This window comes from Capricornis sumatraensis, unplaced genomic scaffold (genome assembly GCF_032405125.1).
Source record: "Capricornis sumatraensis isolate serow.1 unplaced genomic scaffold, serow.2 scaffold7, whole genome shotgun sequence".
In the NCBI taxonomy this organism is placed as follows: Eukaryota; Metazoa; Chordata; class Mammalia; order Artiodactyla; family Bovidae; genus Capricornis; species Capricornis sumatraensis.
This window is the reverse complement of record NW_027184618.1, coordinates 1464388-1533898: the sequence shown is the minus strand read 5'-3', so window position 1 is coordinate 1533898 and position 69511 is coordinate 1464388.

Below are 69511 nucleotides of genomic sequence, written 5' to 3'. Positions count from 1 at the left end.
CATGCACGTGCGCTTTCCTTCCAGGCTGTAGCAGCAATGTCACGCTTCCCGTCGCGTGGATCAAAGGATCTGTGGTTTTCCCTCGAGGCTTTCCCTCGAGGCTTTCCCACAGGGCTGTCCCACGTGCCACCGTGGTGTGAGTCGATCCTCGGCATGAAAGATGAGCCAGTGCAGGGCAAAGAGGTTCCTCTGGAATGGACTGAGACATCTGGGGGACTCTTGGAATGGTGGTACGACCATGGAGTTCCTCTCGCCTTTCCTGTTGAGAGTTCCTCCTCTTGAGATGTGACGGGAACGCCGGGAATTCTTTCCCGTTGAAAGCAGGGAAAGGATCCCTCATCTCGAGCAACGAGGGGGAAACGGGGCTCCTTTGGATGTGGTCGGGACCATCGTGCTTCCTCTCGAGTGGAGACGGGTATGGTGGTGAACTTCTTGAGTCGCAGCAAGGGTGTGAAAGACCCTTTCGAAGTTCCAGAGGTTAGGTGTCATTAGTCTCCAGAGGCCTCATCGGAAATAGGCCTCATCTCGCCTGGAAGGGAGAACTTCCTGGATTTTCTCGAGTTGCGGCAGGTGTTCTCGAGTTACGACGGGGACCTCAGGGACCGGCCCTGGTGGCCTCAGGAGAGGCCAGTCCCCATGCGAGTTGCTAGGGGGCCTCTCGGGATTCCTCTCCCGTCGATACCGGGGCCAAAAACCTTGTGTGGAGTCAGGGCCGGAACCGAGGATTCCTCTCAGGGGCTGATATGGATCTTTGGATACTTCTGGAGTCTCGCCAGGGGAGACAGGCCTCGTTTCGTGAGGGGGCATGCACGTGCACTTTCCTTCCAGGCTGTAGCAGCAATGTCACGCTTCCCGTCGCGTGGATAAAAGGATCTGTGGTTTTCCCTCGAGGCTTTCCCTCGAGGCTTTCCCACAGGGCTGTCCCACGTGCCACCGTGGTGTGAGTCGATCCTCGGCGTGAAAGATGAGCCAGTGCAGGGCAAAGAGGTTCCTCTGGAATGGACTGAGACATCTGGGGGACTCTTGGAATGGTGGTACGACCATGGAGTTCCTCTCGCCTTTCCTGTTGAGAGTGCCTCCTCTTGAGATGCGACGGGAACGCCGGGAATTCTTTCCCGTTGAAAGCAGGGAAAGGATCCCTCATCTCGAGCTACGAGGGGGAAACGGGGCTTTTCTGGATGTGGGCGGGACCATCGTGCTTCCTCTCGAGTGGAGACGGGTATGGCGGTGAACTTCTTGAGTCGCAGCAAGGGTGTGAAAGACCCTTTCGAAGGTCCAGAGGTTTGGTGTCATTAGTCTCCAGAGGCCTCATCGGAAATAGGCCTCATCTCGCCTGGAAGGGAGAACTTCCTGGATTTTCTCGAGTTGCGGCAGGTGTTCTCGAGTTACGACGGGGACCTCAGGGACCCGCCCTGGTGGCCTCAGGAGAGGCCAGTCCCCATGCGAGTTGCTAGGGGGTCTCTCGGGATTCCTCTCCCGTCGATACCGGGGCCAAAAAGCTTGTGTGGAGTCAGGGCCGGAACCGAGGATTCCTCTCAGGGGCTGACATGGATCTTTGGGTACTTCTGGAGTCTCCCCAGGGGAGTCAGGCCTCGTCTCGAGTGGGGGCATGCTCGTGCGCTTTCCTTCCAGGCTGTAGCAGCAATGTCACGCTTCCCGTCGCGTGGATCAAAGGATCTGTGGTTTTCCCTCGAGGCTTTCCCTCGAGGCTTTCCCACAGGGCTGTCCCACGTGCCACCGTGTTGTGAGTCGATCCTCGGCGTGAAAGATGAGCCAGTGCAGGGCAAAGAGGTTCCTCTGGAATGGACTGAGACATCTGGGGGACTCTTGGAATGGTGGTACGACCATGGAGTTCCTCTCGCCTTTCCTGTTGAGAGTGCCTCCTCTTGAGATGCGACGGGAACGCCGGGAATTCTTTCCCGTTGAAAGCAGGGAAAGGATCCCTCATCTCGAGCTACGAGGGGGAAACGGGGCTCCTCTGGATGTGGGCGGGACCATCGTGCTTCCTCTCGAGTGGAGACGGGTATGGCGGTGAACTTCTTGAGTTGCAGCAAGGGTGTGAAAGACCCTTTCGAAGTTCCAGAGGTTTGGTGTCATTAGTCTCCAGAGGCCTCATCGGAAATAGGCCTCATCTCGCCTGGAAGGGAGAACTTCCTGGATTTTCTCGAGTTGCGGCAGGTGTTCTCGAGTTACGACGGGGACCTCAGGGACCCGCCCTGGTGGCCTCAGGAGAGGCCAGTCCCCATGCGAGTTGCTAGGGGGCCTCTCGGGATTCCTCTCCCGTCGATACCGGGGCCAAAAACCTTGTGTGGAGTCAGGGCCGGAACCGAGGATTCCTCTCAGGGGCTGACATGGATCTTTGGGTACTTCTGGAGTCTCCCCAGGGGAGTCAGGCCTCGTCTCGAGTAGGGGCATGCACGTGCGCCTTCCTTCCAGGCTGTAGCAGCAATGTCACGCTTCCCGTCGCGTGGATCAAAGGATCTGTGGTTTTCCCTCGAGGCTTTCCCTCGAGGCTTTCCCACAGGGCTGTCCCACGTGCCACCGTGGTGAGAGTCGATCCTCGGCGTGAAAGATGAGCCAGTGCAGGGCAAAGAGGTTCCTCTGGAATGGACTGAGACATCTGGGGGACTCTTGGAATGGTGGTACGACCATGGAGTTCCTCTCGCCTTTCCTGTTGAGAGTGCCTCCTCTTGAGATGCGACGGGAATGCAGGGAATTCTTTCCCGTTGAAAGCAGGGAAAGGATCCCTCATCTCGAGCTACGAGGGGGAAACGGGGCTCCTTTGGATGTTGTCGGGACCATCGTGCTTCCTCTCGAGTGGAGACGGGTATGGTGGTGAACTTCTTGAGTTGCAGCAAGGGTGTGAAAGACCCTTTCGAAGTTACAGAGGTTAGGTGTCATTAGTCTCCAGACGCCTCATCGGAAATAGGCCTCATCTCGCCTGGAAGGGAGAACTTCCTGGATTTTCTCGAGTTGCGGCAGGTGTTCTCGAGTTACGACGGGGACCTCAGGGACCGGCCCTGGTGGCCTCAGGAGAGGCCAGTCCCCATGCGAGTTGCAAGGGGGCCTCTCGGGATTCCTCTCCCGTCGATACCGGGGCCAAAAACCTTGTGTGGAGTCAGGGCCGGAACCGAGGATTCCTCTCAGGGGCTGATATGGATCTTTGGATACTTCTGGAGTCTCGCCAGGGGAGACAGGCCTCGTTTCGTGAGGGGGCATGCACGTGCACTTTCCTTCCAGGCTGTAGCAGCAATGTCACGCTTCCCGTCGCGTGGATCAAAGGATCTGTGGTTTTCCCTCGAGGCTTTCCCTCGAGGCTTTCCCACAGGGCTGTCCCACGTGCCACCGTGTTGTGAGTCGATCCTCGGCGTGAAAGATGAGCCAGTGCAGGGCAAAGAGGTTCCTCTGGAATGGACTGAGACATCTGGGGGACTCTTGGAATGGTGGTACGACCATGGAGTTCCTCTCGCCTTTCCTGTTGAGAGTGCCTCCTCTTGAGATGCGACGGGAACGCCGGGAATTCTTTCCCGTTGAAAGCAGGGAAAGGATCCCTCATCTCGAGCTACGAGGGGGAAACGGGGCTCTTCTGGATGTGGGCGGGACCATCGTGCTTCCTCTCGAGTGGAGACGGGTATGGCGGTGAACTTCTTGAGTCGCAGCAAGGGTGTGAAAGACCCTTTCGAAGTTCCAGAGGTTAGGTGTCATTAGTCTCCAGACGCCTCATCGGAAATAAGCCTCATCTCGCCTGGAAGGGAGAACTTCCTGGATTTTCTCGAGTTGCGGCAGGTGTTCTCGAGTTACGACGGGGACCTCAGGGACCCGCCCTGGTGGCCTCAGGAGAGGCCAGTCCCCATGCGAGTTGCTAGGGGGCCTCTCGGGATTCCTCTCCCGTCGATACCGGGGCCAAAAACCTTGTGTGGAGTCAGGGCCGGAACCGAGGATTCCTCTCAGGGGCTGACATGGATCTTTGGGTACTTCTGGAGTCTCCCCAGTGGAGTCAGGCCTCGTCTCGTGTGGGGGCATGCACGTGCGCTTTCCTTCCAGGCTGTAGCAGCAATGTCACGCTTCCCGTCGCGTGGATCAAAGGATCTGTGGTTTTCCCTCGAGGCTTTCCCTCGAGGCTTTCCCACAGGGCTGTCCCACGTGCCACCGTGGTGTGAGTCGATCCTCGGCATGAAAGATGAGCCAGTGCAGGGCAAAGAGGTTCCTCTGGAATGGACTGAGACATCTGGGGGACTCTTGGAATGGTGGTACGACCATGGAGTTCCTCTCGCCTTTCCTGTTGAGAGTTCCTCCTCTTGAGATGCGACGGGAACGGAGGGAATTCTTTCCCGTTGAAAGCAGGGAAAGGATCCCTCATCTCGAGCTACGACGGGGAAACGGGGCTCCTTTGGATGTGGTCGGGACCATCGTGCTTCCTCTCGAGTGGAGACGGGTATGGCGGTGAACTTCTTGAGTTGCAGCAAGGGTGTGAAAGACCCTTTCGAAGTTCCAGAGGTTAGGTGTCATTAGTCTCCAGACGCCTCATCGGAAATAGGCCTCATCTCGCCTGGAAGGGAGAACTTCCTGGATTTTCTCGAGTTGCGGCAGGTGTTCTCGAGTTACGACGGGGACCTCAGGGACCGGCCCTGGTGGCCTCAGGAGAGGCCAGTCCCCATGCGAGTTGCTAGGGGGCCTCTCGGGATTCCTCTCCCGTCGATACCGGGGCCAAAAACCTTGTGTGGAGTCAGGGCCGGAACCGAGGATTCCTCTCAGGGGCTGATATGGATCTTTGGATACTTCTGGAGTCTCGCCAGGGGAGACAGGCCTCATTTCGTGAGGGGGCATGCACGTGCACTTTCCTTCCAGGCTGTAGCAGCAATGTCACGCTTCCCGTCGCGTGGATCAAAGGATCTGTGGTTTTCCCTCGAGGCTTTGCCTCGAGGCTTTCCCACAGGGCTGCCCCACGTGCCACCGTGGTGTGAGTCGATCCTCGGCGTGAAAGATGAGCCAGTGCAGGGCAAAGAGGTTCCTCTGGAATGGACTGAGACATCTGGGGGACTCTTGGAATGGTGGTACGACCATGGAGTTCCTCTCGCCTTTCCTGTTGAGAGTGCCTCCTCTTGAGATGCGACGGGAACGCCGGGAATTCTTTCCCGTTGAAAGCAGGGAAAGGATCCCTCATCTCGAGCTACGAGGGGGAAACGGGGCTCTTCTGGATGTGGGCGGGACCATCGTGCTTCCTCTCGAGTGGAGACGGGTATGGCGGTGAACTTCTTGAGTTGCAGCAAGGGTGTGAAAGACCCTTTCGAAGTTCCAGAGGTTAGGTGTCATTAGTCTCCAGACGCCTCATCGGAAATAGGCCTCATCTCGCCTGGAAGGGAGAACTTCCTGGATTTTCTCGAGTTGCGGCAGGTGTTCTCGAGTTACGACGGGGAACTCAGGGACCGGCCCTGGTGGCCTCAGGAGAGGCCAGTCCCCATGCGAGTTGCTAGGGGGCCTCTCGGGATTCCTCTCCCGTCGATACCGGGGCCAAAAACCTTGTGTGGAGTCAGGGCCGGAACCGAGGATTCCTCTCAGGGGCTGACATGGATCTTTGGGTACTTCTGGAGTCTCCCCAGTGGAGTCAGGCCTCGTCTCGAGTGGGGGCATGCACGTGCGCTTTCCTTCCAGGCTGTAGCAGCAATGTCACGCTTCCCGTCGCGTGGATCAAAGGATCTGTGGTTTTCCCTCGAGGCTTTCCCTCGAGGCTTTCCCACAGGGCTGTCCCACGTGCCACCGTGGTGTGAGTCGATCCTCGGCGTGAAAGATGAGCCAGTGCAGGGCAAAGAGGTTCCTCTGGAATGGACTGAGACATCTGGGGGACTCTTGGAATGGTGGTACGACCATGGAGTTCCTCTCGCCTTTCCTGTTGAGAGTGCCTCCTCTTGAGATCGACGGGAACGCAGGGAATTCTTTCCCGTTGAAAGCAGGGAAAGGATCCCTCATCTCGAGCTACGAGGGGGAAACGGGGCTCCTTTGGATGTGGTCGGGACCATCGTGCTTCCTCTCGAGTGGAGACGGGTATGGTGGTGAACTTCTTGAGTCGCAGCAAGGGTGTGAAAGACCCTTTCGAAGTTCCAGAGGTTAGGTGTCATTAGTCTCCAGAGTCCTCATCGGAAATAGGCCTCATCTCGCCTGGAAGGGAGAACTTCCTGGATTTTCTCGAGTTGCGGCAGGTGTTCTCGAGTTACGACGGGGACCTCAGGGACCGGCCCTGGTGGCCTCAGGAGAGGCCAGTCCCCATGCGAGTTGCTAGGGGGCCTCTCGGGATTCCTCTCCCGTCGATACCGGGGCCAAAAACCTTGTGTGGAGTCAGGGCCGGAACCGAGGATTCCTCTCAGGGGCTGATATGGATCTTTGGATACTTCTGGAGTCTCGCCAGGGGAGACAGGCCTCGTTTCGTGAGGGGGCATGCACGTGCACTTTCCTTCCAGGCTGTAGCAGCAATGTCACGCTTCCCGTCGCGTGGATAAAAGGATCTGTGGTTTTCCCTCGAGGCTTTCCCTCGAGGCTTTCCCACAGGGCTGTCCCACGTGCCACCGTGGTGTGAGTCGATCCTCGGCGTGAAAGATGAGCCAGTGCAGGGCAAAGAGGTTCCTCTGGAATGGACTGAGACATCTGGGGGACTCTTGGAATGGTGGTACGACCATGGAGTTCCTCTCGCCTTTCCTGTTGAGAGTGCCTCCTCTTGAGATGCGACGGGAACGCCGGGAATTCTTTCCCGTTGAAAGCAGGGAAAGGATCCCTCATCTCGAGCTACGAGGGGGAAACGGGGCTCTTCTGGATGTGGGCGGGACCATCGTGCTTCCTCTCGAGTGGAGACGGGTATGGCGGTGAACTTCTTGAGTCGCAGCAAGGGTGTGAAAGACCCTTTCGAAGTTCCAGAGGTTAGGTGTCATTAGTCTCCAGAAGCCTCATCGGAAATAAGCCTCATCTCGCCTGGAAGGGAGAACTTCCTGGATTTTCTCGAGTTGCGGCAGGTGTTCTCGAGTTACGACGGGGACCTCAGGGACCCGCCCTGGTGGCCTCAGGAGAGGCCAGTCCCCATGCGAGTTGCTAGGGGGCCTCTCGGGATTCCTCTCCCGTCGATACCGGGGCCAAAAACCTTGTGTGGAGTCAGGGCCGGAACCGAGGATTCCTCTCAGGGGCTGACATGGATCTTTGGGTACTTCTGGAGTCTCCCCAGTGGAGTCAGGCCTCGTCTCGAGTGGGGGCATGCACGTGCGCTTTCCTTCCAGGCTGTAGCAGCAATGTCACGCTTCCCGTCGCGTGGATCAAAGGATCTGTGGTTTTCCCTCGAGGCTTTCCCTCGAGGCTTTCCCACAGGGCTGTCCCACGTGCCACCGTGGTGTGAGTCGATCCTCGGCATGAAAGATGAGCCAGTGCAGGGCAAAGAGGTTCCTCTGGAATGGACTGAGACATCTGGGGGACTCTTGGAATGGTGGTACGACCATGGAGTTCCTCTCGCCTTTCCTGTTGAGAGTTCCTCCTCTTGAGATGCGACGGGAACGCCGGGAATTCTTTCCCGTTGAAAGCAGGGAAAGGATACCTCATCTCGAGCAACGAGGGGGAAACGGGGCTCCTTTGGATGTGGTCGGGACCATCGTGCTTCCTCTCGAGTGGAGACGGGTATGGTGGTGAACTTCTTGAGTCGCAGCAAGGGTGTGAAAGACCCTTTCGAAGTTCCAGAGGTTAGGTGTCATTAGTCTCCAGAGGCCTCATCGGAAATAGGCCTCATCTCGCCTGGAAGGGAGAACTTCCTGGATTTTCTCGAGTTGCGGCAGGTGTTCTCGAGTTACGACGGGGACCTCAGGGACCGGCCCTGGTGGCCTCAGGAGAGGCCAGTCCCCATGCGAGTTGCTAGGGGGCCTCTCGGGATTCCTCTCCCGTCGATACCGGGGCCAAAAACCTTGTGTGGAGTCAGGGCCGGAACCGAGGATTCCTCTCAGGGGCTGATATGGATCTTTGGATACTTCTGGAGTCTCGCCAGGGGAGACAGGCCTCGTTTCGTGAGGGGGCATGCACGTGCACTTTCCTTCCAGGCTGTAGCAGCAATGTCACGCTTCCCGTCGCGTGGATAAAAGGATCTGTGGTTTTCCCTCGAGGCTTTCCCTCGAGGCTTTCCCACAGGGCTGTCCCACGTGCCACCGTGGTGTGAGTCGATCCTCGGCGTGAAAGATGAGCCAGTGCAGGGCAAAGAGGTTCCTCTGGAATGGACTGAGACATCTGGGGGACTCTTGGAATGGTGGTACGACCATGGAGTTCCTCTCGCCTTTCCTGTTGAGAGTGCCTCCTCTTGAGATGCGACGGGAACGCCGGGAATTCTTTCCCGTTGAAAGCAGGGAAAGGATCCCTCATCTCGAGCTACGAGGGGGAAACGGGGCTTTTCTGGATGTGGGCGGGACCATCGTGCTTCCTCTCGAGTGGAGACGGGTATGGCGGTGAACTTCTTGAGTCGCAGCAAGGGTGTGAAAGACCCTTTCGAAGTTCCAGAGGTTAGGTGTCATTAGTCTCCAGAAGCCTCATCGGAAATAAGCCTCATCTCGCCTGGAAGGGAGAACTTCCTGGATTTTCTCGAGTTGCGGCAGGTGTTCTCGAGTTACGACGGGGACCTCAGGGACCCGCCCTGGTGGCCTCAGGAGAGGCCAGTCCCCATGCGAGTTGCTAGGGGGCCTCTCGGGATTCCTCTCCCGTCGATACCGGGGCCAAAAACCTTGTGTGGAGTCAGGGCCGGAACCGAGGATTCCTCTCAGGGGCTGACATGGATCTTTGGGTACTTCTGGAGTCTCCCCAGTGGAGTCAGGCCTCGTCTCGAGTGGGGGCATGCACGTGCGCTTTCCTTCCAGGCTGTAGCAGCAATGTCACGCTTCCCGTCGCGTGGATCAAAGGATCTGTGGTTTTCCCTCGAGGCTTTCCCTCGAGGCTTTCCCACAGGGCTGTCCCACGTGCCACCGTGGTGTGAGTCGATCCTCGGCATGAAAGATGAGCCAGTGCAGGGCAAAGAGGTTCCTCTGGAATGGACTGAGACATCTGGGGGACTCTTGGAATGGTGGTACGACCATGGAGTTCCTCTCGCCTTTCCTGTTGAGAGTTCCTCCTCTTGAGATGCGACGGGAACGCCGGGAATTCTTTCCCGTTGAAAGCAGGGAAAGGATCCCTCATCTCGAGCAACGAGGGGGAAACGGGGCTCCTTTGGATGTGGTCGGGACCATCGTGCTTCCTCTCGAGTGGAGACGGGTATGGTGGTGAACTTCTTGAGTTGCAGCAAGGGTGTGAAAGACCCTTTCGAAGTTCCAGAGGTTAGGTGTCATTAGTCTCCAGACGCCTCATCGGAAATAGGCCTCATCTCGCCTGGAAGGGAGAACTTCCTGGATTTTCTCGAGTTGCGGCAGGTGTTCTCGAGTTACGACGGGGACCTCAGGGACCGGCCCTGGTGGCCTCAGGAGAGGCCAGTCCCCATGCGAGTTGCTAGGGGGCCTCTCGGGATTCCTCTCCCGTCGATACCGGGGCCAAAAACCTTGTGTGGAGTCAGGGCCGGAACCGAGGATTCCTCTCAGGGGCTGATATGGATCTTTGGATACTTCTGGAGTCTCGCCAGGGGAGACAGGCCTCGTTTCGTGAGGGGGCATGCACGTGCACTTTCCTTCCAGGCTGTAGCAGCAATGTCACGCTTCCTGTCGCGTGGTTCAAAGGATCTGTGGTTTTCCCTCGAGGCTTTCCCTCGAGGCTTTCCCACAGGGCTGTCCCACGTGCCACCGTGGTGTGAGTCGATCCTCGGCGTGAAAGATGAGCCAGTGCAGGGCAAAGAGGTTCCTCTGGAATGGACTGAGACATCTGGGGGACTCTTGGAATGGTGGTACGACCATGGAGTTCCTCTCGCCTTTCCTGTTGAGAGTGCCTCCTCTTGAGATGCGACGGGAACGCCGGGAATTCTTTCCCGTTGAAAGCAGGGAAAGGATCCCTCATCTCGAGCTACGAGGGGGAAACGGGGCTCCTCTGGATGTGGGCGGGACCATCGTGCTTCCTCTCGAGTGGAGACGGGTATGGCGGTGAACTTCTTGAGTTGCAGCAAGGGTGTGAAAGACCCTTTCGAAGTTCCAGAGGTTTGGTGTCATTAGTCTCCAGAGGCCTCATCGGAAATAGCCCTCATCTCGCCTGGAAGGGAGAACTTCCTGGATTTTCTCGAGTTGCGGCAGGTGTTCTCGAGTTACGACGGGGACCTCAGGGACCCGCCCTGGTGGCCTCAGGAGAGGCCAGTCCCCATGCGAGTTGCTAGGGGCCCTCTCGGGATTCCTCTCCCGTCGATACCGGGGCCAAAAACCTTGTGTGGAGTCAGGGCTGGAACCGAGGATTCCTCTCAGGGGCTGACATGGATCTTTGGGTACTTCTGGAGTCTCCCCAGGGGAGTCAGGCCTCGTCTCGAGTGGGGGCATGCACGTGCGCTTTCCTTCCAGGCTGTAGCAGCAATGTCACGCTTCCCGTCGCGTGGATCAAAGGATCTGTGGTTTTCCCTCGAGGCTTTCCCTCGAGGCTTTCCCACAGGGCTGTCCCACGTGCCACCGTGGTGTGAGTCGATCCTCGGCGTGAAAGATGAGCCAGTGCAGGGCAAAGAGGTTCCTCTGGAATGGACTGAGACATCTGGGGGACTCTTGGAATGGTGGTACGACCATGGAGTTCCTCTCGCCTTTCCTGTTGAGAGTGCCTCCTCTTGAGATGCGACGGGAACGCCGGGAATTCTTCCCCGTTTAAAGCAGGGAAAGGATCCCTCATCTCGAGCTACGAGGGGGAAACGGGGATCCTCTGGATGTGGGCGGGACCATCGTGCTTCCTCTCGAGTGGAGACGGGTATGGCGGTGAACTTCTTGAGTCGCAGCAAGGGTATGAAAGACCCTTTCGAAGTTCCAGAGGTTAGGTGTCATTAGTCTCCAGACGCCTAATCGGAAATAGGCCTCATCTCGCCTGGAAGGGAGAACTTCCTGGATTTTCTCGAGTTGCGGCAGGTGCTCTCGAGTTACGACGAGGACCTCAGGGACCCGCCCTGGTGGCCTCAGGAGAGGCCAGTCCCCATGCGAGTTGCTAGGGGGCCTCTCGGGATTCCTCTCCCGTCGATATCGGGGCCAAAAACCTTGTGTGGAGTCAGGGCCGGAACCGAGGATTCCTCTCAGGGGCTGACATGGATCTTTGGGTACTTCTGGAGTCTCCCCAGGGGAGTCAGGCCTCGTCTCGAGTGGGGGCATGCACGTGCGCTTTCCTTCCAGGCTGTAGCAGCAATGTCACGCTTCCCGTCGCGTGGATCAAAGGATCTGTGGTTTTCCCTCGAGGCTTTCCCTCGAGGCTTTCCCTCGAGGCTTTCCCACAGGGCTGTCCCACGTGCCACCGTGGTGTGAGTCGATCCTCGGCGTGAAAGATGAGCCAGTGCAGGGCAAAGAGGTTCCTCTGGAATATACTGAGACATCTGGGGGACTCTTGGAATGGTGGTACGAACATGGAGTTCCTCTCGCCTTTCCTGTTGAGAGTGCCTCCTCTTGAGATGCGACGGGAACGCCGGGAATTCTTTCCCGTTGAAAGCAGGGAAAGGATCCCTCATCTCGAGCAACGAGGGGGAAACGGGGCTCCTTTGGATGTGGTCGGGACCATCGTGCTTCCTCTCGAGTGGAGACGGGTATGGTGGTGAACTTCTTGAGTCGCAGCAAGGGTGTGAAAGACCCTTTCGAAGTTCCAGAGGTTAGGTGTCATTAGTCTCCAGAGGCCTCATCGGAAATAGGCCTCATCTCGCCTGGAAGGGAGAACTTCCTGTATTTTCTCGAGTTGCGGCAGGTGTTCTCGAGTTACGACGGGGACCTCAGGGACCGGCCCTGGTGGCCTCAGGAGAGGCCAGTCCCCATGCGAGTTGCTAGGGGGCCTCTCGGGATTCCTCTCCCGTCGATACCGGGGCCAAAAACCTTGTGTGGAGTCAGGGCCGGAACCGAGGATTCCTCTCAGGGGCTGATATGGATCTTTGGATACTTCTGGAGTCTCGCCAGGGGAGACAGGCCTCGTTTCGTGAGGGGGCATGCACGTGCACTTTCCTTCCAGGCTGTAGCAGCAATGTCACGCTTCCCGTCGCGTGGATAAAAGGATCTGTGGTTTTCCCTCGAGGCTTTCCCTCGAGGCTTTCCCACAGGGCTGTCCCACGTGCCACCGTGGTGTGAGTCGATCCTCGGCGTGAAAGATGAGCCAGTGCAGGGCAAAGAGGTTCCTCTGGAATGGACTGAGACATCTGGGGGACTCTTGGAATGGTGGTACGACCATGGAGTTCCTCTCGCCTTTCCTGTTGAGAGTGCCTCCTCTTGAGATGCGACGGGAACGCCGGGAATTCTTTCCCGTTGAAAGCAGGGAAAGGATCCCTCATCTCGAGCTACGAGGGGGAAACGGGGCTCTTCTGGATGTGGGCGGGACCATCGTGCTTCCTCTCGAGTGGAGACGGGTATGGCGGTGAACTTCTTGAGTCGCAGCAAGGGTGTGAAAGACCCTTTCGAAGTTCCAGAGGTTAGGTGTCATTAGTCTCCAGAAGCCTCATCGGAAATAAGCCTCATCTCGCCTGGAAGGGAGAACTTCCTGGATTTTCTCGAGTTGCGGCAGGTGTTCTCGAGTTACGACGGGGACCTCAGGGACCCGCCCTGGTGGCCTCAGGAGAGGCCAGTCCCCATGCGAGTTGCTAGGGGGCCTCTCGGGATTCCTCTCCCGTCGATACCGGGGCCAAAAACCTTGTGTGGAGTCAGGGCCGGAACCGAGGATTCCTCTCAGGGGCTGACATGGATCTTTGGGTACTTCTGGAGTCTCCCCAGTGGAGTCAGGCCTCGTCTCGAGTGGGGGCATGCACGTGCGCTTTCCTTCCAGGCTGTAGCAGCAATGTCACGCTTCCCGTCGCGTGGATCAAAGGATCTGTGGTTTTCCCTCGAGGCTTTCCCTCGAGGCTTTCCCACAGGGCTGTCCCACGTGCCACCGTGGTGTGAGTCGATCCTCGGCATGAAAGATGAGCCAGTGCAGGGCAAAGAGGTTCCTCTGGAATGGACTGAGACATCTGGGGGACTCTTGGAATGGTGGTACGACCATGGAGTTCCTCTCGCCTTTCCTGTTGAGAGTTCCTCCTCTTGAGATGCGACGGGAACGGAGGGAATTCTTTCCCGTTGAAAGCAGGGAAAGGATCCCTCATCTCGAGCTACGAGGGGGAAACGGGGCTCCTTTGGATGTGGTCGGGACCATCGTGCTTCCTCTCGAGTGGAGACGGGTATGGCGGTGAACTTCTTGAGTTGCAGCAAGGGTGTGAAAGACCCTTTCGAAGTTCCAGAGGTTAGGTGTCATTAGTCTCCAGACGCCTCATCGGAAATAGGCCTCATCTCGCCTGGAAGGGAGAACTTCCTGGATTTTCTCGAGTTGCGGCAGGTGTTCTCGAGTTACGACGGGGACCTCAGGGACCGGCCCTGGTGGCCTCAGGACAGGCCAGTCCCCATGCGAGTTGCTAGGGGGCCTCTCGGGATTCCTCTCCCGTCGATACCGGGGCCAAAAACCTTGTGTGGAGTCAGGGCCGGAACCGAGGATTCCTCTCAGGGGCTGATATGGATCTTTGGATACTTCTGGAGTCTCGCCAGGGGAGACAGGCCTCATTTCGTGAGGGGGCATGCACGTGCACTTTCCTTCCAGGCTGTAGCAGCAATGTCACGCTTCCCGTCGCGTGGATCAAAGGATCTGTGGTTTTCCCTCGAGGCTTTGCCTCGAGGCTTTCCCACAGGGCTGCCCCACGTGCCACCGTGGTGTGAGTCGATCCTCGGCGTGAAAGATGAGCCAGTGCAGGGCAAAGAGGTTCCTCTGGAATGGACTGAGACATCTGGGGGACTCTTGGAATGGTGGTACGACCATGGAGTTCCTCTCGCCTTTCCTGTTGAGAGTGCCTCCTCTTGAGATGCGACGGGAACGCCGGGAATTCTTTCCCGTTGAAACCAGGGAAAGGATCCCTCATCTCGAGCTACGAGGGGGAAACGGGGCTCTTCTGGATGTGGGCGGGACCATCGTGCTTCCTCTCGAGTGGAGACGGGTATGGCGGTGAACTTCTTGAGTTGCAGCAAGGGTGTGAAAGACCCTTTCGAAGTTAACGAGGTTTGGTGTCATTAGTCTCCAGAGGCCTCATCGGTAATAGCCCTCATCTCGCCTGGAAGGGAGAACTTCCTGGATTTTCTCGAGTTGCGGCAGGTGTTCTCGAGTTACGACGGGGACCTCAGGGACCCGCCCTGGTGGCCTCAGGAGAGGCCAGTCCCCATGCGAGTTGCTAGGGGGCCTCTCGGGATTCCTCTCCCGTCGATACCGGGGCCAAAAACCTTGTGTGGAGTCAGGGCCGGAACCGAGGATTCCTCTCAGGGGCTGACATGGATCTTTGGGTACTTCTGGAGTTTCCCCAGTGGAGTCAGGCCTCGTCTCGAGTGGGGGCATGCACGTGCGCTTTCCTTCCAGGCTGTAGCAGCAATGTCACGCTTCCCGTCGCGTGGATCAAAGGATCTGTGGTTTTCCCTCGAGGCTTTCCCTCGAGGCTTTCCCACAGGGCTGTCCCACGTGCCACCGTGGTGTGAGTCGATCCTCGGCGTGAAAGATGAGCCAGTGCAGGGCAAAGAGGTTCCTCTGGAATGGACTGAGACATCTGGGGGACTCTTGGAATGGTGGTACGACCATGGAGTTCCTCTCGCCTTTCCTGTTGAGAGTGCCTCCTCTTGAGATGCGACGGGAACGCAGGGAATTCCTTCCCGTTGAAAGCAGGGAAAGGATCCCTCATCTCGAGCTACGAGGGGGAAACGGGGCTCCTTTGGATGTGGTCGGGACCATCGTGCTTCCTCTCGAGTGGAGACGGGTATGGTGGTGAACTTCTTGAGTTGCAGCAAGGGTGTGAAAGACCCTTTCGAAGTTCCAGAGGTTAGGTGTCATTAGTCTCCAGACGCCTCATCGGAAATAGGCCTCATCTCGCCTGGAAGGGAGAACTTCCTGGATTTTCTCGAGTTGCGGCAGGTGTTCTCGAGTTACGACGGGGACCTCAGGGACCGGCCCTGGTGGCCTCAGGAGAGGCCAGTCCCCATGCGAGTTGCTAGGGGGCCTCTCGGGGTTCCTCTCCCGTCGATACCGGGTCCAAAAACCTTGTGTGGAGTCAGGGCCGGAACCGAGGATTCCTCTCAGGGGCTGATATGGATCTTTGGATACTTCTGGAGTCTCGCCAGGGGAGACAGGCCTCGTTTCGTGAGGGGGCATGCACGTGCACTTTCCTTCCAGGCTGTAGCAGCAATGTCACGCTTCCCGTCGCGTGGATCAAAGGATCTGTGGTTTTCCCTCGAGGCTTTCCCTCGAGGCTTTCCCACAGGGCTGTCCCACGTGCCACCGTGGTGTGAGTCGATCCTCGGCGTGAAAGATGAGCCAGTGCAGGGCAAAGAGGTTCCTCTGGAATGGACTGAGACATCTGGGGGACTCTTGGAATGGTGGTACGACCATGGAGTTCCTCTCGCCTTTCCTGTTGAGAGTGCCTCCTCTTGAGATGCGACGGGAACGCCGGGAATTCTTTCCCGTTGAAACCAGGGAAAGGATCCCTCATCTCGAGCTACGAGGGGGAAACGGGGCTCCTCTGGATGTGGGCGGGACCATCGTGCTTCCTCTCGAGTGGAGACGGGTATGGTGGTGAACTTCTTGAGTTGCAGCAAGGGTGTGAAAGACCCTTTCGAAGTTCCAGAGGTGAGGTGTCATTAGTCTCCAGACGCCTCATCGGAAATAGGCCTCATCTGGCCTGGAAGGGAGAACTTCCTGGATTTTCTCGAGTTGCGGCAGGTGTTCTCGAGTTACGACGGGGAACTCAGGGACCGGCCCTGGTGGCCTCAGGAGAGGCCAGTCCCCATGCGAGTTGCTAGGGGGCCTCTCGGGATTCCTCTCCCGTCGATACCGGGGCCAAAAACCTTGTGTGGAGTCAGGGCCGGAACCGAGGATTCCTCTCAGGGGCTGACATGGATCTTTGGGTACTTCTGGAGTCTCCCCAGTGGAGTCAGGCCTCGTCTCGAGTGGGGGCATGCACGTGCGCTTTCCTTCCAGGCTGTAGCAGCAATGTCACGCTTCCCGTCGCGTGGATCAAAGGATCTGTGGTTTTCCCTCGAGGCTTTCCCTCGAGGCTTTCCCACAGGGCTGTCCCACGTGCCACCGTGGTGTGAGTCGATCCTCGGCGTGAAAGATGAGCCAGTGCAGGGCAAAGAGGTTCCTCTGGAATGGACTGAGACATCTGTGGGACTCTTGGAATGGTGGTACGACCATGGAGTTCCTCTCGCCTTTCCTGTTGAGAGTGCCTCCTCTTGAGATGCGACGGGAACGCAGGGAATTCTTTCCCGTTGAAAGCAGGGAAAGGATCCCTCATCTCGAGCTACGAGGGGGAAACGGGGCTCCTTTGGATGTGGTCGGGACCATCGTGCTTCCTCTCGAGTGGAGACGGGTATGGTGGTGAACTTCTTGAGTTGCAGCAAGGGTGTGAAAGACCCTTTCGAAGTTCCAGAGGTTAGGTGTCATTAGTCTCCAGACGCCTCATCGGAAATAGGCCTCATCTCGCCTGGAAGGGAGAACTTCCTGGATTTTCTCGAGTTGCGGCAGGTGTTCTCGAGTTACGACGGGGACCTCAGGGACCGGCCCTGGTGGCCTCAGGAGAGGCCAGTCCCCATGCGAGTTGCTAGGGGGCCTTTCGGGATTCCTCTCCCGTCGATACCGGGGCCAAAAACCTTGTGTGGAGTCAGGGCCGGAACCGAGGATTCCTCTCAGGGGCTGATATGGATCTTTGGATACTTCTGGAGTCTCGCCAGGGGAGACAGGCCTCGTTTCGTGAGGGGGCATGCACGTGCACTTTCCTTCCAGGCTGTAGCAGCAATGTCACGCTTCCTGTCGCGTGGATCAAAGGATCTGTGGTTTTCCCTCGAGGCTTTCCCTCGATGCTTTCCCACAGGGCTGTCCCACGTGCCACCGTGGTGTGAGTCGATCCTCGGCGTGAAAGATGAGCCAGTGCAGGGCAAAGAGTTTCCTCTGGAATGGACTGAGACATCTGGGGGACTCTTGGAATGGTGGTACGACCATGGAGTTCCTCTCGCCTTTCCTGTTGAGAGTGCCTCCTCTTGAGATGCGACGGGAACGCCGGGAATTCTTTCCCGTTGAAAGAAGGGAAAGGATCCCTCATCTCGAGCTACGAGGGGGAAACGGGGCTCCTCTGGATGTGGGCGGGACCATCGTGCTTCCTCTCGAGTGGAGACGGGTATGGCGGTGAACTTCTTGAGTTGCAGCAAGGGTGTGAAAGACCCTTTCGAAGTTCCAGAGGTTTGGTGTCATTAGTCTCCAGAGGCCTCATCGGAAATAGCCCTCATCTCGCCTGGAAGGGAGAACTTCCTGGATTTTCTCGAGTTGCGGCAGGTGTTCTCGAGTTACGACGGGGACCTCAGGGACCCGCCATGGTGGCCTCAGGAGAGGCCAGTCCCCATGCGAGTTGCTAGGGGCCCTCTCGGGATTCCTCTCCCGTCGATACCAGGGCCAAAAACCTTGTGTGGAGTCAGGGCTGGAACCGAGGATTCCTCTCAGGGGCTGACATGGATCTTTGGGTACTTCTGGAGTCTCCCCAGGGGAGTCAGGCCTCGTCTCGAGTGGGGGCATGCACGTGCGCTTTCCTTCCAGGCTGTAGCAGCAATGTCACGCTTCCCGTCGCGTGGATCAAAGGATCTGTGGTTTTCCCTCGAGGCTTTCCCTCGAGGCTTTCCCACAGGGCTGTCCCACGTGCCACCGTGGTGTGAGTCGATCGTCGGCGTGAAAGATGAGCCAGTGCAGGGCAAAGAGGTTCCTCTGGAATGGACTGAGACATCTGGGGGACTCTTGGAATGGTGGTACGACCATGGAGTTCCTCTCGCCTTTCCTGTTGAGAGTGCCTCCTCTTGAGATGCGACGGGATCGCCGGGAATTCTTCCCCGTTTAAAGCAGGGAAAGGATCCCTCATCTCGAGCTACGAGGGGGAAACGGGGATCCTCTGGATGTGGGCGGGACCATCGTGCTTCCTCTCGAGTGGAGACGGGTATGGCGGTGAACTTCTTGAGTCGCAGCAAGGGTATGAAAGACCCTTTCGAAGTTCCAGAGGTTAGGTGTCATTAGTCTCCAGACGCCTAATCGGAAATAGGCCTCATCTCGCCTGGAAGGGAGAACTTCCTGGATTTTCTCGAGTTGCGGCAGGTGCTCTCGAGTTACGACGAGGACCTCAGGGACCCGCCCTGGTGGCCTCAGGAGAGGCCAGTCCCCATGCGAGTAGCTTGGGGGCCTCTCGGGATTCCTCTCCCGTCGATACCGGGGCCAAAAACCTTGTGTGGAGTCAGGGCCGGAACCGAGGATTCCTCTCAGGGGCTGACATGGATCTTTGGGTACTTCTGGAGTCTCCCCAGGGGAGTCAGGCCTCGTCTCGAGTGGGGGCATGCACGTGCGCTTTCCTTCCAGGCTGTAGCAGCAATGTCACGCTTCCCGTCGCGTGGATCAAAGGATCTGTGGTTTTCCCTCGAGGCTTTCCCTCGAGGCTTTCCCACAGGGCTGTCCCACGTGCCACCATGGTGTGAGTCGATCCTCGGCGTGAAAGATGAGCCAGTGCAGGGCAAAGAGGTTCCTCTGGAATGGACTGAGACATCTGGGGGACTCTTGGAATGGTGGTACGACCATGGAGTTCCTCTCGCCTTTCCTGTTGAGAGTGCCTCCTCTTGAGATGCGACGGGAACGCAGGGAATTCCTTCCCGTTGAAAGCAGGGAAAGGATCCCTCATCTCGAGCTACGAGGGGGAAACGGGGCTCCTTTGGATGTGGTCGGGACCATCGTGCTTCCTCTCGAGTGGAGACGGGTATGGTGGTGAACTTCTTGAGTTGCAGCAAGGGTGTGAAAGACCCTTTCGAAGTTCCAGAGGTTAGGTGTCATTAGTCTCCAGACGCCTCATCGGAAATAGGCCTCATCTCGCCTGGAAGGGAGAACTTCCTGGATTTTCTCGAGTTGCGGCAGGTGTTCTCGAGTTACGACGGGGACCTCAGGGACCGGCCCTGGTGGCCTCAGGAGAGGCCAGTCCCCATGCGAGTTGCTAGGGGGCCTCTCGGGATTCCTCTCCCGTCGATACCGGGGCCAAAAACCTTGTGTGGAGTCAGGGCCGGAACCGAGGATTCCTCTCAGGGGCTGATATGGATCTTTGGATACTTCTGGAGTCTCGCCAGGGGAGACAGGCCTCGTTTCGTGAGGGGGCATGCACGTGCACTTTCCTTCCAGGCTGTAGCAGCAATGTCACGCTTCCCGTCGCGTGGATCAAAGGATCTGTGGTTTTCCATCGAGGCTTTCCCTCGAGGCTTTCCCACAGGGCTGTCCCACGTGCCACCGTGGTGTGAGTCGATCCTCGGCGTGAAAGATGAGCCAGTGCAGGGCAAAGAGGTTCCTCTGGAATGGACTGAGACATCTGGGGACTCTTGGAATGGTGGTACGACCATGGAGTTCCTCTCGCCTTTCCTGTTGAGAGTGCCTCCTCTTGAGATGCGACGGGAACGCCGGGAATTCTTTCCCGTTGAAACCAGGGAAAGGATCCCTCATCTCGAGCTACGAGGGGGAAACGGGGCTCCTCTGGATGTGGGCGGGACCATCGTGCTTCCTCTCGAGTGGAGACGGGTATGGCGGTGAACTTCTTGAGTTGCAGCAAGGGTGTGAAAGACCCTTTCGAAGTTCCAGAGGTTAGGTGTCATTAGTCTCCAGACGCCTCATCGGAAATAGGCCTCATCTCGCCTGGAAGGGAGAACTTCCTGGATTTTCTCGAGTTGTGGCAGGTGTTCTCGAGTTACGACGGGGAACTCAGGGACCGGCCCTGGTGGCCTCAGGAGAGGCCAGTCCCCATGCGAGTTGCTAGGGGGCCTCTCGGGATTCCTCTCCCATCGATACTGGCGCAAAAACCTTGTGTGGAGTCAGGGCCGGAACCGAGGATTCCTCTCAGGGGCTGACATGGATCTTTGGGTACTTCTGGAGTCTCCCCAGTGGAGTCAGGCCTCGTCTCGAGTGGGGGCATGCACGTGCGCTTTCCTTCCAGGCTGTAGCAGCAATGTCACGCTTCCCGTCGCGTGGATCAAAGGATCTGTGGTTTTCCCTCGAGGCTTTCCCTCGAGGCTTTCCCACAGGGCTGTCCCACGTGCCACCATGGTGTGAGTCGATCCTCGGCGTGAAAGATGAGCCAGTGCAGGGCAAAGAGCTTCCTCTGGAATGGACTGAGACATCTGGGGGACTCTTGGAATGGTGGTACGACCATGGAGTTCCTCTCGCCTTTCCTGTTGAGAGTGCCTCCTCTTAAGATGCGACGGGAACGCAGGGAATTCCTTCCCGTTCAAAGCAGGGATACGATCCCTCATCTCGAGCTACGAGGGGGAAACGGGGCTCCTTTGGATGTGGTCGGGACCATCGTGCTTCCTCTCGAGTGGAGACGGGTATGGTGGTGAACTTCTTGAGTTGCAGCAAGGGTGTGAAAGACCCTTTCGAAGTTCCAGAGGTTAGGTGTCATTAGTCTCCAGACGCCTCATCGGAAATAGGCCTCATCTCGCCTGGAAGGGAGAACTTCCTGGATTTTCTCGAGTTGCGGCAGGTGTTCTCGAGTTACGACGGGGACCTCAGGGACCGGCCCTGGTGGCCTCAGGAGAGGCCAGTCCCCATGCGAGTTGCTAGGGGGCCTCTCGGGATTCCTCTCCCGTCGATACCGGGGCCAAAAACCTTGTGTGGAGTCAGGGCCGGAACCGAGGATTCCTCTCAGGGGCTGATATGGATCTTTGGATACTTCTGGAGTCTCGCCAGGGGAGACAGGCCTCATTTCGTGAGGGGGCATGCACGTGCACTTTCCTTCCAGGCTGTAGCAGCAATGTCACGCTTCCCGTCGCGTGGATCAAAGGATCTGTGGTTTTCCCTCGAGGCTTTGCCTCGAGGCTTTCCCACAGGGCTGCCCCACGTGCCACCGTGGTGTGAGTCGATCCTCGGCGTGAAAGATGAGCCAGTGCAGGGCAAAGAGGTTCCTCTGGAATGGACTGAGACATCTGGGGGACTCTTGGAATGGTGGTACGACCATGGAGTTCCTCTCGCCTTTCCTGTTGAGAGTGCCTCCTCTTGAGATGCGACGGGAACGCCGGGAATTCTTTCCCGTTGAAACCAGGGAAAGGATCCCTCATCTCGAGCTACGAGGGGGAAACGGGGCTCTTCTGGATGTGGGCGGGACCATCGTGCTTCCTCTCGAGTGGAGACGGGTATGGCGGTGAACTTCTTGAGTTGCAGCAAGGGTGTGAAAGACCCTTTCGAAGTTAACGAGGTTTGGTGTCATTAGTCTCCAGAGGCCTCATCGGTAATAGCCCTCATCTCGCCTGGAAGGGAGAACTTCCTGGATTTTCTCGAGTTGCGGCAGGTGTTCTCGAGTTACGACGGGGACCTCAGGGACCCGCCCTGGTGGCCTCAGGAGAGGCCAGTCCCCATGCGAGTTGCTAGGGGGCCTCTCGGGATTCCTCTCCCGTCGATACCGGGGCCAAAAACCTTGTGTGGAGTCAGGGCCGGAACCGAGGATTCCTCTCAGGGGCTGACATGGATCTTTGGGTACTTCTGGAGTTTCCCCAGTGGAGTCAGGCCTCGTCTCGAGTGGGGGCATGCACGTGCGCTTTCCTTCCAGGCTGTAGCAGCAATGTCACGCTTCCCGTCGCGTGGATCAAAGGATCTGTGGTTTTCCCTCGAGGCTTTCCCTCGAGGCTTTCCCACAGGGCTGTCCCTCGTGCCACCGTGGTGTGAGTCGATCCTCGGCGTGAAAGATGAGCCAGTGCAGGGCAAAGAGGTTCCTCTGGAATGGACTGAGACATCTGGGGGACTCTTGGAATGGTGGTACGACCATGGAGTTCCTCTCGCCTTTCCTGTTGAGAGTGCCTCCTCTTGAGATGCGACGGGAACGCAGGGAATTCCTTCCCGTTGAAAGCAGGGAAAGGATCCCTCATCTCGAGCTACGAGGGGGAAACGGGGCTCCTTTGGATGTGGTCGGGACCATCGTGCTTCCTCTCGAGTGGAGACGGGTATGGTGGTGAACTTCTTGAGTTGCAGCAAGGGTGTGAAAGACCCTTTCGAAGTTCCAGAGGTTAGGTGTCATTAGTCTCCAGACGCCTCATCGGAAATAGGCCTCATCTCGCCTGGAAGGGAGAACTTCCTGGATTTTCTCGAGTTGCGGCAGGTGTTCTCGAGTTACGACGGGGACCTCAGGGACCGGCCCTGGTGGCCTCAGGAGAGGCCAGTCCCCATGCGAGTTGCTAGGGGGCCTCTCGGGGTTCCTCTCCCGTCGATACCGGGTCCAAAAACCTTGTGTGGAGTCAGGGCCGGAACCGAGGATTCCTCTCAGGGGCTGATATGGATCTTTGGATACTTCTGGAGTCTCGCCAGGGGAGACAGGCCTCGTTTCGTGAGGGGGCATGCACGTGCACTTTCCTTCCAGGCTGTAGCAGCAATGTCACGCTTCCCGTCGCGTGGATCAAAGGATCTGTGGTTTTCCCTCGAGGCTTTCCCTCGAGGCTTTCCCACAGGGCTGTCCCACGTGCCACCGTGGTGTGAGTCGATCCTCGGCGTGAAAGATGAGCCAGTGCAGGGCAAAGAGGTTCCTCTGGAATGGACTGAGACATCTGGGGGACTCTTGGAATGGTGGTACGACCATGGAGTTCCTCTCGCCTTTCCTGTTGAGAGTGCCTCCTCTTGAGATGCGACGGGAACGCCGGGAATTCTTTCCCGTTGAAACCAGGGAAAGGATCCCTCATCTCGAGCTACGAGGGGGAAACGGGGCTCCTCTGGATGTGGGCGGGACCATCGTGCTTCCTCTCGAGTGGAGACGGGTATGGTGGTGAACTTCTTGAGTTGCAGCAAGGGTGTGAAAGACCCTTTCGAAGTTCCAGAGGTGAGGTGTCATTAGTCTCCAGACGCCTCATCGGAAATAGGCCTCATCTGGCCTGGAAGGGAGAACTTCCTGGATTTTCTCGAGTTGCGGCAGGTGTTCTCGAGTTACGACGGGGAACTCAGGGACCGGCCCTGGTGGCCTCAGGAGAGGCCAGTCCCCATGCGAGTTGCTAGGGGGCCTCTCGGGATTCCTCTCCCGTCGATACCGGGGCCAAAAACCTTGTGTGGAGTCAGGGCCGGAACCGAGGATTCCTCTCAGGGGCTGACATGGATCTTTGGGTACTTCTGGAGTCTCCCCAGTGGAGTCAGGCCTCGTCTCGAGTGGGGGCATGCACGTGCGCTTTCCTTCCAGGCTGTAGCAGCAATGTCACGCTTCCCGTCGCGTGGATCAAAGGATCTGTGGTTTTCCCTCGAGGCTTTCCCTCGAGGCTTTCCCACAGGGCTGTCCCACGTGCCACCGTGGTGTGAGTCGATCCTCGGCGTGAAAGATGAGCCAGTGCAGGGCAAAGAGGTTCCTCTGGAATGGACTGAGACATCTGTGGGACTCTTGGAATGGTGGTACGACCATGGAGTTCCTCTCGCCTTTCCTGTTGAGAGTGCCTCCTCTTGAGATGCGACGGGAACGCAGGGAATTCTTTCCCGTTGAAAGCAGGGAAAGGATCCCTCATCTCGAGCTACGAGGGGGAAACGGGGCTCCTTTGGATGTGGTCGGGACCATCGTGCTTCCTCTCGAGTGGAGACGGGTATGGTGGTGAACTTCTTGAGTTGCAGCAAGGGTGTGAAAGACCCTTTCGAAGTTCCAGAGGTTAGGTGTCATTAGTCTCCAGACGCCTCATCGGAAATAGGCCTCATCTCGCCTGGAAGGGAGAACTTCCTGGATTTTCTCGAGTTGCGGCAGGTGTTCTCGAGTTACGACGGGGACCTCAGGGACCGGCCCTGGTGGCCTCAGGAGAGGCCAGTCCCCATGCGAGTTGCTAGGGGGCCTTTCGGGATTCCTCTCCCGTCGATACCGGGGCCAAAAACCTTGTGTGGAGTCAGGGCCGGAACCGAGGATTCCTCTCAGGGGCTGATATGGATCTTTGGATACTTCTGGAGTCTCGCCAGGGGAGACAGGCCTCGTTTCGTGAGGGGGCATGCACGTGCACTTTCCTTCCAGGCTGTAGCAGCAATGTCACGCTTCCTGTCGCGTGGATCAAAGGATCTGTGGTTTTCCCTCGAGGCTTTCCCTCGATGCTTTCCCACAGGGCTGTCCCACGTGCCACCGTGGTGTGAGTCGATCCTCGGCGTGAAAGATGAGCCAGTGCAGGGCAAAGAGTTTCCTCTGGAATGGACTGAGACATCTGGGGGACTCTTGGAATGGTGGTACGACCATGGAGTTCCTCTCGCCTTTCCTGTTGAGAGTGCCTCCTCTTGAGATGCGACGGGAACGCCGGGAATTCTTTCCCGTTGAAAGAAGGGAAAGGATCCCTCATCTCGAGCTACGAGGGGGAAACGGGGCTCCTCTGGATGTGGGCGGGACCATCGTGCTTCCACTCGAGTGGAGACGGGTATGGCGGTGAACTTCTTGAGTTGCAGCAAGGGTGTGAAAGACCCTTTCGAAGTTCCAGAGGTTTGGTGTCATTAGTCTCCAGAGGCCTCATCGGAAATAGCCCTCATCTCGCCTGGAAGGGAGAACTTCCTGGATTTTCTCGAGTTGCGGCAGGTGTTCTCGAGTTACGACGGGGACCTCAGGGACCCGCCATGGTGGCCTCAGGAGAGGCCAGTCCCCATGCGAGTTGCTAGGGGCCCTCTCGGGATTCCTCTCCCGTCGATACCAGGGCCAAAAACCTTGTGTGGAGTCAGGGCTGGAACCGAGGATTCCTCTCAGGGGCTGACATGGATCTTTGGGTACTTCTGGAGTCTCCCCAGGGGAGTCAGGCCTCGTCTCGAGTGGGGGCATGCACGTGCGCTTTCCTTCCAGGCTGTAGCAGCAATGTCACGCTTCCCGTCGCGTGGATCAAAGGATCTGTGGTTTTCCCTCGAGGCTTTCCCTCGAGGCTTTCCCACAGGGCTGTCCCACGTGCCACCGTGGTGTGAGTCGATCGTCGGCGTGAAAGATGAGCCAGTGCAGGGCAAAGAGGTTCCTCTGGAATGGACTGAGACATCTGGGGGACTCTTGGAATGGTGGTACGACCATGGAGTTCCTCTCGCCTTTCCTGTTGAGAGTGCCTCCTCTTGAGATGCGACGGGATCGCCGGGAATTCTTCCCCGTTTAAAGCAGGGAAAGGATCCCTCATCTCGAGCTACGAGGGGGAAACGGGGATCCTCTGGATGTGGGCGGGACCATCGTGCTTCCTCTCGAGTGGAGACGGGTATGGCGGTGAACTTCTTGAGTCGCAGCAAGGGTATGAAAGACCCTTTCGAAGTTCCAGAGGTTAGGTGTCATTAGTCTCCAGACGCCTAATCGGAAATAGGCCTCATCTCGCCTGGAAGGGAGAACTTCCTGGATTTTCTCGAGTTGCGGCAGGTGCTCTCGAGTTACGACGAGGACCTCAGGGACCCGCCCTGGTGGCCTCAGGAGAGGCCAGTCCCCATGCGAGTAGCTTGGGGGCCTCTCGGGATTCCTCTCCCGTCGATACCGGGGCCAAAAACCTTGTGTGGAGTCAGGGCCGGAACCGAGGATTCCTCTCAGGGGCTGACATGGATCTTTGGGTACTTCTGGAGTCTCCCCAGTGGAGTCAGGCCTCGTCTCGAGTGGGGGCATGCACGTGCGCTTTCCTTCCAGGCGGTAGCAGCAATGTCACGCTTCCCGTCGCGTGGATCAAAGGATCTGTGGTTTTCCCTCAAGGCTTTCCCTCGAGGCTTTCCCACAGGGCTGTCCCACGTGCCACCGTGGTGTGAGTCGATCCTCGGCGTGAAAGATGAGCCAGTGCAGGGCAAAGAGGTTCCTCTGGAATGGACTGAGACATCTGGGGGACTCTTGGAATGGTGGTACGACCATGGAGTTCCTCTCGCCTTTCCTGTTGAGAGTGCCTCCTCTTGAGATGCGACGGGAACGCCGGGAATTCTTTCCCGTTGAAAGCAGGGAAAGGATCCCTCATCTCGAGCAACGAGGGGGAAACGGGGCTCCTTTGGATGTGGTCGGGACCATCGTGCTTCCTCTCGAGTGGAGACGGGTATGGTGGTGAACTTCTTGAGTCGCAGCAAGGGTGTGAAAGACCCTTTCGAAGTTCCAGAGGTTAGGTGTCATTAGTCTCCAGAGGCCTCATCGGAAATAGGCCTCATCTCGCCTGGAAGGGAGAACTTCCTGGATTTTCTCGAGTTGCGGCAGGTGTTCTCGAGTTACGACGGGGACCTCAGGGACCCGCCCTGGTGGCCTCAGGAAAGGCTAGTCCCCTGGAGAGTTGCTAGGGGGCCTCTCCGGATTCCTCTCCCGTCGATACCGGGGCTAAAATCCTTCTGAGGAGTCAGGGCCGGAACCGAGGATTCCTCTCAGGTGTTGACATGGATCTCTGGGTCTGTCTCGAGTCTCCCCAGGGGAGTCAAGCCTCGTCTCGAGGGGGGGCATGCACGTGCGCTTTCCTTCCAGGCTGTAGCAGCAATGTCACGCTTCCCGTCGCGTGGATCAAAGGATCTGTGGTTTTCCCTCGAGGCTTTCCCTCGAGGCTTTCCCACAGGGCTGTCCCACATGCCACGGTGGTGGGAGTCGATTATCGGCGTGAAAGATGAGCCAGTGCAGGGCAAAGAGGTTCCTCTGGAATGGACTGAGACATCTGGGGGACTCTTGGAATGGTGGTACGACCATGGAGATCCTCTCGCCTTTCCTGTTGAGAGTGCCTCCTCTTGAGATGCGACGGGAACACCGGGAATTCGTTCCCGTTGAAAGCAGGGCAAGGATCCCTCATCTCGAGCTACGAGGGGGAAACGGGGCTCCTCTGGATGTGGGCGGGACCATCGTGTTTCCTCTCGAGTGGAGACGGGTATGGCGGTGAACTTCTTGAGTTGCAGCAAGGGTGTGAAAGACCCTTTCGAAGTTCCAGAGGTTAGGTGTCATTAGTCTCCAGAGGCCTCATCGGAAATAGGCCTCATCTCGCCTGCAAGGGAGAACTTCCTGGATTTTCTCTAGTTGCGGCAGGTGTTCTCGAGTTACGACGGGCATCTCAGGGACCCGCCCTGGTGGCCTCAGGAGAGGCCAGTCCCCATGCGAGTTGCTAGGGGGCCTCTCTGGATTCCTCTCCCATCGATACCGGGGTCAAAAACCTTGTGCGGAGTCAGGGCCAGAACCGAGGATTCCTCTCAGGGGCTGACATGGATCTTTGTGTACTTGTGGAGTCTCCCCAGGGGAGTCAGGCCTCGTCTCGAGTGGGGGCATGCATGTGCGCTTTCCTTCCAGGCTGTAGCAGCAATGTCACGCTTCCCGTCGCGTGGATCAAAGGATCTGTGGTTTTCCCTCGAGGCTTTCCCTCGAGGCTTTCCCACAGGGCTGTCCCTCGTGCCACCGTGGTGTGAGTCGATCCTCGGCATGAAAGATGAGCCAGTGCAGGGCAAAGAGGTTCCTCTGGAATGGACTGAGACATCTGGGGGACTCTTGGAATGGTGGTACGACCATGGAGTTCCTCTCGCCTTTCCTGTTGAGAGTGCCTCCTCTTGAGATGCGACGTGAACGCCGGGAATTCTTTCCCGTTGAAAGCAGGGAAAGGATCCCTCATCTCGAGCTACGAGGGGGAAACGGGGCTCCTCTGGATGTGGGCGGGACCATCGTGCTTCCTCTCGAGTGGAGACGGGTATGGTGGTGAACTTCTTGAGTTGCAGCAAGGGTGTGAAAGACCCTTTCGAAGTTCCAGAGGTTAGGTGTCATTAGTCTCCAGAGGCCTCATCGGAAATAGGCCTCATCTCGCCTGCAAGGGAGAACTTCCTGGATTTTCTCGAGTTGCGGCAGGTGTTCTCGAGTTACGACGGGTACCTCAGGGACACGCCCTTGTGGCCTCAGGAGAGGCCAGTCCCCATGCGAGTTGCTAGGGGGCCTCTCTGGATTCCTCTCCCGTCGATACCGGGGCCAAAAACCTTGTGTGGAGTCAGGGCCGGATCCGAGGATTCCTCTCAGGGGCTGACATGGATCTTTGGGTACTTGTGGAGTCTCCCCAGGGGAGTCAGGCCTCGTCTCTAGTGGGGGCATGCACGTGCGCATTCCTTCCAGGCTGTAGCAGCAATGTCACCCTTCCCGTTGCGTGGATCAAAGGATCTGTGGTTTTCCCTCGAGGCTTTCCCTCGAGGCTTTCCCACAGGGCTGTTCCACGTGCCACCGTGATGTGAGTCGATCCTCGGCATGAAAGATGAGCCAGTGCAGGGCAAAGAGGTTCCTCTGAAATGGACTGAGACATCTGGGGGACTCTTGGAATGGTGGTACGACCATGGAGTTCCTCTCGCCTTTCCTGTTGAGAGTGCCTCCTCTTGAGATGCGACGGGAACGCCGGGAATTCGTTCCCGTTGAAAGCAGGGAAAGGATCCCTCATCTCGAGCTACGAGGGGGAAACGGGGCTCCTCTGGATGTGGGCGGGACCATCGTGCTTCCTCTCGAGTGGAGACGGGTATGGCGGTGAACTTCTTGAGTTGCAGCAAGGGTGTGAAAGACCCTATCGAAGTTCCAGAGGTTAGGTGTCATTAGTCTCCAGACGCCTCATCGGAAATAGGCCTCATCTCGCCTGGAAGGGAGAACTTCCTGGATTTTCTCGAGTTGCGGCAGGTGTTCTCGAGTTACGACGCGGACCTCAGGGACCCGCCCTGGTGGACTCAGGAGAGGCCAGTCCCCATGCGAGGTGCTAGGGGGCCTCACGGGATTCCTCTCCCGTCGATACCGGGGCCAAAAACCTTGTGCGGAGTTAGGGCCAGAACCGAGGATTCCTCTCAGGGGCTGACATGGATCTTTGTGAACTTGTGGAGTCTCCCCAGGGGAGTCAGGCCTCGTCTCGAGTGGGGGCATGCATGTGCGCTTTCCTTCCAGGCTGTAGCAGCAATGTCACGCTTCCCGTCGCGTGGATCAAAGGATCTGTGGTTTTCCCTCGAGGCTTTCCCTCGAGGCTTTCCCACAGGGCTGTCCCACGTGCCACCGTGGTGTGAGTCGATCCTCGGCGTGAAAGATGAGCCAGTGCAGGGCAAAGAGGTTCCTCTGGAATGGACTGAGACATCTGGGGGACTCTTGGAATGGTGGTACGACCATGGAGTTCCTCTCGCCTTTCCTGTTGAGAGTGCCTCCTCTTGAAATGCGACGTGAACGCCGGGAATTCTTTCCCGTTGAAAGCAGGGAAAGGATCCCTCATCTCGAGCTACGAGGGGGAAACGGGGCTCCTCTGGATGTGGGCGGGACCATCGTGCTTCCTCTCGAGTGGAGACGGGTATGGCAGTGAACTTCTTGAGTTGCAGCAAGGGTGTGAAAGACCCTTTCGAAGTTCCAGAGGTTAGGTGTCATTAGTCTCCAGACGCATCATCGGAAATAGGCCTCATCTCGCCTGGAAGGGAGAACTTCCTGGATTTTCTCGAGTTGCGGCAGGTGTTCTCGAGTTACGACGGGGACCTCAGGGACCCGCCCTGGTGGCCTCAGGAGAGGCCAGTCCCCATGCGATGTGCTAGGGGGCCTCTCGAGATTCCTCTCCCGTCGATACCGGGGCCAAAAACCTTGTGTGGAGTCAGGGCCGGAACCGAGGATTCCTCTCACGGGCTGACATGTATCTTTGTGTACTTCTGGAGTCTCCCCAGGGAAGTCAGGCCTCGTCTCGAGTGGGGGCATGCACGTGCGCATTCCTTCCAGGCTGTAGCAGCAATGTCACGCTTCCCGTGGCGTGGATCAAAGGATCTGTGGTTTTCCCTCGAGGCTTTCCCTCGAGGCTTTCCCACAGGGCTGTCCCACGTGCCACCGTGGTGTGAGTCGATCCTCGGCGTGAAAGATGAGCCAGTGCAGGGCAAAGAGGTTCCTCTGGAATGGACTGAGACATCTGGGGGACTCTTGGAATGGTGCTACGACCATGGAGTTCATCTCGACTTTCCTGTTGAGAGTACCTCGTCTTGAGATGCGACGGGAACGCCGGGAATTCTTTCCCGTTGAAAGCAGGGAAAGGATCCCTCATCTCGAGCTACGAGGGGGAAACGGGGCTCCTCTGGATGTGGGCGGGACCATCGTGCTTCCTCTCGAGTGGAGACGGGTATGGCGGTGAACTTCTTGAGTTGCAGCAAGGATGTGAAAGACCCTTTCGAAGTTCCAGAGGTTAGGTGTCATTAGTCTCCAGAGGCCTCATCGGAAATAGGCCTCATCTCGCCTGCAAGGGAGAACTTCCTGGATTTTCTCGAGTTGCGGCTGGTGTTCTCGAGTTACGACGGGTACCTCAGGGACCCGCCCTGGTGGCCTCAGGAGAGGCCAGTCCCCATGCGAGTTGCTAGGGGGCCTCTCTGGATTCCTCTCCCGTCGATACCGGGGCCAAAAACCTTGTGTGGAGTCAGGGCCGGATCCGAGGATTCCTCTCAGGGGCTGACATGGATCTTTGGGTACTTGTGGAGTCTCCCCAGGGGAGTCAGGCCTCGTCTCTTGGGGGCATGCACGTGCGCATTCCTTCCAGGCTGTAGCATCAATGTCACGCTTCCCGTTGCGTGGATCAAAGGATCTGTGGTTTTCCCTCGAGGCTTTCCCTCGAGGCTTTCCCACAGGGCTGTTCCACGTGCCACCGTGATGTGATTCGATCCTCGGCATGAAAGATGAGCCAGTGCAGGGCAAAGAGGTTCCTCTGGAATGGACTGAGACATCTGGGGGACTCTTGGAATGGTGGTACGACCATGGAGTTCCTCTCGCCTTTCCTGTTGAGAGTGCCTCCTCTTGAGATGCGACGGGAACGCCGGGAATTCGTTCCCGTTGAAAGCAGGGAAAGGATCCCTCATCTCGAGCTACGAGGGGGAAACGGGGCTCCTCTGGATGTGGGCGGGACCATCGTGCTTCCTCTCGAGTGGAGACGGGTATGGCGGTGAACTTCTTGAGTTGCAGCAAGGGTGTGAAAGACCCTTTCGAAGTTCCAGAGGTTAGGTGTCATTAGTCTCCAGACGCCTCATCGGAAATAGGCCTCATCTCGCCTGGAAGGGAGAACTTCCTGGATTTTCTCGAGTTGCGGCAGGTGTTCTCGAGTTACGACGCGGACCTCAGGGACCCGCCCTGGTGGACTCAGGAGAGGCCAGTCCCCATGCGAGGTGCTAGGGGGCCTCACGGGATTCCTCTCCCGTCGATACCGGGGCCAAAAACCTTGTGCGGAGTTAGGGCCAGAACCGAGGATTCCTCTCAGGGGCTGACATGGATCTTTGTGTACTTGTGGAGTCTCCCCAGGGGAGTCAGGCCTCGTCTCGAGTGGGGGCATGCATGTGCGCTTTCCTTCCAGGCTGTAGCAGCAATGTCACGCTTCCCGTTGCGTGGATCAAAGGATCTGTGGTTTTCCCTCGAGGCTTTCCCTCGAGGCTTTCCCACAGGGCTGTTCCACGTGCCACCGTGATGTGAGTCGATCCTCGGCGTGAAAGATGAGCCAGTGCAGGGCAAAGAGGTTCCTCTGGAATGGACTGAGACATCTGGGGGACTCTTGGAATGGTGGTACGACCATGGAGTTCCTCTCGCCTTTCCTGTTGAGAGTGCCTCCTCTTGAGATGCGACGGGAACGCCGGGAATTCGTTCCCGTTGAAAGCAGGGAAAGGATCCCTCATCTCGAGCTACGAGGGGGAAACGGGGCTCCTCTGGATGTGGGCGGGACCATCGTGCTTCCTCTCGTGTGGAGACGGGTATGGCGGTGAACTTCTTGAGTTGCAGCAAGGGTGTGAAAGACCCTTTCGAAGTTCCAGAAGTTAGGTGTCATTAGTCTCCAGACGCCTCATCGGAAATAGGCCTCATCTCGCCTGGAAGGGAGAACTTCCTGGATTTTCTCGAGTTGCGGCAGGTGTTCTCGAGTTACGACGCGGACCTCAGGGACCCGCCCAGGTGGACTCAGGAGAGGCCAGTCCCCATGCGAGGTGCTAGGGGGCCTCTCGGGATTCCTCTCCCGTCTATACCGGGGCCAAAAACCTTGTGCGAAGTCAGGGCCAGAACCGAGGATTGCTCTCAGGGGATGACATGGATCTTTGTGTACTTGTGGAGTCTCCCCAGGGGAGTCAGGCCTCGTCTCGAGTGGGGGCATGCATGTGCGCTTTCCTTCCAGGCTGTAGCAGCAATGTCACGCTTCCCGTGGCGTGGATCAAAGGATCTGTGGTTTTCCCTCGAGGCTTTCCCTCGAGGCTTTCCCACAGGGCTGTCCCACGTGACACCGTGGTGTGAGTCGATCATCGGCGTGAAAGATGAGCCAGTGCAGGGCAAAGAGGATCCTCTGGAATGGACTGAGACATCTGGGGGACTCTTGGAATGGTGGTACGACCATGGAGTTCCTCTCGCCTTTCCTGTTGAGAGTGCCTCCTCTTGAGATGCGACGGGAACGCCGGGAATCCCTTCCCGTTGAAAGCAGGGAAAGGATCCCTCATCTCGAGCTACGAGGGGGAAACGGGGCTCCTCTGGATGTGGGCGGGACCATCGTGCTTCCTCTCGAGTGGAGACGGGTATGGCAGTGAACTTCTTGAGTTGCAGCAAGGGTGTGAAAGACCCTTTCGAAGTTCCAGAGGTTAGGTGTCATTAGTCTCCAGACGCCTCATCGGAAATAGGCCTCATCTCGCCTGGAAGGGAGAACTTCCTGGATTTTCTCGAGTTGCGGCAGGTGTTCTCGAGTTACGACGGGGACCTCAGGGTCCCGCCCTGGTGGCCTCAGGAGAGGCCAGTCCCCATGCGATGTGCTAGGGAGCCTCTCGAGATTCCTCTCCCGTCGATACCGGGGCCAAAAACCTTGTCTGGAGTCAGGGCCGGAACCGAGGATTCCTCTCAGGGGCTGACACGGATCTTTGGGTACTTCTGGAGTCTCCCCAGGGGAGTCAGGACTCGTCTCGAGTGGGGGAATGCACGTGCGCTTTCCTTCCAGGCTGTAGCAGCAATGTCACGCTTCCCGTCGCGTGGATCAAAGGATCTGTGGTTTTCCCTCGAGGCTTTCCCTCGGGGCTTTCCCACAGGGCTGTCCCACGTGCCACCGTGGTGTGAGTCGATCCTCGCCGTGAAAGTTGAGCCAGTGCAGGGCAAAGAGGCTCCTCTGGAATGGACTGAGACATCTGGGGGACTCTTGGAATGGTGGTACGACCATGGAGTTCCTCTCGCCTTTCCTGTTGAGAGTTCCTCCTCTTGAGATGCGACGGGAACGCCGGGAATTCTTTCCCGTTGAAAGCAGGGAATGGATCCCTCATCTCGAGCTACGAGGAGGAAACGGGGCTCCTCTGGATGTGGGCGGGACCATCGTGCTTCCTCTCGAGTGGAGACGGGTATGGCGGTGAACTTCTTGAGTTGCAGCAAGGGTGTGAAAGACCCTTTCGAAGTTCCAGAGGTTAGGTGTCATTTGTCTCCAGAGGCCTCATCGGAAATAGGCCTCATCTCGCCTGGAAGGGAGAACTTCCTGGATTTTCTCGAGTTGCGGCAGGTGTTCTCGAGTTACGACGGGGACCTCAGGGACCCGCCCTGGTGGCCTCAGGAGAGGCCAGTCCCCTTGCGAGTTGCTAGGGGGCCTCTCGGGATTCCTCTCCCGTCGATACCGGGGCCAAAAACCTTGTGTGGAGTCAGGGCCGGAACCGAGGATTCCTCTCAGGGGCTGACATGGATCTTTGGGTACTTGTGGAGTCTCCCCAGGGGAGTCAGGCCTCGTCTCGAGTGGGGGCATGCACGTGCGCTTTCCTTCCAGGCTGTTGCAGCAATGTCACGCTTCCCGTCGCGTGGATCAAAGGATCTGTGGTTTTCCCTCGAGGCTTTCGCTCGAGGCTTTCCCACAGGGCTGTCCCACGTGCCACCGTGGTGTGAGTCGATCCTCGGCGTGAAAGATGAGCCAGTGCAGGGCAAAGAGGCTCCTCTGGAATGGACTGAGACATCTGGGGGACTCTTTGAATGGTGGAACGACCATGGAGTTCCTCTCGCCTTTCCTGTTGAGAGTGCCTCCTCTTGAGATGCGACGGGAACGCCGGAAATTCTTTCCCGTTGAAAGCAGGGAATGGATCCCTCATCTCGAGCTACGAGGGGGAAACGGGGATCCTCTGGATGTGGGCGGGACCATCGTGCTTACTCTCGAGTGGAGACGGGTATGGCGGTGAACTTCTTGAGTTGCAGCAAGGGTGTGAAAGACCCTTTCGAAGTTCCAGAGGTTAGGTGTCATTTGTCTCCAGAGGCCTCATCGGAAATAGGCCTCATCTCGCCTGGAAGGGAGAACTTCCTGGATTTTCTCGAGTTGCGGCAGGTGTTCTCGAGTTACGACGGGGACCTCAGGGACCCGCCCTGGTGGCCTCAGGAGAGGCCAGTCCCCATGCGAGTTGCTAGGGGGCCTCTCGGGATTCCTCTCCCGTCGATACCGGGGCCAAAAACCTTGTGTGGAGTCAGGGCCGGAACCGAGGATTCCTCTCAGGGGCTGACATGGATCTTTGGGTACTTCTGGAGTCTCCCCAGGGGAGTCAGGCCTCGTCTCGAGTGGGGGCATGCACGTGCGCTTTCCTTCCAGGCTGTAGCAGCAATGTCACGCTTCCCGTCGCGTGGATCAAAGGATCTGCGGTTTACCCTCGAGGCTTTCCCACAAGGCTGTCTCACGTGCCACCGTGGTGTGAGTCGATCCTCGGCGTGAAAGATGAGCCAGTGCAGGGCAAAGAGGTTCCTCTGGAATGGACTGAGACATCTGGGGGACTCTTGGAATGGTGGTACGACCATGGAGTTCCTCTCGCCTTTCCTGTTGAGAGTGCCTCCTCTTGAGATGCGACGGGAACGCCGGGAATTCTTTCCCGTTGATAGCAGGGAAAGGATCCCTCATCTCGAGCTACGAGTGGGAAACGGGGCTCCTCTGGATGTGGGCGGGACCATCGTGTTTCCTCTCGAGTGGAGACGGGTATGGCGGTGAACTTCTTGAGTTGCAGCAAGGGTGAGAAAGACCCTTTCAAAGTTCCAGAGGTTCGGTGTCATTAGTCTCCAGACGCCTCATCGGAAATAGGCCTCATCTCGCCTGGAAGGGAGAACTTCCTGGATTTTCTCGAGGTGCGGCAGGTGTTCTCGAGATACGACGGGGACCTCAGGGACCCGCCCTGGTGTCCTAAGGAAAGGCCAGTCCTCATGCGAGTTGCTCGGGGGCCTCTCGGGATTCCTCTCCCGTCGATACCGGGGCCAAAATCCTTCTGTGGAGTCAGGGCCGGAACCGAGGATTCCTCTCAGGGGCTGACATGGGTCTTTGGGTACTTCTGGAGTCTCCCCAGGGGGGTCAGGCCTCCTCTCGAGTTGGGGCATGCACGTGCGCCTTCCTTCCAGGCTGTAGCAGCAATGTCATGCTTCCCGTCGCATGGATCAAAGGATCTGTGGTTTTCCTTCGAGGCTTTCCCTCGAGGCTTTCCCACAGGGCTGTCTCACGTGCCACCGTTGTGTGAGTCGATCCTCGGCATGAAAGATGAGCCAGTGCAGGGCAAAAACGTTCCTCTGGAATGGACTGAGACATCTGGGGTACTCTTGGAATGGTAGTACGACCATGGAGTTCCTCTCGCCTTTCCTGTTGAGAGTGCCTCCTCTTGAGATGCGACGGGAACGCCGGGAAATCTTTCCCGTTGAAAGCAGGGAAAGGATCCCTCATCTCGAGCTACGAGGGGGAAACGGGGCTCCTCTGGATGTGGGCGGGACCATCGTGCTTCCTTTCGAGTGGAGACGGGTATGGCGGTGAAGTTCTTGAGTTGCAGCAAGGGTGTGAAAAACCCTTTCGAAGTTCCAGAGGTTAGGTGTCATTAGTCTCCAGACGCCTCATCGGAAATAGGCCTCATTTCGCCTGGAAAGGAGAACTTCCTGGATTTTCTCGAGTTGCGGCAGGTGTTCTCGATTTACGACGGGGACCTCACGGACCCGCCCTGGTGGCCTCAGGAACGGCCAGTCCCCATGCTAGTTGCTAGGGGGCCTCTCGGGATTCCTCTCCCGTCGATACCGGGGCCAAAAACCTTGTGTGGAGTCAGGGCCGGAACCGAGGATTCCTCTCAGGGGATGACATGGATCTTTGGGTACTTCTGGAGTCTCCCCAGGGGAGTCAGGACTCGTCTCGAGTGGGGGCATGCACGTGCGTTTTCCTTCCATGCTGTAGCAGCAATGTCATGCTTCCCGTAGCGTGGATCAAAGGATCTGTGGTTTTCCCTCGAGGCTTTCCCTCGAGGCTTTCCCACAGGGCTGTCCCAGGTGCCACCGAGGTGTGAGTCGATCCTCGGCGTGAAAGATGAGCCAGTGCAGGGCAAAGAGGTTCCTCTGGAATGGACTGAGACATCTGGGGGACTCTTGGAATGGTGGTACGACCATGGAGTTCCTCTCGCCTTTCCTGTTGAGAGTGCCTCCTCTTGAGATGCGACGGGAACGCCGGGAATTCTTTCCCGTTGAAACCAGGGAAAGGATCCCTCATCTCGAGCTACGAGGGGGAAACGGGGCTCCTCTGGATGTGGGTGGGACCATCGTGCTTCCTCTCGAGTGGACACGGGTATGGCGCTGAACTTCTTGAGTTGCAGCAAGGGTGTGAAAGACCCTTTCGAAGTTCCAGAGGTTAGGTGTCATTCGTCTCCAAAGGCCTCATCGGAAATAGGCCTCATCTCGCCTGGAAGGGAGAACTTCCTGGATATTCTCGAGTTGCGGCAGGTGTTCTCGAGTTACCCCGGGGACCTCAGGGACCCGCCCTGGTGGCCTCAGGAGAGGCCAGTCCCCATGTGAGTTGCTAGGGGGCCTCTCGGGATTCCTCTCCCATCGATACTGGCGCAAAAACCTTGTGTGGAGTCAGGGCCGGAACCGAGGATTCCTCTCAGGGGCTGACATGGATCTTTGGGTACTTGTGGAGTCTCCCCAGGGGAGTCAGGCCTCGTCTCGAGTGGGGGCATGCACGTGCGCTTTCCTTCCAGGCTGTAGCAGCAATGTCACGCTTCCCGTCGCGTGGATCAAAGGATCTGTGGTTTTCCCTCGAGGCTTTCCCTCGAGGCTTTCCCACAGGGCTGTCCCACGTGCCACCGTGGTGTGAGTCGATCCTCGGCGTGAAAGATGAGCCAGTGCAGGGCAAAGAGGCTCCTCTGTAATGGACTGAGACATCTGGGGGACTCTTGGAATGGTGGTACGACCATGGAGTTCCTCTCGCCTTTCCTGTTGAGAGTGCCTCCTCTTGAGATGCGACGGGAACGCCGGGAATTCTTTCCCGTTGAAAGCAGGGAAAGGATCCCTCATCTCGAGCTACGAGGGGGAAACGGGGCTCCTCTGGATGTGGGCGGGACCATCGTGCTTCCTCTCGAGTGGAGACGGGTATGGCGGTGAACTTCTTGAGTTGCAGCAAGGGTGTGAAAGACCCTTTCGAAGTTCCAGAGGTTAGGTGTCATTCGTCTCCAAAGGCCTCATCGGAAATAGGCCTCATCTCGCCTGGAAGGGAGAACTTCCTGGATATTCTCGAGTTGCGGCAGGTGTTCTCGAGTTACCCCGGGGACCTCAGGGACCCGCCCTGGTGGCCTCAGGAGAGGCCAGTCCCCATGTGAGTTGCTAGGGGGCCTCTCGGGATTCCTCTCCCATCGATACTGGCGCAAAAACCTTGTGTGGAGTCAGGGCCGGAACCGAGGATTCCTCTCAGGGGCTGACATGGATCTTTGGGTACTTGTGGAGTCTCCCCAGGGGAGTCAGGCCTCGTCTCGAGTGGGGGCATGCACGTGCGCTTTCCTTCCAGGCTGTAGCAGCAATGTCACGCTTCCCGTCGCGTGGATCAAAGGATCTGTGGTTTTCCCTCGAGGCTTTCCCTCGAGGCTTTCCCACAGGGCTGTCCCACGTGCCACCGTGGTGTGAGTCGATCCTCGGCGTGAAAGATGAGCCAGTGCAGGGCAAAGAGGCTCCTCTGTAATGGACTGAGACATCTGGGGGACTCTTGGAATGGTGGTACGACCATGGAGTTCCTCTCGCCTTTCCTGTTGAGAGTGCCTCCTCTTGAGATGCGACGGGAACGCCGGGAATTCTTTCCCGTTGAAAGCAGGGAAAGGATCCCTCATCTCGAGCTACGAGGGGGAAACGGGGCTCCTCTGGATGTGGGCGGGACCATCGTGCTTCCTCTCGAGTGGAGACGGGTACGGCGGTGAACTTCTTGATTTGCAGCAAGGGTGTGAAAGACCCTTTCGAAGTTCCAGAGGTTAGGTGTCATTCGTCTCCAAAGGCCTCATCGGAAATAGGCCTCATCTCGCCTGGAAGGGAGAACTTCCTGGATTTTCTCGAGTTGCGGCAGGTGTTCTCGAGTTACGACGGGGACCTCAGGGACCCGCCCTGGTGGCCTCAGGAGAGGTCAGTCCCCATGCGAGTTGCTAGGGGGCCTCTCGGGATTCCTCTCCGGTCGATACCAGGGCAAAAAACCTTGTGTGGAGTCAGGGCCGGAACCGAGGATTCCTCTCAGGGGCTGACATGGATCTTTGGGTACTTGTGGAGTCTCCCCAGGGGAGTCATGCCTCGTCTCGAGTGGGGGCATGCACGTGCGCTTTCCTTCCAGGCTGTAGCAGCAATGTCACGCTTCCCGTCGCGTAGATCAAAGGATCTGTGGTTTTCCCTCGAGGCTTTCCGTCGAGGCTTTCCCACAGGGCTGTCCCAGGTGCCACCGTGGTGTGAGTCGATCCTCGGCATGAAAGATGAGCCAGTGCAGGGCAAAGAGGCTCCTCTGGAATGGACTGAGACATCTGGGGGACTCTTGGAATGGTGGTACGACCATGGAGTTCCTCTCGCCTTTCCTGTTGAGAGTGCCTCCTCTTGAGATGCGACGGGAACGCCGGGAATTCTTTCCCGTTGAAACCAGGGAAAGGATCCCTCATCTCGAGCTACGAGGGGGAAACGGGGCTCCTCTGGATGTGGGCGGGACCATCGTGCTTCCTCTCGAGTGGACACGGGTATGGCGCTGAACTTCTTGAGTTGCAGCAAGGGTGTGAAAGACCCTTTCGAAGTTCCAGAGGTTAGGTGTCATTCGTCTCCAAAGGCCTCATCGGAAATAGGCCTCATCTCGCCTGGAAGGGAGAACTTCCTGGATATTCTCGAGTTGCGGCAGGTGTTCTCGAGTTACGCCGGGGACCTCAGGGACCCGCCCTGGTGGCCTCAGGAGAGGCCAGTCCCCATGCGAGTTGCTAGGGGGCCTCTCGGGATTCCTCTCCCGTCGATACTGGCGCAAAAACCTTGTGTGGAGTCAGGGCTGGAACCGAGGATTCCTCTCAGGGGCTGACATGGATCTTTGGGTACTTCTGGAGTCTCCCCAGGGGAGTCAGGCCTCGTCTCGAGTGGGGGCATGCACGTGCGCTTTCCTTCCAGGCTGTAGCAGCAATGTCACGCTTCCCGTCGCGTGGATCAAAGGATCTGTGGTTTTCCCTCGAGGCTTTCCCTCGAGGCTTTCCCACAGGGCTGTCCCACGTGCCACCGTGGTGTGAGTCGATCCTCGGCGTGAAAGATGAGCCAGTGCAGGGCAAAGAGGCTCCTCTGTAATGGACTGAGACATCTGGGGGACTCTTGGAATGGTGGTACGACCATGGAGTTCCTCTCGCCTTTCCTGTTGAGAGTGCCTCCTCTTGAGATGCGACGGGAACGCCGGGAATTCTTTCCCGTTGAAAGCAGGGAAAGGATCCCTCATCTCGAGCTACGAGGGGGAGACGGGGCTCCTCTGGATGTGGGCGGGACCATCGTGCTTCCTCTCGAGTGGAGACGGGTACGGCGGTGAACTTCTTGATTTGCAGCAAGGGTGTGAAAGACCCTTTCGAAGTTCCAGAGGTTAGGTGTCATTTGTCTCCAGACGCCTCATCGGAAATAGGCCTCATCTCGCCTGGAAGGGAGAGCTTCCTGGATTTTCTCGAGTTGCGGCAGGTGTTCTCGAGTTACGACGGGAACCTCAGGGACCCGCCCTGGTGGCCTCCGGAGAGGCCAGTCCCCATGCGAGTTGCTAGGGGCCCTCTCGGGATTCCTCTCCCGTCGATACCGGGGCCAAAAACCTTGTGTGGAGTCAGGGCCGGAACCGAGGATTCCTCTCAGGGGCTGACATGGATCTTTGGGGACTTCTGGAGTCTCCCCAGGGGAGTCAGGCCTCGTCTCGAGTGGGGGCATGCACGTTCGCTTTCCTTCCAGGCTGTAGCAGCAATGTCACGCTTCCCGTCGCGTGGATCAAAGGATCTGTGGTTTTCCCTCGAGGCTTTCCCTCGAGGCTTTCCCACAGGGCTGTCCCACGTGCCACCGTGGTGTGAGTCGATCCTCGGCGTGAAAGATGAGCCAGTGCAGGGCAAAGAGGCTCCTCTGGAATGGACTGAGACATCTGGGGGACTCTTGGAATGGTGGTACGACCATGGAGTTCCTCTCGCCTTTCCTGTTGAGAGTGCCTCCTCTTGAGATGCGACGGGAACGCCGGGAATTCTTTCCCGTTGAAAGCAGGGAATGGATCCCTCATCTCGAGCTCCGAGGGGGAAACGGGGCTCCTCTGGATGTGGGCGGGACCATCGTGCTTCCTCTCGAGTGGAGACGGGTATGGCGGTGAACTTCTTGAGTTGCAGCAAGGGTGTGAAAGACCCTTTCGAAGTTCCAGAGGTTAGGTGTCATTAGTCTCCAGACGCCTCATCGGAAATAGGCCTCATCTCGCCTGGAAGGGAGAACTTCCTGGATTTTCTCGAGTTGCGGCAGGTGTTCTCGAGTTACGACGGGGACCTCAGGGACCCGCCCTGGTGGCCTAAGGAGAGGCCAGTCCCCATGCGAGTTGCTAGGGGGCCTCTCGGGATTCCTCTCCCGTAGATACCGGGGCCAAAAACCTTGTGTGGAGTCAGGGCCGGAACCGAGGATTCCTCTCAGGGGCTGACATGGATCTTTGGGTACTTGTGGAGTCTCCCCAGGGGAGTCAGGCCTCGTCTCGAGTGGGGGCATGCACGTGCGCTTTCCTTCCAGGCTGTAGCAGCAATGTCACGCTTCCCGTGGCGTGGATCAAAGGATCTGTGGTTTTCCCTCGAGGCTTTCCCTCGAGGCTTTCCCACAGGGCTGTCCCCCGTGCCACCGTTGTGTGTGTCGATCCTCGGCGTGAAAGATGAGCCAGTGCAGGGCAAAGAGGTTCCTCTGGAATGGATTGAGACATCTGGGGGACTCTTGGAATGGTGGTACGACCATGGAGTTCCTCTCGCCTTTCCTGTTGAGAGTGCCTCCTCTTGAGATGCGACGGGAACGCCGGGAATTCTTTCCCGTTGAAAGCAGGGAAAGGATCCCTCATCTCGAGCTCCGAGGGGGAAACGGGGCTCCTCTGGATGTGGGCGGGACCATCGTGCTTCCTCTCGAGTGGAGACGCTATGGCGGTGAACTTCTTGAGTTGCAGCAAGGGTGTGAAAGACCCTTTCGAAGTTCCAGAGGTTAGGTGTCATTAGTCTCCAGAGGCCTCATCGGAAATAGGCCTCATCTCGCCTGGAAGGGAGAACTTCCTGGATTTTCTCGAGTTGCGGCAGGTGTTCTCGAGTTACGACGGGGACCTCAGGGACCCGCCCTGGTGGCCTCAGGAGAGGCCAGTCCCCATGCGAGTTGCTAGGGGGGCTCTCGGGATTCCTCTCCCGTCGATACCGGGGCCAAAAACCTTGTGTGGAGTCAGGGCCGGAACCAAGGGTTCCTCTCAGGGGCTGACATGGATCTTTGGGTACTTCTGGAGTCTCCCCAGGGGAGTCAGGCCTCGTCTCGAGTGGGGGCATGCACGTGCGCTTTCCTTCCAGGCTGTAGCACCAATGTCACGCTTCCCGTAGCGTGGATCAAAGGATCTGTGGTTTTCCCTCGAGGCTTTCCCTCGAGGCTTTCCCACAGGGCTGTCCCACGTGCCACCGTGGTGTGAGTCGATCCTCGGCGTGAAAGATGAGCCAGTGCAGGGCAAAGAGGTTCCTCTGGAATGGACTGAGACATCTGGGGGACTCTTGGAATGGTGGTACGACCATGGAGTTCCTCTCGCCTTTCCTGTTGAGAGTGCCTCCTCTTGAGATGCGACGGGAACGCCGGGAATTCTTTCCCGTTGAAAGCAGGGAAAGGATCCCTCATCTCGAGCTACGAGGGGGAAACTGGGCTCCTCTGGATGTGGGCGGGACCATCGTGTTTCCGCTCGAGTGGACACGGGTATGGCGCTGAACTTCTTGAGTTGCAGCAAGGGTGTGAAAGACCCTTTCGAAGTTCCAGAGGTTAGGTGTCATTCGTCTCCAAACGCCTCATCGGAAATAGGCCTAATCTCGCCTGGAAGGGAGAACTTCCTGGATTTTCTCGAGTTGCGGCAGGTGTTCTCGAGTTACGACGGGGACCTCAGGGACCCGCCCTGGTGGCCTCAGGAGAGGCCAGTCCCCATGCGAGTTACTAGGGGGCCTCTCGGGATTCCTCTCCGGTCGATACCGGGGCCAAAAACCTTGTGTGGAGTCAGGGCCGGAACCGAGGATTCCTCTCAGGGGCTGACATGGATCTTTGGGTACTTGTGGAGTCTCCCCAGGGGAGTCAGGCCTCGTCTCGAGTGGGGTCATGCACGTGCGCTTTCCTTCCAGGCTGTAGCAGCAATGTCACGCTTCCCGTGGCGTGGATCAAAGGATCTGTGGTTTTCCCTCGAGGCTGTCCCTCGAGGCTTTCCCACAGGGCTGTCCCACGTGCCACCGTTGTGTGTGTCGATCCTCGGCGTGAAAGATGAGCCAGTGCAGGGCAAAGAGGTTCCTCTGGAATGGACTGAGACATCTGGGGGACTCTTGGAATGGTGGTACGACCATGGAGTTCCTCTCGCCTTTCCTGTTGAGAGTGCCTCCTCTTGAGATGCGACGGGAACGCCGGGAATTCTTTCCCGTTGAAAGCAGGGAAAGGATCCCTCAACTCGAGCTCCGAGGGGGAAACGGGGCTCCTCTGGATGTGGGCGGGACCATCGTGCTTCCTCTCGAGTGGAGACGGTATGGCGGTGAACTTCTTGAGTTGCAGCAAGGGTGTGAAAGACCCTTTCGAAGTTCCAGAGGTTAGGTGTCATTAGTCTCCAGACGCCTCATCGGAAATAGGCCTCATCTCGCCTGGAAGGGAGAACTTCCTGGATTTTCTCGAGTTGCGGCAGGTGTTCTCGAGTTACGACGGGGACCTAAGGGACCCGCCCTGGTGGCCTCAGGAGAGGCCAGTCCCCATGCGAGTTGCTAGGGGGCCTCTCGGGATTCCTCTCCCGTAGATACCGGGGCCAGAAACCTTGTGTGGAGTCAGGGCCGGAACCGAGGATTCCTCTCAGGGGCTGACATGGATCTTTGGGTACTTGTGGAGTCTCCCCAGGGGAGTCAGGCCTCGTCTCGAGTGGGGGCATGCACGTGCGCTTTCCTTCCAGGCTGTAGCAGCAATGTCACGCTTCCCGTGGCGTGGATCAAAGTATCTGCGGTTTTCCCTCGAGGCTTTCGCTCGAGGCTTTCCCACAGGGCTGTCCCACATGCCACGGTGGTGTGAGTCGATCCTCGGCATGAAAGATGAGCCAGTGCAGGGCAAAGAGGTTCCTCTGGAATGGACTGAGACATCTGGGGGACTCTTGGAATGATGGTACGACCATGGAGTTCCTCTCGCCTTTCCTGTTGAGAGTGCCTCCTCTTGAGATGCGACGGGAACGCCGGGAATACTTTCCCATTGAAAGCAGGGAAAGGATCCCTCATCTCGAGCTACGAGGGGGAAACTGGGCTCCTCTGGATGTGGGCGGGACCATCGTGCTTCCTCTCGAGTGGAGACGGGTATGGCGGTGAACTTCTTGAGTTGCAGCAAGGATGTGAAAGACCCTTTCGAAGTTCCAGAGGTTAGGTGTCATTAGTCTCCAGAGGCCTCATCGGAAATAGGCCTCATCTCGCCTGGAAGGGAGAACTTCCTGGATTTTCTCGAGTTGCGGCAGGTGTTCTCGAGTTACGACGGGGACCTCAGGGACCCGCCCTGGTGGCCTCAGGAGAGGCCAGTCCCCATGCGAGTTGCTAGGGGGCCTCTCGGGATTCCTCTCCCGTAGATACCGGGGCCAAAAACCTTGTGTGGAGTCAGGGCCGGAACCGAGGATTCCTCTCAGTGGGTGACATGGATCTTTGGGTACTTGTGGAGTCTCCCCAGGGGAGTCAGGCCTCGTCTCGAGTGGGGGCATGCACGTGCGCTTTCCTTCCAGGCTGTAGCAGCAATGTCACGCTTCCCGTGGCGTGGATCAAAGGATCTGTGGTTTTCCCTCGAGGCTTTCCCTCGAGGCTTTCCCACAGGGCTGTCCCACGTGCCACCATTGTGTGTGTCGATCCTCGGCGTGAAAGATGAGGCAGTGCAGGGCAAAGAGGTTCCTCTGGAATGGACTGAGACATCTGGGGGACTCTTGGAATGGTGGTACGACCATGGAGTTCCTCTCGCCTTTCCTGTTGAGAGTGCCTCCTCTTGAGATGCGACGGGAATGCCGGGAATTCTTTCCCGTTGAAAGCAGGGAAAGGATCCCTCATCTCGAGCTCCGAGGGGGAAACGGGGCTCCTCTGGATGTGGGCGGGACCATCGTGCTTCCTCTCGAGTGGAGACGGTATGGCGGTGAACTTCTTGAGTTGCAGCAAGGGTGTGAAAGACCCTTTCGAAGTTCCAGAGGTTAGGTGTCATTAGTTTCCAGACGCCTCATCGGAAATAGGCCTCATCTCGCCTGGAAGGGAGAACTTCCTGGATTTTCTCGAGTTGTGGCAGGTGTTCTCGAGTTACGACGGGGACCTCAGGGACCCGCCCTGGTGGCCTCAGGAGAGGCCAGTCCCCATGCGAGTTGCTAGGGGGCCTCTCGGGATAACTCTCCCGTCGATACCGGGGCCAAAAACCTTGTGTGGAGTCAGGGCCGGAACCAAGGATTCCTCTCAGGGGCTGACATGGATCTTTGGGTACTTCTGGAGTCTCCCCAGGGGAGTCAGGCCTCGTCTCGAGTGGGGGCATGCACCTGCGCTTTCCTTCCAGGCTGTAGCACCAATGTCACGCTTCCCGTAGCATGAATCAAAGGATCTGTGCTTTTCCCTCGAGGCTTTCCCTCGAGGCTTTCCCACAGGGCAGTCCCACGTGCCACCGTGGTGTGAGTCGATCCTCGGCGTGAAAGATCAGCCAGTGCAGGGCAAAGAGGTTCCTCTGGAATGGACTGAGACATCTGGGGGACTCTTGGAATGGTGGTACGACCATGGAGTTCCTCTCGCCTTTCCTGTTGAGAGTGCCTCCTCTTGAGATGCGACGGGAACGCCGGGAATTCTTTCCCGTTGAAAGCAGGGAAAGGATCCCTCATCTCGAGCTACGAGGGGGAAACTGGGCTACTCTGGATGTGGGCGGGACGATCGTGCTTCCTCTCGAGTGGACACGGGTATGGCGCTGAACTTCTTGAGTTGCAGCAAGGGTGTGAAAGACCCTTTCGAAGTTCCAGAGGTTAGGTGTCATTCGTCTCCAAACGCCTCATCGGAAATAGGCCTCATCTCGCCTGGAAGGGAGAACTTCCTGGATTTTCTCGAGTTGCGGCAGGTGTTCTCGAGTTACGACGGGGACCTCAGGGACCCGCCCTGGTGGCCTCAGGAGAGGCCAGTCCCCATGCGAGTTACTAGGGGGCCTCTCGGGATTCCTCTCCGGTCGATACCGGGGCCAAAAACCTTGTGTGGAGTCAGGGCCGGAACCGAGGATTCCTCTCAGGGGCTGACATGGATCTTTGGGTACTTGTGGAGTCTCCACTGGGGAGTCAGGCCTCGTCTCGTGTGGGGTCATGCACGTGCGCTTTCCTTCCAGGCTGTAGCAGCAATGTCACACGTCCCGTGGCGTGGATCAAAGGATCTGTGGTTTTCCCTCGAGGCTTTCGCTCGAGGCTTTCCCACAGGGCTGTCCCACGTGCCACGGTGGTGTGAGTCGATCCTCGGCGTGAAAGATGAGCCAGTGCAGGGCAAAGAGGTTCCTCTGGAATGGACTGAGACATCTGGGGGCCTCTTGGAATGATGGTACGACCATGGAGTTCCTCTCGCCTTTCCTGTTGAGAGTGCCTCCTCTTGAGATGCGACGGGAACGCCGGGAATTCTTTCCCGTTGAAAGCAGGGAAAGGATCCCTCATCTCGAGCTCCGAGGGGGAAACGGGGCTCCTCTGGATGTGGGCGGGACCATCGTGCTTCCTCTCGAGTGGAGACGGTATGGCGGTGAACTTCTTGAGTTGCAGCAAGGGTGTGAAAGACCCTTTCGAAGTTCCAGAGGTTAGGTGTCATTAGTCTCCAGACGCCTCATCGGAAATAGGCCTCATCTCGCCTGGAAGGGAGAACTTCCTGGATTTTCTCGAGTTGCGGCATGTGTTCTCGAGTTACGACGGGGACCTAAGGGACCCGCCCTGGTGGCCTCAAGAGAGGCCAGTCCCCATGCGAGTTGCTAGGGGGCATCTCGGGATTCCTCTCCCGTAGATACCGGGGCCAAAAACCTTGTGTGGAGTCAGGGCCGGAACCGAGGATTCCTCTCAGGGGCTGACATGGATCTTTGGGTACTTGTGGAGTCTCCCCAGGGGAGTCAGGCCTCGTCTCGAGTGGGGGCATGCACGTGCGCTTTCCTTCCAGGCTGTAGCAGCAATGTCACGCTTCCCGTGGCGTGGATCAAAGTATCTGCGGTTTTCCCTCGAGGCTTTCCCTCGAGGCTTTCCCACAGGGCTGTCCCACGTGCCACGGTGGTGTGAGTCGATCCTCGGCGTGAAAGATGAGCCAGTGCAGGGCAAAGAGGTTCCTCTGGAATGGACTGAGACATCTGGGGGACTCTTGGAATGATGGTACGACCATGGAGTTCCTCTCGCCTTTCCTGTTGAGAGTGCCTCCTCTTGAGATGCGACGGGAACGCCGGGAATTCTTTCCCGTTGAAAGCAGGGAAAGGATCCCTCATCTCGAGCTACGAGGGGGACACTGGGCTCCTCTGGATGTGGGCGGGACCATCGTGCTTCCTCTCGAGTGGAGACGGGTATGGCGGTGAACTTCTTGAGTTGCAGCAAGGATGTGAAAGACCCTTTCGAAGTTCCAGAGGTTAGGTGTCATTAGTCTCCAGAGTCCTCATCGGAAATAGGCCTCATCTCGCCTGGAAGGGAGAACTTCCTGGATTTTCTCGAGTTGCGGCAGGTGTTCTCGAGTTACGACGGGGACCTCAGGGACCCGCCCTGGTGGCCTCAGGAGAGGCCAGTCCCCATGCGAGTTGCTAGGGGGCCTCTCGGGATTCCTCTCCCGTAGATACCGGGGCCAAAAACCTTGTGTGGAGTCAGGGCCGGAACCGAGGATTCCTCTCAGGGGCTGACAAGGATCTTTGGGTACTTGTGGAGTCTCCCCAGGGGAGTCAGGCCTCGTCTCGAGTGGGGGCATGCACGTGCGCTTTCCTTCCAGGCTGTAGCAGCAATGTCACGCTTCCCGTGGCGTGGATCAAAGGATCTGTGGTTTTCCCTCGAGGCTTTCCCTCGAGGCTTTCCCACAGGGCTGTCCCACGTGCCACCGTTGTGTGTGTCGATCCTCGGCGTGAAAGATGAGCCAGTGCAGGGCAAAGAGGTTCCTCTGGAATGGACTGAGACATCTGGGGGACTCTTGGAATGGTGGTACGACCATGGAGTTCCTCTCGCCTTTCCTGTTGAGAGTGCCTCCTCTTGAGATGCGACGGGAACGCCGGGAATTCTTTCCCGTTGAAAGCAGGGAAAGGATCCCTCATCTCGAGCTCCGAGGGGGAAACGGGGCTCCTCTGGATGTGGGCGGGACCATCGTGCTTCCTCTCGAGTGGACACGGGTATGGCGGTGAACTTCTTGAGTTGCAGCAAGGATGTGAAAGACCCTTTCAAAGTTCCAGAGGTTAGGTTTCATTCGTCTCCAGACGCCTCATCGGAAATAGGCCTCATCTCGCCTGGAAGGTAGAACTTCCTGGATTTTCTCGAGTTGCGGCAGGTGTTGTCGAGTTACGACGGGGACCTCAGGGATCCGCACTGGTGGCCTCAGCAGAGGCCAGTCCCCATGCGAGTTGCTAGGGGGCTCTCGGGATTCCTCTCCCGTCGATACCGGGGCCAAAAACCTTGTGTGGAGTCAGGGCCGGAACCGAGGATTCCTCTCAGGGGCTGACATGGATCTTTGGGTACTTGTGGAGACTCCCCAGCGGAGTCAGGCCTCGTCTCGTGTGGGGGCATGCACGTGCGCTTTCCTTCCAGGCTGTAGCAGCAATGTCACGCTTCCCGTCGCGTGGATCAAAGGATCTGTGGTTTTCCCTCGAGGCTTTCCCACAGGGCTGTCCCACGTGCCACCGTGGTGTGAGTCGATCCTCGGCGTGAAAGATGAGCCAGTGCAGGGCAAAGAGCTTCCTCTGGAAAGGACTGAGACATCTGGGGGACTCTTGGAATGGTGGTACGACCATGGAGTTCCTCTCGCCTTTCCTGTTGAGAGTGCCTCCTCTTGAGATGCGACGGGAACGCCGGGAATTCTTTCCCGTTGAAAGCAGGGAAAGGATCCCTCATCTCGAGCTACGAGGGGGAAACGGGGCTCCTCTGGATGTGGGCGGGACCATCATGCTTCCTCTCGAGTGGACACGGGTATGGCGGTGAACTTCTTGAGTTGCAGCAAGGGTGTGAAAGACCCTTTCGAAGTTCCAGAGGTTAGGTGTCATTAGTCTCCCGACGCCTCATCGGAAATACGCCTCATCTCGCCTGGAAGGGAGAACTTCCTGGATTTTCTCGAGTTGCGGCAGGTGTTCTCGAGTTACGACGGGGACCTCAGGGACCCGCCCTGGTGGCCTCAGGAGAGGCCAGTCCCCATGCGAGTTACTAGGGGGCCTCTCGGGATTCCTCTCCGGTCGATACCGGGGCCAAAAACCTTGTGTGGAGTCAGGGCCGGAACCGAGGATTCCTCTCAGGGGCTGACATGGATCTTTGGGTACTTGTGGAGTCTCCCCAGGGGAGTCAGGCCTCGTCTCGAGTGGGGTCATGCACGTGCGCTTTCCTTCCAGGCTGTAGCAGCAATGTCACGCTTCCCGTGGCGTGGATCAAAGGATCTGTGGTTTTCCCTCGAGGCTTTCGCTCGAGGCTTTCCCACAGGGCTGTCCCACGTGCCACGGTGGTGTGAGTCGATCCTCGGCGTGAAAGGTGAGCCAGTGCAGGGCAAAGAGGTTCCTCTGGAATGGACTGAGACATCTGGGGGACTCTTGGAATGATGGTACGACCATGGAGTTCCTCTCGCCTTTCCTGTTGAGAGTGCCTCCTCTTGAGATGCGACGGGAACGCTGGGAATTCTTTCCCGTTGAAAGCAGGGAAAGGATCCCTCATCTCGAGCTACGAGGGGGAAACTGGGCTCCTCTGGATGTGGGCGGGACCATCGTGCTTCCTCTCGAGTTTAGACGGGTATGGCGGTGAACTTCTTGAGTTGCAGCAAGGATGTGAAAGACCCTTTCGAATTTCCAGAGGTTAGGTGTCATTAGTCTCCAGAGGCCTCATCGGAAATAGGCCTCATCTCGCCTGGAAGGGAGAACTTCCTGGATTTTCTCGAGTTGCGGCAGGTGTTCTCGAGTTACGACGGGGACCTCAGGGACCCGCCCTGGTGGCCTCAGGAGAGGCCAGTCCCCATGCGAGTTGCTAGGGGGCCTCTCGGGATTCCTCTCCCGTAGATACCGGGGCCAAAAACCTTGTGTGGAGTCAGGGCCGGAACCGAGGATTCCTCTCAGGGGCTGACATGGATCTTTGGGTACTTGTGGACTCTCCCCAGGGGAGTCAGGCCTCGTCTCGAGTGGGGGCATGCACGTGCGCTTTCCTTCCAGGCTGTAGCAGCAATGTCACGCTTCCCGTGGCGTGGATCAAAGGATCTGTGGTTTTCCCTCGAGGCTGTCCCTCGAGGCTTTCCCACAGGGCTGTCCCACGTGCCACCGTTGTGTGTGTCGATCCTCGGCGTGAAAGATGAGCCAGTGCAGGGCAAAGAGGTTCCTCTGGAATGGACTGAGACATCTGGGGGACTCTTGGAATGGTGGTACGACCATGGAGTTCCTCTCGCCTTTCCTGTTGAGAGTGCCTCCTCTTGAGATGCGACGGGAACGCCGGGAATTCTTTCCCGTTGAAAGCAGGGAAAGGATCCCTCAACTCGAGCTCCGAGGGGGAAACGGGGCTCCTCTGGATGTGGGCGGGACCATCGTGCTTCCTCTTGAGTGGAGACGGTATGGCGGTGAACTTCTTGAGTTGCAGCAAGGGTGTGAAAGACCCTTTCGAAGTTCCAGAGGTTAGGTGTCATTAGTCTCCAGACGCCTCATCGGAAATAGGCCTCATCTCGCCTGGAAGGGAGAACTTCCTGGATTTTCTCGAGTTGCGGCAGGTGTTCTCGAGTTACGACGGGGACCTAAGGGACCCGCCCTGGTGGCCTCAGGAGAGGCCAGTCCCCATGCGAGTTGCTAGGGGGCCTCTCGGGATTCCTCTCCCGTAGATACCGGGGCCAGAAACCTTGTGTGGAGTCAGGGCCGGAACCGAGGATTCCTCTCAGGGGCTGACATGGATCTTTGGGTACTTGTGGAATCTCCCCAGGGGAGTCAGGCCTCGTCTCGAGTGGGGGCATGCACGTGCGCTTTCCCTCCAGGCTGTAGCAGCAATGTCACGCTTCCCGTGGCGTGGATCAAAGTATCTGCGGTTTTCCCTCGAGGCTTTCGCTCGAGGCTTTCCCACAGGGCTGTCCCACGTGCCACGGTGGTGTGAGTCGATCCTCGGCATGAAAGATGAGCCAGTGCAGGGCAAAGAGGTTCCTCTGGAATGGACTGAGACATCTGGGGGACTCTTGGAATGATGGTACGACCATGGAGTTCCTCTCGCCTTTCCTGTTGAGAGTGCCTCCTCTTGAGATGCGACGGGAACGCCGGGAATTCTTTCCCATTGAAAGCAGGGAAAGGATCCCTCATCTCGAGCTACGAGGGGGAAACTGGGCTCCTCTGGATGTGGGCGGGACCATCGTGCTTCCTCTCGAGTGGAGACGGGTATGGCGGTGAACTTCTTGAGTTGCAGCAAGGATGTGAAAGACCCTTTCGAAGTTCCAGAGGTTAGGTGTCATTAGTCTCCAGAGGCCTCATCGGAAATAGGCCTCATCTTGCCTGGAAGGGAGAACTTCCTGGATTTTCTCGAGTTGCGTCAGGTGTTCTCGAGTTACGACGGGGACCTCAGGGACCCGCCCTGGTGGCCTCAGTAGAGGCCAGTCCCCATGCGAGTTGCTAGGGGGCCTCTCGGGATTCCTCTCCCGTAGATACCGGGGCCAAAAACCTTGTGTGGAGTCAGGGCCGGAACCGAGGATTCCTCTCAGGGGGTGACATGGATCTTTGGGTACTTGTGGAGTCTCCCCAGGGGAGTCAGGCCTCGTCTCGAGTGGGGGCATGCACGTGCGCTTTCCTTCCCGGCTGTAGCAGCAATGTCACGCTTCCCGTGGCGTGGATCAAAGGATCTGTGGTTTTCCCTCGAGGCTTTCCCTCGAGGCTTTCCCACAGGGCTGTCCCACGTGCCACCATTGTGTGTGTCGATCCTCGGCGTGAAAGATGAGCCAGTGCAGGGCAAAGAGGTTCCTCTGGAATGGACTGAGACATCTGGGGGACTCTTGGAATGGTGGTACGACCATGGAGTTCCTCTCGCCTTTCCTGTTGAGAGTGCCTCCTCTTGAGATGCGACGGGAATGCCGGGAATTCTTTCCCGTTGAAAGCAGGGAAAGGATCCCTCATCTCGAGCTACGAGGGGGAAACTGGGCTACTCTGGATGTGGGCGGGACCATCGTGCTTCCTCTCGAGTGGAGACGGGTATGGCGGTGAACTTCTTGAGTTGCAGCAAGGATGTGAAAGACCCTTTCGAAGTTCCAGAGGTTAGGTGTCATTAGTCTCCAGAGGCCTCATCGGAAATAGGCCTCATCTCGCCTGGAAGGGAGAACTTCCTGGATTTTCTCGAGTTGCGGCAGGTGTTCTCGAGTTACGACGGGGACCTCAGGGACCCGCCCTGGTGGCCTCAGGAGAGGCCAGTCCCCATGCGAGTTGCTAGGGGGCCTCTCGGGATTCCTCTCCCGTAGATACCGGGGCCAAAAACCTTGTGTGGAGTCAGGGCCGGAACCGAGGATTCCTCTCAGGGGCTGACATGGATCTTTGGGTACTTGTGGAGTCTCCCCAGGGGAGTCAGGCCTCGTCTCGAGTGGGGGCATGCACGTGCGCTTTCCTTTCAGGCTGTAGCAGCAATGTCACGCTTCCCGTGGCGTGGATCAACGGATCTGTGGTTTTCCCTCGAGGCTTTCCCTCGAGGCTTTCCCACAGGGCTGTCCCACGTGCCACCGTTGTGTGTGTCGATCCTCGGCGTGAAAGATGAGCCAGTGCAGGGCAAAGAGGTTCCTCTGGAATGGACTGAGACATCTGGGGGACTCTTGGAATGGTGGTACGACCATGGAGTTCCTCTCGCCTTTCCTGTTGAGAGTGCCTCCTCTTGAGATGCGACGGGAACGCCGGGAATTCTTTCCCGTTGAAAGCAGGGAAAGGATCCCTCATCTCGAGCTCCGAGGGGGAAACGGGGCTCCTCTGGATGTGGGCGGGACCATCGTGCTTCCTCTCGAGTGGACACGGGTATGGCGGTGAACTTCTTGAGTTGCAGCAAGGATGTGAAAGACCCTTTCAAAGTTCCAGAGGTTAGGTGTCATTCGTCTCCAGACGCCTCATCGGAAATAGGCCTCATCTCGCCTGGAAGGTAGAACTTCCTGGATTTTCTCGAGTTGCGGCAGGTGTTGTCGAGTTACGACGGGGACCTCAGGGATCCGCACTGGTGGCCTCAGCAGAGGCCAGTCCCCATGCGAGTTGCTAGGGGGCTCTCGGGATTCCTCTCCCGTCGATACCGGGGCCAAAAACCTTGTGTGGAGTCAGGGCCGGAACCGAGGATTCCTCTCAGGGGCTGACATGGATCTTTGGGTACTTGTGGAGACTACCCAGCGGAGTCAGGCCTCGTCTCGTGTGGGGGCATGCACGTGCGCTTTCCTTCCAGGCTGTAGCAGCAATGTCACGCTTCCCGTCGCGTGGATCAAAGGATCTGTGGTTTTCCCTCGAGGCTTTCCCACAGGGCTGTCCCACGTGCCACCGTGGTGTGAGTCGATCCTCGGCGTGAAAGATGAGCCAGTGCAGGGCAAAGAGCTTCCTCTGGAAAGGACTGAGACATCTGGGGGACTCTTGGAATGGTGGTACGACCATGGAGTTCCTCTCGCCTTTCCTGTTGAGAGTGCCTCCTCTTGAGATGCGACGGGAACGCCGGGAATTCTTTCCCGTTGAAAGCAGGGAAAGGATCCCTCATCTCGAGCTACGAGGGGGAAACGGGGCTCCTCTGGATGTGGGCGGGACCATCATGCTTCCTCTCGAGTGGACACGGGTATGGCGGTGAACTTCTTGAGTTGCAGCAAGGGTGTGAAAGACCCTTTCGAAGTTCCAGAGGTTAGGTGTCATTAGTCTCCCGACGCCTCATCGGAAATACGCCTCATCTCGCCTGGAAGGGAGAACTTCCTGGATTTTCTCGAGTTGCGGCAGGTGTTCTCGAGTTACGACGGGGACCTCAGGGACCCGCCCTGGTGGCCTCATGAGAGGCCAGTCCCAATGCGAGTTGCTAGGGGGCCTCTCGGGATTCCTCTCCCATCGATACCGGGGCCAAAAACCTTGTGTGGGGTCACGGCCGGAACCGAGGATTCCTCTCAGGGGCTGACATGGATCTTTGGGTACTTGTGGAGTCTCCCCAGGGGAGTCAGGCCTCGTCTCGAGTGGGGGCATGCACGTGCGCTTTCCTTCCAGGCTGTAGCAGCAATGTCACGCTTCCCGTCGCGTGGATCAAAGGATCTGTGGTTTTCCCTCGAGGCTTTCCCTCGAGGCTTTCCCACAGGGCTGTCCCACGTGCCACCGTGGTGTGAGTCGATCCTCGGCGTGAAAGATGAGCCAGTGCAGGGCAAAGAGGTTCCTCTGGAATGGACTGAGAAATCTCGGGGTCTCTTGGAATGGTGGTACGACCATGGAGTTCCTCTCATCTTTCCTTTTGAGAGTGCCTCCTCTTGAGATGCGACGGGAACGCCGGGAATTCTTTCCCGTTGATAGCAGGGAAAGGATCCCTCATCTCGAGCTACGAGGGGGAAACGGGGCTCCTCTGGATGTGGGCGGGACCATCGTGTTTCCTCTCGAGTGGAGACGGGTATGGCGGTGAACTTCTTGAGTTGCAGCAAGGGTGTGAAAGACCCTTTCGAAGTTCCAGAGGTTCCGTGTCATTAGTCTCCAGACGCCTTATCGGAAATAGGCCTCATCTCGCCTGGAAGGGAGAACTTCCTGGATTTTCTCGAGTTGCGGCAGGTGTTCTCGAGTTACGACGGGGACCTCAGGAACCCGACCTGGTGGCCTCAGGAAAGGTCAGTCCCCTTGCGAGTTCCTAGGGGGCCTCTCGGGATTCCTCTCCCGTCGATACCGGGGCCAAAATACTTGTGTGGAGTCAGGGCCGGAACCGAGGATTCCTCTCAGGGGCTGACATGGATCTTTGGGTACTTCTGGAGTCTCCCCAGGGGAGTCAGGCCTCGTCTCGAGTGGGGGCATGCACGTGCGCTTTCCTTACAGGCTGTAGCAGCAATGTCACGCTTCCCGTCGCGTGGATCAAAGGATCTGTGTTTTTCCCTCGAGGCTTTCCCACAGGGCTGTCCCACGTGCCACCGTGGTGTGAGTGGATCCTCGGCGTGAAAGATGAGCCAGTGCAGGGCAAAGAGGTTCCTCTGGAATGGACTGAGACCTCTGGGGGACTCTTGGAATGGTGGTACGACCATGGAGTTCCTCTCGCCTTTCCTGTTGAGAGTTCCTCCTCTTGAGATGCGACGGGAACGCCGGGAATTCTTTCCTGTTGAAAGCAGGGAAAGGATCCCTCATCTCGAGCTACGAGGGGGAAACGGGGCTCCTCTGAATGTGGGCGGGACCATCGTGCTTCCTCTCGAGTGGAGACGGGTATGGCTGTGAACTTCTTGAGTTGCAGCATGGGTGTGAAAGACCCTTTTGAAGTCCCAGAGATTAGCTGTAATTAGACTCCAGACGCCTCATCGGAAATAGGCCTCATCTCGCCTGGAAGGGAGAACTTCCTGGATTTTCTCGAGTTGCGGCAGGTGTTCTCGAGTTACGACGGGGACGTCAGGGACAAGCCCTGGTGGCCTCAGGAAACTCCAGTCCCCATGCGAGTTGCTAGGTTGCCTCTCGGGATTCCTCTCCAGTCGATACCGGGGCCAAAAACCTTGTGTGGAGTCAGGGTCGGAACGGAGGATTCCTCTAAGGGGCTGACATGGATCTTTGGGTCTTTCTGGAGTCTCCCCAGGGGAGTCAGGCCTCGTCTCGAGTGGGGGCATGCACGTGCGCTTTCCTTCCAGGCTGTAGCAGCAATATCACGCTTCCCGTCGCGTGGATCAAAGGATCTGTGGTTTTCCCTCTAGGCTTTCCCTCGAGGCTATCCCACAGGGCTGTCCCACGTGCCACCGTGGTGTGAGTCGATCTTCGGTATGAAAGATGAGCCAGTGCAGGGCAAAGAGGTTCCTCTGGAATGGACTGAAACATCTGGGGGACTCTTGGAATGGTGGTACGACCATGGAGTTCCTCTCGTCTTTCCTGTTGAGACTGCCTCCTCTTGAGATGCGACGGGAACGCCGAAAATACTTTCCCGTTGATAGCAGGGAAAGGATCCTTCATCTCGAGCTACGAGGGGCAAACGGGGCTCCTCTGGATGTGGGCGGGACCATCATGTTTCCTCTCGAGTGGAGACGGTTATGGCGGTGAACTTCTTGAGTTGCAGCAAGGGTGTGAAAGACTCTTTCGAAGTTCCAGAGGTTCCGTGTCATTAGTCTCCAGACGCCTCATCGGAAATAGGCCTCATCTGGCCTGGAAGGGAGAACTTCCTGAAGTTTCTCGAGTTGCGGCAGGTGTTCTCGAGTTACGACGGGGACCTCAGGGACCCGCCCTGGTGGCCTCAGGAAAGGCCAGTCCCCATGCGAGTTGCTCGGGGGCCTCTCAGGATTCCTCTCCTGTCGATACCGGGGCCAAAAAACTTCTGTGGAGTCAGGGCCGGAACCGAGGATTCCTCTCAGGGGCTGACATGGATCTTTGGGTACTTCTGGAGTCTCCACAGGGGAGTCAGGCCTTGTCTCGAGTGGGGGCATGCACGTGCGCTTTCCTTCCAGGCTGTAGCAGCAATGTCTCGGTTCCCGTCGCGTGGATCAAAGGATCTGTGGTTTTCCCTCGAGGCTTTCCCACAGGGCTGTCCCACGTGCCACCGTGGTGTGAGTCGATTCTCGGCGTGAAAGATGAGACAGTGCAGGGCAAAGAGGTTCCTCTGGATTGGACTGAGACATCTGGGGGACTCTTGGAATGGTGGTACGACCATGGAGTTCCTCTCGCCTTTCCTGTTGAGAGTGCCTCCTCTTGAGATGCGACGGGAACGCCGGGAATTCTTTCCCGTTGAAAACAGGGAAAGGATCCCTCATCTCGAGCTACGAGGGGGAAACTGGGCTCCTCTGGATGTGGGCGGGACCATCGTGCTTCCTCTCGAGTGGAGACGGGTATGGCGGTGAAATTCTTGAGTTGCAGCAAGGGTGTGAAAGACCCTTTCGAAGTTCCAGAGGTTAGGTGTCATTAGTCTCCAGACGCCTCATCGGAAATAGGCCTCACTTCGCCTGGAAAGGAGAACTTCCTGGATTTTCTCGAGTTGCGGCAGGTGTTCTCGATTTACGACGGGGACCTCAGGGACCCGCCCTGGTGGCCTCAGGTACGGCCAGTCCCCATGCTAGTTGCTAGGGGGCCTCTCGGGATTCCTCTCCCGTCGATACCGGGGCCAAAAACCTTGTGTGGAGTCAGGGCCGGAACCGAGGATTCCTCTCAGGGGCTGACATGGATCTTTGGGTACTTCTGGAGTCTCCCCAGGGGAGTCAGGACTCGTCTCGAGTGGGGGCATGCATGTGCGCTTTCCTTCCAGGCTGTAGCAGCAATGTCATGCTTACCGTCGCGTGGATCAAAGGATCTGTGGTTTTCCCTCGAGCCTTTCCCTCGAGGCTTTCCCACAGGGCTGTCCCACGTGCCACCGTGGTGTGAGTCGATCCTCGGCGTGACAGATGAGCCAGTGCAGGGCAAAGAGTTTCCTCTGGAATGGACTGAGAAATCTCGGGGTCTCTTGGAATGGTGGTACGACCATGGAGTTCCTCTCATCTTTCCTGTTGAGAGTGCCTCCACTTGAGATGCGACGGTAACGCCGGGAATTCTATCCCGTTGATAGCAGGGAAAGGATCCCTCATCTCGAGCTACGAGGGGGAAACGGGGCTCCTCTGGATGTGGGCGGGACCATCGTGTTTAATCTCGAGTGGAGACGGGTATGGCGGTGAACTTCTTGAGTTGCAGCAAGGGTGTGAAAGACCCTTTCGAAGTTCCAGAGGTTCGGTGTCATTAGTCTCCAGAGGCCTCATCGGAAATAGGCCTCATCTCGGCTGGAAGGGAGAACTTCCTGGATTTTCTCGAGTTGCGGCAGGTGTTCTCGAGTTACGACGGGGACCTCAGGGACCCGCCCTGGTGGCCTCAGGAGAGGCCAGTCCCCATGCGAGTTGCTAGGGGGCCTCTCGGGATTCCTCTCCCGTCGATACCGGGGCCAAAAACCTTGTGTGGAGTCAGGGCCGGAAACGAGGATTCCTCTCAGGGGCTGACATGGATCTTTGGGTACTTGTGGAGTCTCCCCAGGGGAGTCAGGCCTCGTCTCGAGTGGGGGCATGCACGTGCGCTTTCCTTCCAGGCTGTAGCAGCAATGTCACTCTTCCCGTCGCGTGGATCAAAGGATCTGTGATTTTCCCTCGAGGCTTTCGCTCGAGGCTTTCCCACAGGGCTGTCCCACGTGCCACCGTGGTGTGAGTCGATCTTCGGCGTGAAAGATGAGCCAGTGCAGGGCAAAGAGGCTCCTCTGGAATGGACTGAGACATCTGGGGGACTCTTGGAATGGTGGTACGACCATGGAGTTCCTCTCGCCTTTCCTGTTGAGAGTGCCTCCTCTTGAGATGCGACGGGAACGCCGGGAATTCTTTCCCGTTGAAAGCAGGGAATGGATCCCTCATCTCGAGCTACGAGGGGGAAACGGGGCTCCTCTGGATGTGGGCGGGACCATCGTGCTTCCTCTCGAGTGGAGACGGGTATGGCGGTGAACTTCTTGAGTTGCAGCAAGGGTGTGAAAGACCCTTTCGAAGTTCCAGAGGTTAGGTGTCATTTGTCTCCAGAGGCCTAATCGGAAATAGGCCTCATCTCGCCTGGAAGGGAGAAGTTCCTGGATTTTCTCGAGTTGCGGCAGGTGTTCTCGAGTTACGACGGGGACCTCAGGGACCCGCCGTGGTGGCCTCAGGAGAGGCCAGTCCCCATGCGAGTTGCTAGGGGGCCTCTCGGGATTCCTCTCCCGTCGATACCGGGGCCAAAAACCTTGTGTGGAGTCAGGGCCGGAACCGAGGATTCCTCTCAGGGGCTGACATGGATCTTTGGGTACTTGTGGAGTCTCCCCAGGGGAGTCAGGCCTCGTCTCGAGTGGGGGCATGCACGTGCGCTTTCCTTCCAGGCTGTAGCAGCAATGTCACGCTTCCCGTCGCGTGGATCAAAGGATCTGTGGTTTTCCCTCGAGGCTTTCCCTCGAGGCTTTCCCACAGGGCTGTCCCACGTGCCACCGTGGTGTGAGTCGATCCTCGGCGTGAAAGATGAGCCTGTGCAGGGCAAAGAGGCTTCTCTGGAATGGACTGAGACATCTGGGGGACTCTTGGCATGGTGGTACGACCATGGAGTTCCTGTCGCCTTTCCTGTTGAGAGTGCCTCCTCTTGAGATGCGACGGGAACGCCGGGAATACTTTCCCGTTGAAAGCAGGGAAAGGATCCCTCATCTCGAGCTCCGAGGGGGAAACGGGGCTCCTCTGGATGTGGGCGGGACCATCGTGCTTCCTCTCGAGTGGAGACGGGTATGGAGGTGAACTTCTTGAGTTGCATCAAGGGTGTGAAAGACCCTTTCGAATTTCCAGAGGTTTGTTGTCATTTGTATCCAGACGCCTCATCGGAAATAGGCCTCAATCGCCTGGAAGGGAGAACTTCCTGGATTTTCTCGAGTTGCGGCAGGTGTTCTCGAGTTACGACGGGGACCTCAGGGACCCGCCCTGGTGGCCTCAGGAGAGGCCAGTCCCCATGCGAGATGCTAGGGGGCCTCTCGAGATTCCTCTCCCGTCGATACCGGGGCAAAAACCTTGTGTGGAGTCAGGGCCGGAACCGAGGATTCCTCTCAGGGGCTGACATGGATCTTTGGGTACTTGTGGAGTCTCCCCAGGGGAGTCAGGCCTCGTCTCGAGTGGGGGCATGCACGTGCGCTTTCCTTCCAGGCTCTAGCAGCAATGTCACGCTTCCTGTCGTGTGGATCAAAGGATCTGTGGTTTTCCCTCGAGGCTTTCCTTCGAGGCTTTCCCACAGGGCTGTCCCACGTGCCACCGTGGTGTGAGTCGATCCTCGGCGTGAAAGATGAGCCAGTGCAGGGCAAAGAGGCTCCTCTGGAATGGACTGAGACATCTGGGGGACTCTTGGAATGGTGGTACGACCTTGGAGTTCCTCTCGCCTTTCCGGTTGAGAGTGCCTCCTCTTGAGATGCGACGGGAACGCCGGGAATTCTTTCCCGTTGAAAGCAGGGAAAGGATCCCTCATCTCGAGCTACGAGGGGGAAACGGGGCTCCTCTGGATGTGGGCGGGACCATCGTGCTTCCTCTCGAGTGGAGACGGGTATGGCGGTGAACTTATTGAGTTGCAGCAAGGGTGTGAAAGACCCTTTCAAAGTTCCAGAGGTTAGGTGTCATTTGTCTCCAGAGGCTTCATCGGAAATAGGCCTCATCTCGCCTGGAAGGGAGAACTTCCTGGATTTTCTCGAGTTGCGGCAGGTGTTCTCGAGTTACGACGGGGACCTCAGGGACCCGCCCTGTTGGCCTCAGGAGAGGCCAGTCCCCATGCGAGTTGCTAGGGGGCCTCTCGGGATTCCTCTCCCGTCGATACCAGGGCCAAAAACCTTGTGTGGAGTCAGGGCCGGAACCGAGGATTCCTCTCAGGGGCTGACATGGATCTTTGGGTACTTCTGGAGTCTCCCCAGGGGAGTCAGGCCTCGTCTCGAGTGGGGGCATGCACGTGCGCTTTCCTTCCAGGCTGTAGCAGCAATGTCACCCTTCCCGTGGCGTGGATCAAAGGATCTGTGGTTTTCCCTCGAGGCTTTCCCTCGAGGCTTTCCCCAGGGCTGTCCCACGTGCCACCGTTGTGTGTGTCGATCCTCGGCGTGAAAGATGAGCCAGTGCAGGGCAAAGAGGTTCCTCTGGAATGGACTGAGACATCTGGGGGACTCTTGGAATGGTGGTACGACCATGGAGTTCCTCTCGCCTTTCCTGTTGAGAGTGCCTCCTCTTGAGATGCGACGGGAACGCCGGGAATTCTTTCCCGTTGAAAGCAGGGAAAGGATCCCTCATCTCGAGCTCCGAGGGGGAAACGGGGCTCCTCTGGATGTGGGCGGGACCATCGTGCTTCCTCTCGAGTGGAGACGGTATGGCGGTGAACTTCTTGAGTTGCAGCAAGGGTGTGAAAGACCCTTTCGAAGTTCCAGAGGTTAGGTGTCATTAGTCTCCAGACGCCTCATCGGAAATAGGCCTCATCTCGCCTGGAAGGGAGAACTTCCTGGATTTTCTCGAGTTGCGGCAGGTGTTCTCGAGTTACGACGGGGACCTAAGGGACCCGCCCTGGTGGCCTCAGGAGAGGCCAGTCCCCATGCGAGTTGCTAGGGGGCCTCTCGGGATTCCTCTCCCGTCGATACCGGGGCCAAAAACCTTGTGTGGAGTCAGGGCCGGAACCGAGGATTCCTCTCAGGGGCTGACATGGATCTTTGGGTACTTGTGGAGTCTCCCCAGGGGAGTCAGGCCTCGTCTCGAGTGGGGGCATGCACGTGCGCTTTCCTTCCAGGCTGTAGCAGCAATGTCACGCTTCCCGTCGCGTGGATCAAAGTATCTGCGGTTTTCCCTCGAGGCTTTCGCTCGAGGCTTTCCCACAGTGCTGTCCCACGTGCCACGGTGGTGTGAGTCGATCCTCGGCGTGAAAGATGAGCCAGTGCAGGGCAAAGAGGTTCCTCTGGAATGGACTGAGACATCTGGGGGACTCTTGGAATGATGGTACGACCATGGAGTTCCTCTCGCCTTTCCTGTTGAGAGTGCCTCCTCTTGAGATGCGACGGGAACGCCGGGAATTCTTTCCCGTTGAAAGCAGGGAAAGGATCCCTCATCTCGAGCTACGAGGGGGAAACTGGGCTCCTCTGGATGTGGGCGGGACCCTCGTGCTTCCTCTCGAGTGGAGACGGGTATGGCGGTGAACTTCTTGAGTTGCAGCAAGGATGTGAAAGACCCTTTCGAAGTTCCAGAGGTTAGGTGTCATTAGTCTCCAGAGGCCTCATCGGAAGTAGGCCTCATCTCGCCTGGAAGGGAGAACTTCCTGGATTTTCTCGAGTTGCGGCAGGTGTTCTCGAGTTACGACGGGGACCTCAGGGACCCGCCCTGGTGGCCTCAGGAGAGGCCAGTCCCCATGCGAGTTGCTAGGGGGCCTCTCGGGATTCCTCTCCCGTCGATACCGGGGCCAAAAACCTTGTGTGGAGTCAGGGCCGGAACCGAGGATTCCTCTCAGGGGCTGACATGGATCTTTGGGTACTTCTGGAGTCTCCCCAGGGGAGTCAGGCCTCGTCTCGAGTGGGGGCATGCACGTGCGCTTTCCTTCCAGGCTGTAGCAGCAATGTCACGCTTCCCGTCGCGTGGATCAAAGGATCTGTGGTTTTCCCTCGAGGCTTTCACTCGAGGCTTTCCCTCAGGGCTGTCCCACGTACCACCGTGGTGTGAGTCGATCCTCGGCGTGAAAGATGAGCCAGTGCAGGGCAAAGAGGCTCCTCTGGAATGGACTGAGACATCTGGGGGACTCTTGGAATGGTGGTACGACCATGGAGTTCCTCTCATCTTTCCTGTTGAGAGTGCCTCCTCTTGAGATGCGACGGGAACGCCGGGAATTCTTTCCCGTTGATAGCAGGGAAAGGATCCCTCATCTCGAGATACGAGGGGGAAACGGGGCTCCTCTGGATGTGGGCGGGACCATCGTGTTTCCTCTCGAGTGGAGACGGGTATGGCGGTGAACTTCTTGAGTTGCAGCAAGGGTGTGAAAGACCCTTTCGAAGTTCCAGAGGTTCGGTGTCATTAGTCTCCAGACGTCTCATCGGAAATAGGCCTCATCTCGCCTGGAAGGGAGAACTTCCTGGATTTTCTCGAGTTGCGGCAGGTGTTCTCGAGTTACGACGGGGACCTCAGGGACCCGCCCTGGTGTCCTCAGGAAAGGCCAGTCCCCATGCGACTTGCTCGGGGGCCTCTCGGGATTCCTCTCCCGTCGATACCGGGGCCAAAAACTTTGTGTGGAGTCAGGGCCGGAACCGAGGATTCCTCTCAGGGGATGACATGGATCTTTGGGTACTTCTGGAGTCTCCCCAGGGGAGTCAGGCCTCGTCTCGAGTGGGGGCATGCACGTGCGCTTTCCTTCCAGGCTGTAGCAGCAATGTCACGCTTCCCGTCGCGTGGATCAAAGGATCTGTGGTTTTCCCTCGAGGCTTTCCCACTGGGCTGTCCCACGTGCCACCGTGGTGTGAGTCGATCCTCGGCGTGAAAGATGAGCCAGTGCAGGGCAAAGAGGTTCCTCTGGAATGGACTGAGAAATCTCGGGGACTCTTGGAATGGTGGTACGACCATGGAGTTCCTCTCGTCTTTCCTGTTGAGAGTGCCTCCTCTTGAGATGCGACGGGAACGCCGAAAATACTTTCCCGTTGATAGCAGGGAAAGGATCCCTCATCTCGAGCTCCGAGGGGCAAACGGGGCTCCTCTGGATGTGGGCGGGACCATCATGTTTCCTCTCGAGTGGAGACGGTTATGGCGGTGAACTTCTTGAGTTGCAGCAAGGGTGTGAAAGACCCTTTCGAAGTTCCAGAGGTTCCGTGTCATTAGTCTCCAGACGCCTCATCGTAAATAGGCCTCATCTCGCCTGGAAGGGAGAACTTCCTGGATTTTCTCGAGTTGCGGCAGGTGTTCTCGAGTTATGACGGGGACCTCAGGGACCCGCCCTGGTGGCCTCAGGAAAGGTCAGTCCCCTTGCGAGTTCCTAGGGGGCCTCTCGGGATTCCTCTCCCGTCGATACCGGGGCCAAAATACTTGTGTGGAGTCAGGGCCGGAACCGAGGATTCCTCTCAGGGGCTGACATGGATCTTTGGGTACTTCTGGAGTCTCCCCAGGGGAGTCAGGCCTCGTCTCGAGTGGGGGCATGCTCGTGCGCTTTCCTTACAGGCTGTAGCAGCAATGTCATGGTTCCCGTCGCGTGGATCAAAGGATCTGTGGTTTTCCCTCGAGGCTTTCCCACAGGGCTGTTCCACGTGACACCGTGGTGTGAGTCGATCCTCGGCGTTAAAGATGAGCCAGTGCAGGGCAAAGAGGTTCCTCTGGAATGGACTGAGACATCTGGGGGACTCTTGGAATGGTGGTACGACCATGGAGTTCCTCTCGCCTTTCGTGTTGAGAGTTCCTCCTCTTGAGATGCGACGGGAACGCCGGGAATTCTTTCCTGTTGAAAGCAGGGAAAGGATCCCTCATCTCGAGCTACGAGGGGGAAACGGGGCTCCTCTGAATGTGGGCGGGACCATCGTGCTTCCTCTCGAGTGGAGACGGGTATGGCGGTGAACTTCTTGAGTTGCAGCAAGGGTGTGAAAGACCCTTTTGAAGTCCCAGAGATTAGCTGTCATTAGACTCCAGACGCCTCATCGGAAATAGGCCACATCTCGCCTGGAACGGAGAACTTCCTGGATTTTCTCGAGTTGCGGCAGGTGTTCTCGAGTTACGACGGGGACGTGAGGGACAAGCCCTGGTGGCCTCAGGAAACTCCAGTCCCCATACGAGTTGCTAGGGTGCCTCTCGGGATTCCTCTCCAGTCGATACCGGGGCCTAAAACCTTGTGTGGAGTCAGGGCCGGAACGGAGGATTCCTCTAAGGGGCTGACATGGATCTTTGGGTCTTTCTGTAGTCTCCCCAGGGGAGTCAGGCCTCGTCTCGAGTGGGGGCATGCACGTGCGCTTTCCTTCCAGGCTGTAGCAGCAATGTCACGCTTCCCGTCGCGTGGATCAAAGGATCTGTGGTTTTCCCTCTAGGCTTTCCCTCGAGGCTATCCCACAGGGCTGTCCCACGTGCCACCGTGGTGTGAGTCGATCTTCGGCATGAAAGATGAGTCAGTGCAGGGCAAAGAGGTTCCTCTGGAATGGACTGAAACATCTGGGGGACTCTTGGAATGGTGGTACGACCATGGAGTTCCTCTCGTCTTTCCTGTTGAGAGTGCCTCCTCTTGAGATGCGACGGGAACGCCGAAAATACTTTTCCGTTGATAGCAGGGAAAGGATCCCTCATCTCGAGCTACGAGGGGCAAACGGGGCTCCTCTGGATGTGGGCGGGACCATCATGTTTCCTCTCGAGTGGAGACGGGTATGGCGGTGAACTTCTTGAGTTGCAGCAAGGGTGTGAAAGGCCCTTTCGAAGTTCCAGAGGTTCCGTGTCATTAGTCCCCAGACGCCTCATCGGAAATAGGCCTCATCTCGCCTGGAAGGGAGAACTTCCTGAAGTTTCTCCAGTTGCGGCAGGTGTTCTCGAGTTACGACGGGGAGCTCAGGGACCCGCCCTGGTGGCCTCAGGAAAGGCCAATCCCCATGCGAGTTGCTCGGGGGCCTCTCAGGATTCCTCTCCTGTCGATTCCGGGGCCAAAAAACTTGTGTGGAGTCAGGGCCGGAACCGAGGATTCCTCTCAGGGGCTGACATGGATCTTTGGGTACTTCTGGACTCTCCCCAGGGGAGTCAGGCCTTGTCTCGAGTGGGGGCATGCACGTGCGATTTCCTTCCAGGCTGTAGCAGCAATGTCTCGGTTCCCGTCGCGTGGATCAAAGGATCTGTGGTTTTCCCTCGAGGCTTTCCCACAGGGCTGTCCCACGTGCCACCGTGGTGTGAGTCGATTCTCGGCGTGAAAGACGAGACAGTGCAGGGCAAGGAGGTTCCTCTGGATTGGACTGAGACATCTGGGGGACTCTTGGAATGGTGGTACTACCATGGAGTTCCTCTCGCCTTTCCTGTTGAGAGTGCCTCCTCTTGAGGTGCGACGGGAACGCCGGGAATTCTTTCCCGTTGAAAGCAGGGAAAGGATCCCTCATCTCGAGCTACGAGGGGGAAACGGGGCTCCTCTGGATGTGGGCGGGACCATCGTGCTTCCTCTCGAGTGGAGACGGGTATGGCGGTAAAATTCTTGAGTTGCAGCAAGGGTGTGAAAGACCCTTTCGAAGTTCCAGAGGTTAGGTGTCATTAGTCTCCAGACGCCTCATCGGAAATAGGCCTCATTTCGCCTGGAAAGGAGAACTTCCTGGATTTTCTCGAGTTGCGGCAGGTGTTCTCGATTTAAGACGGGGACCTCAGGGACCCGTCCTGGTGGCCTCAGGTACGGCCAGTCCCCATGCTAGTTGCTAGGGGGCCTCTCGGGATTCCTCTCCCGTCGATACCGGGGCCAAAAACCTTGTGTGGAGTCAGGGCCGGAATCGAGGATTCCTCTCAGGGGCTGACATGGATCTTTGGGTACTTCTGGAGTCTCCCCAGTGGAGTCAGGACTCGTCTCGAGTGGGGGCATGCACGTGCGCTTTCCTTCCAGGCTGTAGCAGCAATGTCATGCTTCCCGTCGCGTGGATCAAAGGATCTGTGGTTTTCCCTCGAGGCTTTCCCTCGAGGCTTTCCCACAGGGCTGTCCCACGTGCCACCATGGTGTGAGTCGATCCTCGGCGTGAAAGATGAGCCAGTGCAGGGCAAAGAGTTTCCTCTGGAATGGACTGAGAAATCTCGGGGACTCTTGGAATGGTGATACGACCATGGAGTTCCTCGCATCTTTCCTGTTGAGAGTGCCTCCTCTTGAGATGCGACGGGAACGCCGGGAATTCTTTCCCGTTGATAGCAGGGAAAGGATCCCTCATCTCGAGCTACGAGGGGGAAACGGGGCTCCTCTGGATGTGGGCGGGACCATCGTGTTTCCTCTCGAGTGGAGATGGGTATGGCGGTGAACTTCTTGAGTTGCAGCAAGGGTGTGAAAGACCCTTTCGAAGTTCCAGAGGTTCGGTGTCATTAGTCTCCAGACGCCTCATCGGAAATAGGCCTCATCTCGCCTGGAAGGGAGAACTTCCTGGATTTTCTCGAGTTGCGGCAGGTGTTCTCGAGTTACGACGGGGACCTCAGGGACCCGCCCTGGTGTCCTCAGGAAAGGCCAGTAACCATGCGAGTTGCTCGGGGGCCTCTCGGGATTCCTCTCCCGTCGATACCGGGGCCAAAAACCTTGTGTGGAGTCAGGGCCGGAACCGAGGATTTCTCTCAGGGGCTGACATGTGTCTTTGGGTACTTCTGGAGTCTCCCCAGGGGGGTCAGGCCTCGTCTCGAGTGGGGGCATGCAGGTGCGCCTTCCTTCCAGGCTGTAGCAGCATTGTCACGCTTCCCGTCGCGTGGATCAAAGGATCTGTGGTTTTCCCTCGAGGCTTTCCCTCGAGGCTTTCCCACAGGGCTGTCTCACGTTCCACCGTTGTGTGAGTCGATCCTCGGCGTGAAAGATGAGCCAGTGCAGGGCAAACAGGTTCCTCTGGAATGGACTGAGACATCTGGGGGACTCTTGGAATGGTGGTACTATCATGGAGTTCCTCTCGCCTTTCCTGTTGAGAGTGCCTCCTCTTGAGATGCGACGGGAATGCCGGGAATTCTTTCCCGTTGAAAGCAGGGAAAGGATCCCTCATCTCGAGCTACGAGGGGGAAACGGGGCTCCTCTGGATGTGGGCGGGACCATCGTGCTTCCTTTCGAGTGGAGACGGGTATGGCGGTGAAATTCTTGAGTTGCAGCAAGGGTGTGAAAGACCCTTTCGAAGTTCCAGAGATTAGGTGTCATTAGTCTCCAGACGCCTCATCGGAAATAGGCCTCATTTCGCCTGGAAAGGAGAACTTCCTGGATTTTCTCGAGTTGCGGCAGGTGTTCTCGATTTACAACTGGGACCTCAGGGACCCGCCCTGGTGGCCTCAGGAACGGCCAGTCCCCATGCTAGTTGCTATGGGGCCTCTCGGGCTTCCTCTCCCGTCGATACCGGGGCCAAAAACCTTGTGTGGAGTCAGGGCCGGAACCGAGGATTCCTCTCAGGGATTGACATGGATCTTTGGGTAATTCTGGAGTCTCCCCAGGGGAGTCAGGACTCGTCTCGAGTGGGGGCATGCACGTGCGCTTTCCTTCCAGGCTATATCAGCAATGTCATGCTTCCCGTCGCGTGGATCAAAGGATCTGTGGTTTTCCCTCGAGGCTTTCCCTCGAGGCTTTCCCACAGGGCTGTCCCACGTGCCACCATGGTGTGAGTCGATCCTCGGCGTGAAAGATGAGCCAGTGCAGGGCAAAGAGTTTCCTGTGGAATGGACTGAGAAATCTCGGGGACTCTTGGAATGGTGGTACGACCATGGAGTTCCTCTCATCTTTCCTGTTGAAAGTGCCTCCTCTTGAGATGCGACGGGAACGCCGGGAATTCTTTCCCGTTGATAGCAGGGAAAGGATCCCTCATCTCGAGCTACGAGGGGGAAACGGGGCTCCTCTGGATGTGGGCGGGACCATCGTGCTTCCTCTCGAGTGGAGACGGGTATGGCGGTGAACTTCTTGAGTTGCAGCAAGGGTGTGAAAGACCCTTTCGAAGTTCCAGAGGTTCGGTGTCATTAGTCTCCAGACGCCTCATCGGAAATAGGCCTCATCTCGCCTGGAAGGGAGAACTTCCTGGATTTTCTCGAGTTGCGGCAGGTGTTCTCGAGTTACGACGGGGACCTCAGGGACCCGCCCTGGTGTCCTCAGGAAAGGCCAGTCCCCATGCGAGTTGCTCGGGGGCCTCTCGGGATTCCTCTCCCGTCGATACCGGGGCCAAAATCCTTCTGTGGAGTCAGGGCCGGAACCGAGGATTCCTCTCAGGGGCTGACATGGGTCTTTGGGTACTTCTGGAGTCTCCCCAGGGGGGTCAGGACTCGTCTCGAGTGGGGGCATGCACGTGCGCCTTCATTCCAGGCTGTAGCAGCAACGTCACGCTTCCCGTCGCGTGGATCAAAGGATCTGTGGTTTTCCCTCGAGGCTTTCCCTCGAGGCTTTCCCACAGGGCTGTCTCACGTGCCATCGTGGTGTGAGTCGATCCTCGGCGTGAAAGATGAGCCAGTGCAGGGCAAACAGGTTCCTCTGGAATGGACTGAGACATCTGGGGGACTCTTGGAATGGTGGTACGACCATGGAGTTCCTCTCGCCTTTCCTGTTGAGAGTGCCTCCTCTTGAGATGCGACGGGAACGCCGGGAATTCTTTCCCGTTGAAAGCAGGGAAAGGATCCCTCATCTCGAGCACCGAGGGGGAAACGGGGCTCCTCTGGATGTGGGCGGGACCATCGTGCTTCCTCTCGAGTGGAGACGGGTATGGCGGTGAACTTCTTGAGTTGCAGCAAGGGTGTGAAAGACCCTTTCGAAGTTCCAGAGGTTAGGTGTCATTAGTCTCCAGACGCCTCATTGGAAATAGGCCTCATCTCGCCTGGAAGGGAGAACTTCCTGGATTTTCTCGAGTTGCGGCAGGTGTTCTCGAGTTACGACGGGGACCTCAGGGACCCGCCCTGGTGGCCTCAGGAGACGCCAGTCCCCATGCGAGTTGCTAGGGGGCCTCTCGGGATTCCTCTCCCGTCGATACCGGGGCCAAAAACCTTGTGTGGAGTCAGGGCCGGAACCAAGGATTCCTCTCAGGGGCTGACATGGATCTTTGGGTACTTCTGGAGTCTCCCCAGGGGAGTCAGGCCTCGTCTCGAGTGGGGGCATGCACGTGCGCTTTCCTTCCAGGCTGTAGCAGCAATGTCACGCTTCCCGTCGCGTGGATCAAAGGATCTGTGGTTTTCCCTCGAGGCTTTCCCACAGGGCTGTTCCACGTGCCACCGTGGTGTGAGTCGATCCTCGGCGTGAAAGATGAGCCAGTGCAGGGCAAAGAGGTTCCTCTGGAAAGGACTGAGACATCTGGGGGACTCTTGGAATGGTGGTACGACCATGGAGTTCCTCTCGCCTTTCCTTTTGAGAGTGCCTCCTCTTGAGATGCGACGGGAACGCCGGGAATTCTTTCCCGTTGAAAGCAGGGAAAGGATCCCTCATCTCGAGCTACGAGGGGGAAACGGGGCTCCTCTGGATGTGGGCGGGACCATCATGCTTCCTCTCGAGTGGACAGGGGAATGGCGGTGAACTTCTTGAGTTGCAGCAAGGGTGTGAAAGACCCTTTCGAAGTTCCAGAGGTTAGGTTTCATT